This window comes from Prionailurus bengalensis, chromosome E4, assembly GCF_016509475.1.
Source record: "Prionailurus bengalensis isolate Pbe53 chromosome E4, Fcat_Pben_1.1_paternal_pri, whole genome shotgun sequence".
Taxonomy (NCBI): domain Eukaryota; kingdom Metazoa; phylum Chordata; class Mammalia; order Carnivora; family Felidae; genus Prionailurus; species Prionailurus bengalensis.
The window spans coordinates 59,970,403-60,041,778 of NC_057360.1; the positions used below are offsets into that span (position 1 = coordinate 59,970,403).

General features: G+C 46.4%; 1 protein-coding gene and 2 long non-coding RNA genes across 3 annotated transcripts; 2 read left to right on the plus strand and 1 right to left on the minus strand.

Annotated features, from left to right (window-relative positions):
* Positions 1–11,643: 11,643 nt before the first annotated feature.
* LRRC52 (leucine rich repeat containing 52) lies at positions 11,644–30,727 on the minus strand. The gene is made up of 2 exons (XM_043567953.1): positions 29,803–30,727; positions 11,644–12,106 (listed from the first exon to the last, which is right to left on the minus strand). The coding sequence occupies exons 1-2, from the start codon at positions 30,422–30,424 to the stop codon at positions 11,781–11,783; spliced, it is 948 nt and encodes a 315-aa protein (XP_043423888.1). The 5' UTR covers positions 30,425–30,727; the 3' UTR covers positions 11,644–11,780.
* A 53-nt stretch (positions 30,728–30,780) lies between these two features.
* On the plus strand, positions 30,781–42,923 carry LOC122476003. Its single transcript, XR_006295360.1, has 5 exons — positions 30,781–30,866; positions 35,898–35,983; positions 37,034–37,214; positions 40,176–40,299; positions 42,882–42,923. It is a non-coding gene; the product is annotated as an uncharacterized LOC122476003 (long non-coding RNA).
* A 237-nt stretch (positions 42,924–43,160) lies between these two features.
* LOC122475870 lies at positions 43,161–44,318 on the plus strand. The gene is made up of 2 exons (XR_006295335.1): positions 43,161–44,113; positions 44,208–44,318. It is a non-coding gene; the product is annotated as an uncharacterized LOC122475870 (long non-coding RNA).
* Positions 44,319–71,376: the final 27,058 nt, after the last annotated feature.

The window sequence follows — 71,376 nt, forward strand, 5'->3', positions numbered from 1 at the left end:
GGCTGAATTAATGCTGCCTTTCCTGGGCTTCCCTGGGTTATGTTCTGCTTTGTGTCCTCTCACCTCGGGATCCCAGCTGAAGAAACATGCTGTTCTCATGGTGAAGGACAGAAACTCCAGAGAGCCGGAGCCAATCTGTAAGGCATATTTAAAGTTTCTGCTTGGACATCGTGTGTATCACATCTGCCCACATCCATTGTCATACGGCCAAGGCCAAAGTCAATTGATGGGTAAGTATAATCTGCCTAAAGGGAAGCATGGCATGGGCTTTCTAAATAAATAAACAATCTTCCTTAAGAAGTGAGAATTTTGGCAATTCTTGGGGTAATTCTTGGTAATCTGAGGAATAATCATTATATACATGGAATAGCCGGGCTTCTTTATTTTTAATCTTTCCCTTTGGCTTTGGCGGTTTGTTTGCTTGCTTTTTCAGGTTTTCTTTGTAAAAGCAGAGCCAATGAAAAACAATTTGTCAGAGTCTGAGAAAAGACTTTTGTGTTTTTCTTCCTCCTTCTCATTCTTCTCAGTCACTTGCCGTTCATCCCTTTTTACTCATCTAAACGTGGGCTTGCTTCGGCCTCTCTTCTCCTTGGACACTCTTTTCTCCAGGTAATCTCATACGGAACTCTGGCTTCAGCAGACTTCTCACCGAGGAATCCTGTGTCAACATTTGCAACTGAGATGCCACGGAACTGTCCACTCATATCGCCAGCCTGGCGTCTCTCCTGTGCTGCCGTATGAATCTCAAGGTAATAAAACCCAGCTCCGGTGACTCTAAGCGTCCCTTCTAGGACCGGACCGTCCAGCCGGTTGTGGACATCGAGCCCTGGAATTCATCCTTGCTACCTCCCTCTCCCTCGCTGTCTTATCCAGTCCTTTGCCAATTCCCTGTCTTTACCTCCTAAGGGCCTCTCTGATCATCTACTTCTCTCCGTCCCCACTGCCACCAGGAAACCACGATCCTCCTTCATCCGGACTCTTGCAGTATCCCCCAGTTGTCTCCCTGTATCCTTGCTTTCTGCTTCTAATTTGATTTCTTCACGACAGCCATAGCCAGAGTCACTTTTTAAAGGATTTACATTTGGGGTGCCTGGGTGGCTCAGTCAGTTAAGCGCCGGACTTCGGCTCAGCTCATGATCTCGCAGTTCGTGGGTTCGAGCCCCACGTCGGGATCCGTGCTGACGGCTAGGAGCCTGGAGCCTGGAGCCCGCTTCGGAGTCTGTGTCTCCCTCTCTCCCTGCCCCTCCCCTGCTCATGCTTTGTCTCTCTCTGTCTCAGAAATAAATAAACATTTAAAAAAATTCAAAGATTCACACTTGGTCATATCTGCCTTGGGCTTACAGCCCTTCAGTGACTTCCTGTCTTTCCATAGCCCTCAAGGTCCTGCATGATCTGGCTTTTTTTGTCTCTCGCACTTTGTTTTGCAGCACTCTTGTCTATACTGTAGCTATGGTGTTCTCCCCTTTTGAATCCTTCCATGTGTCACACCCTCACCTCTCTTGGGGACTTTGCACATGCTTCCCTCTGTTTGAAATGTTTTTACCCTGACCTCCATCCTTGAAATCCCAGCTCAGAAGTCTCTTCCTTGCTGAAGCACTCCCTAGCATCTCCAGGCTGAGAGGTTTGTTTTCTCTTCTATGACCACAGTTTATGCGAATTGAATGCATCTTGTGTTCTTGTTTGCTTACGTGAATCTCTGCCTGGGTTTCAAGGTCTGAGGGCCGAGTTCTGTCTCATTCTCCAGACACTGTTTTGTTTGCTTGTTTCTCTTTTGAGCTTAAATAAAACTACGCACAAGCCATCTGTAAGGTTTAGAGAAATCAAAATTCGCTGCTCGTAGAGCTCTTTTGTACTAAAACTCATAATCACAAACATCAAAATTGGGAGGTGGCAGGGATACCTCTGGTCCATGGCCTTTATTTTTATTAATGACAAAACTGAAGCCTGGAGAGAGCAAATGACTTGTTTAAGGTCATGCAGCTGGTAGGTGTCAGGTAACATTAGATTGTCCGAGTACCATCTGAAAGGGAAGGTTTCCATGAGGGGTCGGGTGGGGGGGATGGGGGGGTGGGATGAAAGTGGAGGGGAGGGGTGGTGGCTAAGATGGCTTATCTTTCCCTGAAGGTACCATTTTTCAAAGGCTTATTTTGTGCCAGGGGTTGGGTATTAGCTCCTCATAGAAATAATCTCTAAATTTTAGGACCACACACGAGTTTAATCCCCATTTTAACTTGAGGGAAAATGAGAGTGACAGAGATTACAATGTGTTCAAGGTCCACGCAGCTCATGAGGAAATATCTCAATGCCTCTATAACAGTGATCCTTAAGTCTGATTTCTTTTTATGTGTTGTTTGTTGGGTGGGGATGAGGGTTTGAGAAGAGATCAGCCTAAACGGATTTTCACTGACAACTGGTAATCCCAAAGAGGCTTCCTAGTAGGAGACTTGCAAGGTTTCAGGGCTTCAGTGTAAAGCCGTAATCACATGGCCTTCAGTGAGAGGATTATAGAGCTCCCACCAAGTGTACCCACGTGTATGGGCCAGGTTCAGTGAGGTGAAGAACTATAAGCCATGAACTACTTCTGAGGGAGACCAGATCAAAGGATCAGGCCTGTTCTTATCCACCTTGCTGACTGGGAACGCGCCTATGGTCACTTCAGTGAGTGGGCATCCAAGTAGACCCCAAGTCATACACCGGACTGTATTGTTCTTTTTTTTAAAAAAAAAAGTTTTATTTATTTTTGAGAGAAAGCACGTGAGCAGGAGAAGGGGCAGAGAGAGAGAGAGGGACATAGGATCCAAAGCAGGCTTTGCGCTGATAGCAGTGAGCCCTGATTTGGGGCTCGAACTCATGAGCCATGAGATCATGACCTGAGCTGAAGTTGGATGCTCAACCAACTGAACCACCCAGATGCCCCCAGGCTGTGTTTTTTTTTTTAACTAAATTTTTTAAAAAATGTTTATTTATTTTTGACAGAGAGAGAGAGAGAGGGAGAGAGAGACAGAGCATGAGTGGGGGAGGGGCAGAGAGACAGGGAGACACAGAATTTGAAGTGGGTTCCAGGCTCTGAGCTGTTAGCACAGAGCCCGACTCGGGGCTTGAACTCACAGACCGCGAGATCATGACCTGAGCTGGAGTCAGACGCTTAACTGACTGAGCCACCCAGGTGCCCCCCCCCAAATGTTTTTAATGTTCATTTATTTTTGAGAGAGACAGAGCACGTGTTAGTGAGGATGAAGGGCGGAGGGGCAGAGAGAGAGGGAGACAAAGAATCCAAAGTAGGTTCCAGGTTCTGAGCTGTCAGTACAGAGACTGACGCAGGGCTCGAACCCAAGAACCATGAGATCAAGACCTGAGCTGAAGTCAGGCGCTCAACCAACTGAGCCATGCAGGTGCCCCCAGACTGTATTGTTCTTAAGTATTAATCTCTTGGCCTAAATAATTGGTCTGCTTAAGAAACCAGTTAGCTGCACCCTTTCCTAATCTGATCCTTGTCAACCACCCAGCACTGCCTTCAGATCGCCCCAGATTCCCACTGGGTCCTCCCTCAACCCCCCCCCCCCCACCCTAGCAATATCAGAACTTATTGCCAGAGTGGATTGCCAGTGTGCTGTCTCCACCCGTCTGGCGGCTTGCAAAGAGCAGATAATCCTTTTAAATCCTTTATTCTTAATAGTAATAGATGATCTGTTTGGCCTTATTTTCTAACATTAGCTTTCAGACTGCCTGTATCAAATCCACAGGTTTTGAATTTGAATCCTAGAGACAAAGAGCGGTTAGCAACAGGAAAGAGCTGATGGGAGAATCATGCAAAATCAAATCTGGAAGAATTAATTTTGTCGGTTTCCCTAACAGGGCCGTCTTCTTTGCACCGAGCGACAGATGATATTGGTAGTGAAAACACAAAACACGGAGTCAAGAAGAACTGGTCGCTGCACATGTCGGTCCTGCCGGGCACTAACAAGGTGACATAGGATGACTGCTAACCTTTTTAAACCTTAGTTTTCGTATTCATACAATGGGACAGTAAGATCTTTCAAGGCTGCAGAAAGGCTTTGTGAGTTGGAACTCGCTCTACAGTCTGAGGTACCATTCTGGGTGGAGCCCAGTCCCCTCCTCCTCAGGCAGAGCTTTTGTTTGGGGAAACTGAGGAGCCGGGGGTGGGAGGGGTGTGGTTGTGTGCACTGTTGCCCACGAGGTATCCTCAGCTCTGTTGTGACCTTGAAATCTCAGAGACGGCAGCTGTGTAGATGGAACAGAGGGCCCTTCCCCACAGCCAGGGCTTGGTTTTTTCAGGCAAAGATCTGACAAGAAGGGGAACTCTCAACAGATGTGCTGATGGGCAGAGGGGAGGGTGAGTGGACAGTGATGTCACCTCCCTGTGTTAATCTCAATTACACAAGCCTAAATTACCCATACTCCTCACTAAATGGCACCTTCTCATCGTCTTTCCATGCTAAGCCCTTCCCTTTTTAAATTTAATATCCTTGGGGCACCTGGGTGGCTCAGTCGGTTAAGTGTCCAATTTGGGTTCAGGTCACTATCTCATAGTTTGTGAGTTTGAGCCCCGTGTTGGGTTCTGTGCTAACAGCTCGGAGCCTGGAACCTGCTTCAGATTCTGTATCTCCCTCTCTCTCTGCCCCTCCCCTGCTCATGCTCTCTCTCTCTCTCTCTCTCTCTCTCAAAAACAAACATTAAAAAAAATAAATTTAATATCCTTTAACCCTCATTCTCACTCACCATTCATTGAATGATATTCATTGAATGTGTTTATTTATTTATTTTGTTTTTAAATGTTATTTATTCTCAGAGAGAGTGCAAGTTGGGGAGAGGCAGAGAGAGAGAGAGAGGGAGAGAGAGAATCTCAAGCAGGGATACGGGGCTCAAGTAATGCCCCGTGAGATCACGACGTGAGCCAAAATCAAGAATTGGATGCCCCAGTGAATGTGTTTAAAATTGCATTTGACATGTGTGTGAGTGGTATGGTGTTGTAATCATTCAATTAGTCAACAAAATGTATTAAGTGCCTCTTTTATGGTAGGCTCTGTTCTAGGCCTTGGGGGACATCAGCGAACAAAACAGGCAAAAATTCTCACTCACATAGTAAAAGGTGGGAGTGGGGAGATAGTACTTACTACCTTTCACTTATTACATTTGATTGTTGTCTGAGGTAGAAATAGAGCTGAGTAAGGGGGACCAAGGGTGTGTGTGTGTGTGTGTGTGTGTGTGTGTGTGTGTGTGTGCGCGCGCGCGCGTGCGTGCGCATGTGCGTAGAGGATTTTGAATGCTTATGATTCTAGATGGAGGGAGTAGCCAGTGCAAAGGTCCTGTAGCAGCATCACCATCCTGCATGTGTTGACTACAGCAGGGTGGCTGGTGAGGCTGGGCCAGAGTGAGCACTGGGGACAGGGGTGCTGTCAGGGAGGTAGAGGGAATGTGGGGGGAGGGGGAGGAAGATCATCTAGGGCCTTCTGGGACATTGTAAGGACTTGTGTGCTGTCAGGGTTATAGAGTATTGTTAGGGTCCCCCCCCCCCTTATTTTTCCACTCAGCATTGTTTTCAAGACCCAGCCGTGTTGCCAAATGGACAGCTAGTCAGTTGCTTGTGCCATTCTGTAGCACTCTATAAATTTTACCTGCTCACTCATCCAGCCTCCTGCACTTGATGTCCTCATGTGGGTTCCATCACAGGCCTGTGTGATCGTTTCTGTGGGCGACACACAGGGGCCTGGGCAGACTTGCTAGGTCACAGGGAGGCATACGCTTAATTTGGCTTAAGTAGTTCCAGATTGCTCTCCAGGCTGTCTCTACCCGACTGTGCTCCTTCAGGGGCGCACCAGGGTCCCCGTAGCCCCACATCCCTGCCAAACGAGACGTGATCCAGCTTTCCATTTTTTGCCAATCTAATAAGTATGAAGTCCATTGTTCTAATTTGCATTTTTCTGATTATTAACGGGCGTGAACACCTCTTTATATGCTTGTTAGTTTTTTGAGTTTCTTCTTTTATAAGTTGCCTGTTCATATTCTTGGCCAATTTTTCTATTGGGGTTCTTATTTTTTGTTTTTTTTTGTTTTTTTTTCAGGAGTTCTCTTAGATTCTGAATATCATCCATAGTTGTTTTCAGGAGGTTAGATTTGAGGTGGCCTTTGAGGTAATCTAGTCTAACCACCCTATTTTACGGTTGAGGAAACCGAGACCCAAGCAATGAAATGACTTGTTAAAACACACACATAGTGGAAAAGCTGAGACTGGAGGTCAGTACTTTTCACGCCGTATCGTATGGAGTGGAGGTCCTTTTACGAGGCAGCGATGGCGGGAGGTGGTGGGCAGGAAGTGTGGGGTGTTGCTGGCTCCCTATCATCGACACTTCTTTAGGCAGTGGGGCCAGGTGCCCTGACTGCTGGCAGAGGCCAGTTCTGGATCCAAGAGGCCCTCGGTCTGATGACTGTTTCCTCCTTTCCATTCAAACTGTTACTATTTTATTTCAAGATGTTATCTCCTCCCGCTAGACCAGTGTTTCTCAAATTTTAGTGGTGTGCAGGATTCACCCAGAAAACATACTATAATGCAGATTCCCCCTCCTGAAGATGGAAGCACTGAGTGATATTTAGGACCCTGATGCAGGTGGCCCACGGACCTCATTTTGCGAGTACCCTGCCCCAAACAGTGCCATTAGCCACCTAATTGTTCTTCTGTCTCCATCCCAGAGCACTGCATCTGCCTTCTGGGCCGCCAAACAGAGCTACTGTCATTCCAGAACATCTTTCTCTCTGTCTGCCAGGCTTTCACCTTTAACACCCACCTGAAGTGCTCCTTCGTTTTGGAAATTCTGTGATTCTCAGGAGCCAGGTCAAACATGGTCTTCCTTAGAAAGCCCTCTCTGATTTTTCTGAGAATCAAGTTCAGGGTCACAGTATGAATGATGACATATGGCAGGAAGTAGGAAGAGCCCCCTCCCCGGCATGTTGCCCTTTGAAATCCTGGTGGACAGGGGCACCTGGGTGGCTCAGTGGATTAAGTGTCTGACTTCGGCTCAGGTCATGATCTCATGGTTCGTTGGGCTCTGTGCTGACAGCTCAGAGCCTGGAGCCTGCTTCGGCTTCTGTCTCCCTCTCTCTTTCTGCGCCTCCCCTGTTTGTGCTCTCTGTCTCTCAAAAATAAATAAATGTTAAAAATTTTTTTAAAAATTTTGAAATCCTGGTGGACACCCCTCTGTGCAAAGTGGTGGACACCTCTTGAAGGTAGCAACACCCTGCAGCAGCCAGTCTTTTTTTTTTTTTTTTTTTAATTTTTAATGTTTATTTTTGAGAGAGAGACAGAGAGAGAGAGGGAGGGAGGGAGAGAGAGAGAGAGGGAGAGGGAGAGAATGAGTGGGGGAGGGGCAGAGAGAGAGGAGACACAGAATCTGAAGCAGGTTCCAGGCTCTGAGCTGTTAGCACAGAGCCGGACGTGGGGCTCAAACCCACAGACCGTGAGATCATGACCTGAGCCGAAGTTGGATGCTCAACCAACTAAGCCACCCAGGCGCCCCAGTCTTGTCTTTTTTTAAAGAAACACTCATTTTTTGTAATCAAATATATATGTACATAGTTTATTTAAAGAGTTGTAGTTCTGCAAAATTTGTTATGGAAAGTGGCAGTCTTCCATCATTTCCTTGTGTTGTTTTTTTTTTTACTCGCTAGAGGCAGACGCATGAAACGCTTTTGGCTGATTTTTTTCGTTTGTGTTTTTGATATCACCAAAGAATATGGTTATATTGATCCTGTCTTTGATTTTTTCAGTTTTAGGCACTTTGCCTGACTTCCCTTTGCCGAGAATCAGGCTTTACCCTCCCATCCTGCCCCTGTGGCTCCACACGTGCCCCTCCCCACCCCTCAGGTTCTATCTTTGCCCGTTTTTACAGACTCGTTCTCCCTGCCTCAGTGCCCGGGGCTCTTCCGGCCACGGCCACCAGCTGTCCAGGTCAGAAATTTGGGCCCCTCCTTCACTCCCTTTTCTCTTAATCCTCTACCCATTTTTCCGCCACCTCCCACTCCTGGAATTCTGTCAACTCTACCTCTGACAAAGCTCTTAAACCCATCCAGTTCTGTGTGTATTGCCACAGTCCCTGCTCTGTCACCCTCCCGGCTTGCTCAGGATACGGCAGGTGTCCTAGTCCCCTTGCTTCCTGTCATCCCTCCCTCTTCTGTCTTCTTGACCTTACAGCCAGAGTGAGCTTCCCCAAAATGCCAACTGGACCATGCGATTCTCGTGCTTAAAACTTTGAGCGCACGGGGGAAGTTTCGAATTCCTTATGGTGGTGGGGTGGACACAGTACTTTGTTTCCCATGGCATCGCGTCTTGCTGGCACACAGGCCACCTTTGCTCGCCGTGAAGGTGGGGGTCGCGTGAAATGTGAGGGGAAGCAACGTGTCCTTTCCAGGCCCAGGGAGTTAAGAGCAACACGCTTAGGATACCTCTTCTCTCTTCTGCAAGGGGCCTCCCAGGCCCATGTTCCAGAAGCTGTAGTTACAGAGTTGGGGGGGGGGGGCTTCCCTCCCCCCATCGGACTTTGCACGAGTGAGAAATAAGTCTTGGTTACACTGAAGCCCACGGAGCTTTGGGGTTGTGTGTGGCTGCGGTATAGCCTGTCGTAACCTGGAGCGACACCAGGAATGAAGAAGGCCCTCTGGGGCCTGGCCTTGCTTCTCCCCGATATTATTTCTCTTCTCCTTGCCGTGGGCTCTGTTTTCCAGCTTTGACAGGCCAGGCTCTCTCCTGCTTCCAGGCTTCACATGTGCAGTTCTTGTCGCTAAGAATGTCTTCTCGTTACTCACCCCCTCTTCGCCGCGTGGCCTGGCCGATCCCAACCAGCCTTTGACCCTCGGCTCTCGCGTCTCCTCTTACGGGGACCTTACAGGATTCTGCACCACCCGCTGGGTGAGGTGCCCTTCCTCTGTGTCCCTTAGCATCCCCTGTCCACCCTTCACTTTCCACTCCGTCCTGAGGTGGCCTGATTACTTGTGTCCCTGCCAAACCAGACTGGATGCTCCCTGAGCGTCTTAACCCTGCCTGTTCTTTGTGGTTTCTTAGGGCCGGTCAGGGTAGGTGCTCAGTCCATTTTGTTGTGGGAAGATCCAGGGGATCTTAGAGGTTATTGTGAAAAACTGCAATTTAGATTTCTTTTGCCAAGATCTTCTTGGTAATTTATATTCCTGGGGCGCCTGGGTGGCTCAGTCGGCTGAGCGTCTGACTTCGGCTCAGGTCATCGTCTCATGGTTTGTGAGTTTGAGCCCTGCTTTGGGCTCTGTGCTGACAGCTCAGAGCCTGGAGCCTGCTTTGGGTTCTCTGTCTCCCTCTCTCTGCACCTCCCCTGCTTGCACTCTGTCTCTCTCTCTCAAAAATAGATAAACATTAAAAAAAAAAAGTCCTGAGAGACAGTACTTGTTGCTCATTGGGAGAAAGAGTTTGCAGTCAGACACAGCTGGTCTCATTTCTGGTCTTTCCAGCTGTGTAATGTTGAGCAAGTTACTTAACCTCTGAAGCCCCAGTGTCATTATCTAAGGGGGATAATAATAGTAACCATCTCACAGGGTCATTGCGATAGGGTTAGTGTCACAACGAAATGAGCTGGTATATAGAAGCACTTGGAAGAACGCTTGCCCCATACATGTTAGATATTTTGTGAAGAATGTCCCAAGTACAAATGTGGGATTAGACCCTGGAACAGAAACACGGGAACAGCCAGGGGCATCCGAATGAAGTCTGAAGTTAAATTCCAGCTTTGGGATTTCTTATTTTGACAGATAAACCACGGTCGTGGGGGTAACTTTATGGGGAATAACTTTAGGGGAAACCTGGTGAGCGGGTATGTGGAAACTGTGTTCTACCTTTGTAACTTTTCTTTTTTTTTTTTTAATCCTTTAATACTGTTTTTATTTTTATTTATTTATTTTTATATTTATTTTTTATTATGAAATTTATTGTCAAATTTGTTTCCATACAACCCCCAGTGCTCATCCCAACAGGTGCCCTCCTTAATGCCCATCACCCACTTTCCCCTCCCTCCCACCCCCCATAAACCCTCAGTTTGTTCTCAGTTTTTAGGAGTCTCTTATGTTTTGGCTCCCTCCCTCTCTAACCATTTTTTTTTCTTCCCCTCACCCATGGTCTTCTGTTAAGTCTCTCAGGATACACCTAGGAGTGAAAACATATGGAATCTGTCCTTCTCTGTATGTAACTTTTCTATAAGCCTCAAATTCTCCCAGGATGTTGCATTATTATTTACATATTCACATTATTCTTATAATATCCCTTTATGATGTGGGCACTATAATGATGGCCATTTACAGTTGAAGAAACTGAGGCAGAGAGAAGTGAAATAGTTTGCCCATGGTCACCTCTCACAATCTGCATAACAGAGTAGGAATGATCGGTGGGTTGTGATTTCAATAGGATGTGATAATGAACTCTTATGGAACCCCTCCTTTTGTGTAAGGCACCTCCCTACACACTGTGTCAACAGAGAATACCAGGAGGTCTCGGTCCTAAAGCTCATTACAAGCAGGGGGTAAGGGCAGAATCGGGGGACAGGAACCTAGCCCCCGATTCAGGAGCTCCTACTCTTAACCATTACACTGGACAAATCTGGGGGAAATCATGTGGGATTCACAGAGGAAGTGCAGAGGTAAGGAAGATCTGGTTGGGAGTTTAGGGACAACTGGCTTCATGGGTAGGGCCTTTGATCAGAGTCTTGAATGGGTCTTGGGGTTCAGCCACGCCTGTCAGCTGCTCCCTTTCCCTTCCTCCGGCCAGTCCTGAGAGGCAGATCGTACTTGTATACACTTGGCTCTTCTGTTCAGCGCTTCATGAAAGACGGGATCTCATAGTACGCAGGGCACAGGCTTCGGGGTCAAGCGGCCTGGGAATCAGAATTCCTTTGCCTTCTCGTCAACCGTTTGATCCTGAGCTGGTTCCTTAGCCTCTCTGAGCTTCAGGAAAACAAGGGTAACAGCGACCACCTGACCTGCGGTTGTGAGGGCTGACCTGGAGAGAAAATGCATACAACGCTGGGGGTGAGGCTGGGTGCCGGGGAAGGGCTCGGTAAGTGGTGGTCGCCTCTGGGTTTCACTCCTTTGTCTCATACAAGGCTTACGTGGTGAGTCCTTGGCTGCATTGCTAAACATTTCTTGGGGAGGCAACCTCATGGAAAGGAAAGAACATGGACTTTGGGGGCTGTGCTACTGACCTGTTGGGTGACCTCAGTCCCTTGTTTAACCTTTCTAGGCCTCAACTTTTCACTGTCAACTAGTATCCGTACCATGGGATGGTGGTGACGGTCTTGAGATGGGGTGTGAAGTTGGCCCGCGGGCGTGTTTCACTGATGTCAGCTCTGATCACTGGGTCTTGCGTTTTTCTCCATTTCATTCATATTAGTCTTGACTTGCCCCAAGCTGTTTGCTCTTTGGGGACTGGTCTTCAGTCTTGTGTTTCTCATATCCCTCCCGCCAGCCAAGGCATAATAGTTTCTCATTAAATGAGTCGGCCTGCATCCGGGGCAGGCTTCCTCTGCATTGAAGAGGGTGCAGCAGCCTTGTTCTATGCCATCCTGTGGAGCTCACGGAGGTGCCCTTGGGCTGGTGGAGCAGGAAGGGACCAACTTGTGAAATGGCCACCAAACATTTTATTTGCTTTACTAATAGGCGTCAGTGTCTCAGACAGCTGTGAGGGAGTGGGAGGGGAGGGCGGAGAGAAGGCGGGGAGCCTTGGGAAAGGCACGTCCGAGAGCCGTCTCGGGCCGCTAAATCAGCTGAGGGAGCCCATCCTGGGCTGAGTCGACCCTGCTTCTGAAGATCCGCCCGCTGACGTTCCCCCGCTGGCCGTGTTCGTCCTCGGTCTCGTCTTCGCTCGACTTGCGCCGGGCGTTCTGGTAGAGCACAGCACACATGCCTGTGAGCCAGGCAGCCACCGTGCCCGCCGAGAAGATGCAGAAGCCGATGAGCAGCAGGAAGAGGTAGTCCTGGCGGTCCAGGTGCGTGATGCACATGTAGCGGAGCGGGTTCCCCACCTGCGTGATGGGCCACCCCGCCAGCTCCGTGGGCTCCGTGCACGTGGCATTTTGATCATCTATGAGGAAAAACACAGCAGGCACAGAGCTGAAACCGCAGAACCTCCAGGGTCCTAAGTCCAAAGGGGACCCGGAGAGGCCTTGCGGACCCGGGCTACTCAAAGCGTGGTCTGCGGGCCAGCAGCACGGGCTGGACCTCGTTAGAAACGCAGGACCTCAGGCACCACAACAAACCTCCCGAGGCAGGATGCAGGTGTGAACGAGACCCCCAGGTGGTATGTGGGCACAGCAAGGTTTGACAAGTACCGCACCAGCCCTGCTTCTTGTCCCCACCCCCTGCTTCCGGGTCCGCTGCGTTCAGTGGCCTCCTGGGAATGCGCTTGGCTCCTTCAGGATGCTCAAGGGACGAGAAACCACAACAGGGGCTGAAAGATCCCCCTGGAGTGTTGACCCCCCACCGACATCCGTCACCTCCCTCCCGCCTCCCACCTTTCCAGCCACCTTGTCCCTTTTCCCCGGGCCTGACTGAGTCCTGCCAGGGACCACTGAGGCATCACACCCGGCTCAACTCTCCGGAGGGACAAGATTCCCCAGAAATGCCTCCCGTGTGTCCTCTGCGCAAGACGTCGGGGTGCGGGGAGCTCAGGGGAGAGGATAGCCAGGAGGAGGAGCGGCTCTGCTTCTCCATGGTGAGGTCGACGTCACTGGCTCATCACGTGATCCACATGAGTCTTCGGTCCTTTTTAGCAGCCGACTCAGCTGCCTGGCTACTTCTCTGAGCCCCTCCCCGTGTCAAGCGTCGTGGACTTGAGTATATGACAGAAAGCAAACTGGGCCCTGGATCCAGACAGACCAGACCAGGGTTCAGACCCAGACTGTCACTTACTAAGTTTGTGAACTTCGGCAGGATGTCCATTTCCCTCTCTGAGTCCCATTTCCTCACCTTACACGGGCCGGGCCACGGATGCTACCTTCTCTCAGGGTAGTCGAGAGGATTTCATTGCCGTAGGCGGGAAGGCAGGCCTGGTGCTCAGTAGTTGCACAGAAAACTGAGAGCTCTGCCCTCAGCCCTGCATTTTCCCAGCTCCACATGCTCCTCCGTGCTGAGGCAGAGGGGTGTGTGTGTGTGTGTGTGTGTGTGTGTGCGCGCGCGTGTGCGCATGCGTGCCAGGGGACTATATCCAGCAGGCATCACATAAATGCCCTCCAACGCAGGGTGAGACCAGGGCTTGAGATAATCATGCCCCCAATTATAATAGCAGCTACTATGTGCCAAGCTCAGACTACATGCTAAGTGGTATACAAAGGTCTTGTTTAATTCTTACAGCAGCTTTGACGCACACAGTGCTATCATTCTTGTTTCGCACATAAGGAAACCGAGACTCAGAGACGTTTCTAGATAACCTGAAGGATCCAGGCAGGAGACAAGACACAGAAAACACAGACCGAGTTCTCTAAGCTCATTTGTAGACGTGGGAGACACAAGCCTGCTCGTGTGGAGAGATGCTTCTCCTAAACTTTAGGGCAGAAGCTCCCGGATGGGTGAAGGCATTCCGATCCTTGGGTGACCAAGGAAGTTAGGGAAATTGGGTTTGGACTGGAGCTATAGTAGCAGAGGAATTAGAGAAAGGGGTTACAGAAGTGAGCCAAGTGGCAAGGAGGCTGTTGGGCCTGGGTGGCCGGAAAGAGCTGACCAGGCTGGGCGCCCTCAAAGTCCGCCGAACACCCATCCCCTGGGTGTCCGCTGAACACCCATCCCCTGCGCCTTGCTTCTGCCCCAGTACGCCTGCAGTGAGGGTTGTTACTTTCAGGAAGATGGCCTGAAAGCTGTGATGTGGTCGAGGACTGGCTCTTGGTGGAACCTGTAGACACAGGAAGGGAAGCCATGGGCTGTCACCTCCGCTATGTGCAAAGATTATGGAGGGAAGCAGAGGAAGAGGCCCTTTGGGCGACCCTGCCCTGCCCGGGGGAGAGCTCTCAGGAGAGGAAAATGGGCTGGGGCCCTGGGATCCATGACAACTGCTGTCAAGGGGCAGGACCACAGTCATGCCTGGAGGCCTCTCTCCAGTCAGCCTGGCTTAGCGATTTGCTCAGGAGGCCCCAGAGTGGGGGCGGTGGGCAGCTGGGGGCTTCTGGCCAGGCTTCGGGAATTCTATCAAGAGAGGGCTTGGGGCATCTCTCCAAACTGCCAGAGACCCGACATGGGACTATACAGAGAAAGATGTATTGGAGGAAGGAAAATGTGAGATTCTGTGGGTCCGGGTGTGTCTGGGGAGGGGGGTTATCTCATTCTATTTTAAGAAGATTCAGCTTTCAAATTGGGGCTTGGATGGCAGAGAGGAGACTAAACACGAAACACCGTTTCCCCATTTTGGAGCGTTACCTTGAAAGGGGCAATTAGCAGTGATTTTAAGGCTTTGTTAGGTTGCTCTTAAGTGCGGGATGTGGGTGGCTCTGCGGGGAGGGAGGTCTGGGTTTTTCTGCTGGTGTATTCTCTCCCCCTCCCCGCTCCCCAGTCACTGCCAAGGTGGGAGCCTTCCTACCTCCCAGCAGGTCCCCCTAAATCCACTTTCCCCCATTTTCCCCATTTCCCAGCTCTGGACCAGACTTCCCTTCCTCAAGCACAGCTCTGTCGTGGCACACTGGCTCGAACCCTCCTCTAACTCCCCTGTGGGCCTGGGAATAACATCCAGACCACCTGGCCTGGCGTTCAGAGCCCTCAGCATCTGCCCCCTTCTATCTCGCCCTCCTTTGGCACTCCAGTGCCCCTCCCTTTGCTCCAGTCAAATTAAACTATTAATTCCTTGATTACATCTTACCCCTGTTGTAGTGAGCTTTGTTCCACCACTCTTTCTGTATCAAATGCCTCCTCCTGCAATTTTTGCATGATCAAGTCCTTCCTATCCTTCAAAGTCTGGTGTGAATGCATCTGCTCTCAGGGTGCTCCCACAGCCCCCTCGTCCTCATAGCTCAGACTACATGTGATTGTCCCCCTTCCTGAACCATCCATAGCATTCTCACTGTGCCTATCACATTGCCTCTGGCCGGGGGGTGGTGGTGGGGTACTTGCCAGAGGAGGAGTGTATCTTTTCTCCCCCACCAGGCAGACAAAACTCTTGAAGGCATAATCCATATCTTCTCATTCTTGTTCTTGTTAAGAAGACATTATCATTTATTGAAAGAAACACTTATTTTGGGGGGATTTTCTAGTTTGTATTTTCATTGTTGAATCCTACTTGAATTCTGTGGGCAGAGACATACTCTGTATGATTTCAGTCCTTTGAAATTTATTGAGAATTTGCTCGATAAAGCCAATTTTAGTAAATTTTGCATGTGCCCCCCAAAAGATGTGTATTCTGTCTTTGCTGAGTACGTTGTTCTGTGAATACCAACTAGGATGTGATTTTGTACAGGTCTTCTGTATCTGTATTGGCTTGTCATTTATATCTTTACTGGCTTTTTATCGATAAAAACGATTGTCTCTTGGTTACTATGAGTTCATTAATTGTCTATTAGTTACCGCGAGAAGGATGTTAAAGTCATCGGTTTTGGCTGGGTATTTACCTACTTCTTCATATCGTTCTGTCATGATTTGCTTTACGTATATTGAAGGTATGTTATTAGATGTGTAGAAACTTCTGTTACCTCTTTCTTGCCTCACTGAACATTATCTCTCCTTATTTCTAGCAGTGCTTCTTGCCTTAAAGTCTACTGTCGTTGACATTAGCATGGCTCTATTGAATTTCTTTTGGTTAGTGTTTGCATTGTTTATCTTTTTCCGTCCATTTACTTTTATCTACATTCCTATGTTTAAGATACATTTTTGTAAGCAGCATATAACTGAGTTTTGTTTTCTATCCAATCTAACAAACTTTGTATTGTAATTATTCCGTTAATATTTAATGTTGGACTGATATATTTGTTTTCAATTTGTCCCACATACTTTATCTCTTTCTCTCTACCTTGTTGCTTTTTATTTTATTGCTTCGTGTCCTTTTTGCTAGCTTGATAGTCATACATTGTTTTTCTATTCTGGCCTAATGACATTAGAGATTATAGGCCCATCTACTGATCTTGGAGTGCCTGATATATGCTGGGCACCATAGAATGTGCTTTTCAAAGTTAAATTCTACTCTGACCACTCCACCAGGTAGTTTTAATCATTCCCATGCTACAGAATGAATAAATTGTTTGTCAATTATTCCCTCTCTGGCTTTCTTGATTTCCTTTCCTCTGACAAAGAGCTACCAAGTACTGTTGTATATGCTGTGCACTGCACAATTCTGGAGCCTTCATTCATATTGGAAACAGGTTACTAGACCCCACGTCATCCTTCTGTCAGCTTCACTTCATGGGCGCAGGGCATTTGTCCCAGTTAGAGCACCCAGGTATGATTACAGGCGTCATTGGTGTTTAAACCCTTCCTGCAAATAGTTCCTAAGGAAATGTAAACTCCCCCCTTGTTTATTGCCACACATAGCGTGTTACTCACAGGCAGAAAACCCGTCTGCCAGAATCATGTGTCTGGAGGAGCAAGAGCTTCTGTGGCTCAGAACCACACCTGTTGGTGCAGGAGCCCAGGAAGCCTCTGTCTCAGAAAACTGGTTTGAACCCAGTGGTTGTAAGGCAAACTGTTCCTTTCTTGGCCTGCAGGGACCACAGTTCTGACCACAGTGCTGCTGCAGGTTCCCAGGCCTGAGTCTCCAGAGGAGCCAAGTGCAGGCTCGGAGCGCCCCCCGCCCCCACCCCCGACCCCATGCTGGTGTGCGTGTTCGGGAACCATCTGGGCTGAGTGGAGCCTCCACGCCGTGGCAACGTACGATGAAGGATGGAATTTGGAGACTCCCTCCTCCACTAAACTGTGTTTGCTATCGCCCTCAGGGTGCAGCACCGGTTTCTAACAGCTTTAGCATTTTGGTCGTAAGACTTCCACCTTGAACCCCGAGAAAAGACCTGCTTCCCCCATTTCTCCTTTTTAGGCCCTAGCTTGCCGATCATCACTAGATGTATAGTTGGCCTTATTTTTTTCTCCAGCTAATTATGCATTTGTCAAGGAAGTGGATTTACCTCCTACTCCTTCGTCTGCCTCCACCCGCCAGATTATGAACTCCATGAAGACATGGGAGTTTTGTCTGTGTGGTTCACTGTTGTTCCCTCAACACCTAGAACCGTGCTTAACCCACGCTAGAGCTCAAAGCAGGATTGTTGAATGAACAAAATGCTATTTGTTATTAATACCCCTCGGGGCCAGGGTCATTGACATAGTGCTCAGCCAGAGGAAAGGGAGCCTGGGGAGAAAGAACACCATACGTGGGTCAGCTAATCCTTGCCACCTTGGATTACTCGACACTAGACGAATACAAATCCCTGCTTCCCTTGCGAGAATTTGGGGAGGATTCAGTGAGCCATGGGGCGTGAAGTCCTGGGGGAGTCAGGAACAGGTGGTCTCCGGGACCAAATGGAGGGCTAAGCCTTGAACTGGGAAGCGACACTCTTCTGTCCTCAGCGACTGCAGAGAAGGAAGTGAGGGCAAGTGCAGATGGAGACAAGTGAGGGTGCAGGTGTCGTGGGCGTGCCATCAAAAGGTGCTTCTCACTACTCCCTCATTAGCGTTAGAGAACTGAGGGCAGAGGCCCTCTTTGTTCACTTTGGGTCCCTGGTACCTGCTCAATAAATGTCTGTTGGATGCGTACAGGAGAGAATGGTGGGCTCTTGGTCTGATCTCACACAACAGTCCTTAATCGCTCCTGTCTTTGGCCTCACTCTTTAGGACCAGTTCCCGACTGGAATTTGAAAGGACCGCTGTTACATTCTGCTGTACTATGGGTGCCCAGAGGAAATGACTCCCTAGAGGGGAGCCTAGATTGGACCATCTAGCAGCCCAACAACACCAGAGCCAGCCAGCCAGCCAGCCAGCCAGGCCCCCTTCTCAGACTCGCATGTGCGGTCCTTTGGGCATTGGCTTCACCTTTGCTCCCTAGAGCTCTTTTTTTCTCATCACCTAGCCGTCTTCTCTAGCCCGGGCTCGGCCAACTCCAACCCGTGGGCCAAATTCAACCTGCTGCCTAGTTTTGTAAGTACATTTTTATCGGAACACAGCCATGCCCACTCATTTACGTATTTTCTGTGATGGCTTTCAGGTAACAGATGGCAAAATCGAGTAGTTGCATCAGAGGTCCACAGAGCCTAAAACATTTCCTCTCTGGCTGTTTATAGAAAGCAGTGCTGACTCCTGGTCTAAACCATCCCTGGCATTGTGAAACCTTAAAGATTTAGAGGATTTGGGCTTGGGCACTACAGTTCTTATCTGATACATTTTTTCCCCCCTTGGATAAAGAGTCCATACTTTGGTAAAGGTTAAAAGTGAATCATAGACTCTTGGAACATTACAGAAAAGACCTTCAAGTCCAGCAAGTTCAACTCGATTATTCCTGTGCTCTAGAGGTGCTCTAGGCTACAGGACTAGTCTTTTGCATAAGGGGTTGTATATGGACATGTGTTAGGGGTAGAAAGACCCCCTTGCCTCAAAATACCATCTTATGTACTTGTGAGTACATGGGATTCCGTCAGCAGGAGATATAACCTTCCATTCTGCTGACAGAATAAGGCTTGAAGGGTATCGTCTTCTGAAAAAGAAGGTAACGACTTAACGCCCTACGCTGGGAGAAACCGGCCACCTTTCTGAGTAAGGTTTTGATGGGAGAGGGGAGCCAGCTGCATGGCCGGGCTGGGGGATGGTAACAGTTGGTTCTTGGAGGCTAAAGGCAAATTCTAGTTTCTTCTTAGTTTGCTCTAGAGCTGGGCCTGCTTAATAACTACCCATCTGCCCAGAAAAATCCAGGTAGCAGACGGCTATCCTGATGGAGAGAGGCAATTTAGAAAAGTTCAGTAGCAGAAGGGCACCACTGATCACCAGTCGCCCAGGCAGAAACTTGGGACCCCTCCTTGCTTCCTCCCTCGCATCACGAGCCACATCTCAAACCACGAGCCATTCCTGTTAGTGTTCGAAACCCTTTCGTGATATCCTGTCACACTTAATTTTTTTTTTTTGTTTATTTATTTTTGAGAGAGACAGAGACAGAATGCGAGTGGGTTGGGGCAGAGAGAGAGGGAGGCACAGAATCTGAAGCAGGCTGTAGGCTCCGAGCTGTCAGCACAGAGCCTGACGCGGGGCTCGAACTCACGAGCTGTGAGATCATGACCTGAGCCGCAGTTGGCCGTTTAACCGACTGAACCACCCAGGCGCCCCTGATATCCTGTCACACTTAGAACAAAATCAGAAGCCTGTCATTGGCCTAGCGGTCCTACCTGGTCTGGCCTCTATTTTTCTGTCTCCTTCCTCCACCTGCCTCTACCGTACTCGCCTTCTAATACATTGAGCTCATTCTACCCCAAGGCCTTTGCATTTGCTCTCTGCCCTCTGCCTAGAAAGCCCCCCTCCACCACGTCTTATGTCCACAGCTTGTCCCCTTACTTCCTTCAATTCTCGGCTCAAATGTCACCTCGTTAGTAACCACCCAGTGTAAAGTATCTGCCTTGTCCTCAATCCCAGGCTCGCTTTCTCCCTTCCCTGCCTGCATTTGCTTCTGTAGCACTTACCATCACTTGGCATTAGGTCATATATTTATTTGCTTATTTACTCCCCTCCTGATAGAGTGGAAACTTCACGCGAGTGTGTCTGTTTCTGTTCAGAGCTGTGTGCCCAGTGCCTGGCCCAGGACCTGGCACCTAATAGGTGCCCAGAAACTAATAGTGGAATGAGTGCCCTCAGGTGCCAGGCTGGGCTCCTTACCCCTGTGTGAATGTCAGATAGAGTCAACAAGGCCTGCACCTCACCTCAGCCACACGCTCTGGCCAAGCATCGTAGCCGTTGGAAGAAAATACTGAAAATTGCAAGACTCTGTTAGCGTGATTATAATTCTTGTCTGAACTATATTTTAATCGGATGCATTAGCTATTCCTTTATTTGGGTTGAGGGGAAGGCCAAATCTACCACTGTTCTGATAAAAGAGAAAATCCCTGTATATAGGCTAAGCATTAGGTTTCTTTCTCTCTTTTTTCACATAATGCTGCCATTTTGAAAGCTTTAAAACACCCTCCTCCAACCCAAAAGCCCTGGGGCCCCCCCTGAGTGGGACTCCCCGTGGACAGTGCACCCCAGCAGGAAGAGTGCCAAGTCACAGCAGTACTTACCTGTCTCAGTAAACCCACACTGCTTTCCCCCCCTCCATGTCCCCTGTGGTATTCGCAGTCGCCACCAGGGATTGTAATAGCAGTGACAATAGCTAACGTTAGTTGAGCACTTACTGTGTACACTTCTAAAATCTTCCCGTGGGCGATTTCATTGAGTTAGCACAACGACCCCAGAACTAGGAACTAATTGATCTCCAGTTTTCAGATGAGGAGCCTGCTTCTCCTGGAGACTGTGGCCCAGCCGGTAAGTGCCAGAGGCAGGATTAAAAACCAGGTCGTTTGAATCCAGAGCCCACCTTGGTTTTGCTTGTTCAACGGGAGCATGATCATCTCAAGAACAAAGGGCCATTTTGGGATCACCTAACTGGGTTGATGGTACAGAAGCATCACAGAACACATCACGGGAACCTGTGCACTTTTCTAGATACAGAGTTGTCCTTTGTCTTTTATTTCACTGAAAGAAAAGTAGGGACACTTGGGTGGGCCCCTCGATTCCGTTTGCCGCACATCCTGACACTTACCCATGTGTGCTTACCCTCGCTTCCTTCTCTGCGGTCCCAGGGGAGGGGAGTTTCCCTGTTCAAGGCTTACCCTCCATTTGGCTCTGGAGTCTGTTCACTCCTGCCTCCTTGGGGCTTTACCCCATTGCTTATTCCCCCATCCCATGTCTTTGTCCTGCATTGACTCCTCAGCAGCAGATAAAACACATGCATGGACCTCTTTGCTCCTAAGAAAGAAATACCCCCTTTACATCATTCTCGGCCGTCTGTCTCCTTTAGTCCATAGCCAAGCTTCCTAGAAGGGTTTACAATTTTTTTTGTTCAAGAAAGCTCTACGCCCAACGTGGGACTTGAACATGTGACCCCGAGATTAAGAGTTGCATGCTCCGCCAGCTGAGCCAGCCAGGCGCCCCAAGCTTACCTTTTTTCTGCACCCTTTTTCTTCCTTGCTGTTCATTCGTATCCCACTGTGCTCTGGTGTCCACACCCATGATGCCACTGGAAGGTCCAAGACGTCAGGGACCTCTTGGTAGCTAAATCTGATGGAACTTTCTCAACCCTTACTTGACTTGCTTCCACTCTCTGAAACTCTTCTTCTCTTGGCGTCCATGAGTATACTCTTCTCTGATTTCCTTTCTCTTCCCTGGCTTCTCCCACCTGGAGTACTTCATGGGTGCCTCTTCTTCACCCTTCTCTCTGTTGGGATTCCCCAAAGTTTCTGTCCTTGCTCTATTACCCCTTACTTTTTTGCTGGCTCATCTCATCCTTCATTTAGTTTCATTGGTCACCAGGGAGCTGATGATTCTCAAATATATGCTCTATTCTCTATTCTGGATTTCAGGTCAGAACATCCAAAGACCTACTGGTTGACAGGGGCCCTCCCACTCAACATGCTCATGGTGGGATATGGTTCTGCCCTAGGCTCCTCACTGCCCCTCCTCTAAGAGTGTCCGTCTCAGGGAAGCCCCCAAAGCGGGCTGAGCCAATTCTTGTCTGTTATTTTCCACATCTCGCTTATTCATTGATTTTTCTCAATGAATATTTATTGAGCCCTTCTCTGTGTCAGGCCTTGAGCTAGTTTCTGAAGATTCAGACATGTTCCTTGCTCTCATAGACCTTACTGCCAGAGAAGACACATGTTAAATATACAAATCTATTAATTACGTAGAACTGTGCCAGAAGTCATGAAGGGCGTACAAGGAACCTTGGGAGGGTCAAGTTCAGTCCTGTGTCCTACTGCTTCTATCTTCTAAATGGTTCCTTCTGACCTATTTAGACTTCTTCATCCCCATTGCTGCCATAGACCACCTTCCTCTTACCTGGGTGCCTACAGGAGCCTCCTAGCCCTGCACCCAGGCTCGCCTGCCTCCTAGGGCTTCTCAGGATGCACTGCCTGTTCCCTGGAAATTCCTTTAAAGGCCCTTCATGAGTGGATCCCTGTTTCTCTTTCTAGCCACATCCACATTCTGCAGATTACCTCCGGGCTGGAGAGCTCTTCTCTTCTAGAGATAAGGAAACTGAGGTTGGCTGCTTTGGCTAGTCTTGCACTACTGCCTTCCAGAGGCCTGGCTGGTGTTGGGTGACCAGAGGTCTGGCATTGCTGAGCATGAAGGGACTTTGGGTCATCTCCTTTCAGGGGTCTCGAGTGAGCCGAATTCAAGAGTGTGTGAGAATCATTCAGCCTCCTTCCTAGACCACACGTGCTTGCCACCCCATCTCTTCTTGGCCTTTTTGGGAGGTTTAGGGATCACTGACCCAGATGCCCCCCTCCCAGCCCCCTCATTTCCCTCATGAGGCTGCACCTCTGGCTCTCAGCAGGGTGAGAAGGGAGGAGAGACGGGCTGGAGGAGAAGTTGATGGCCTTGGAAATGTCTGCTGCCCAGCTGTTCCCTTTTTGGGCGTCTGGTCTTTGCAGCAATTTCTCTGATGGAGGAGATGGGTTAGCATTAATGGTGGAAGAGTATGAGGACCTGAATTCATTCTGGAAATCTAAGTCTTGGCACAGCTGTAGATGACTTTGTACTTGGTGGCTTGAAATGGGGCCATTATCCTATTACAGCAGCCTTGAATACAAGATGAAGTAGCCTTGGAATGAAACTAAGATGTTCTCTGCTCAAAACGCCCTCGAGATGATGTGGACTTGAAATAGCACATGACCCAGCCCATCTGTTCCCTGCAGATGTCTCTGAGTGGCTTGGTCCCCCTTCCTCTACAGCACTCTTGCCCAGACTCCTCTTTGATTTGTAGGCCCCACCACCGGGTCACCCAGGACTGCTTAAGGACTACAACTTAAGAGCTGACACAGAGGGACACTCTGTCCCCAAACTACTCCCACTTCTACCCCTGGTAGTCTGTTGCTTTCTGAATTCTCACTGTTTCTGGTTGTTTTCTGTCACACTGCAAATGCCCCTTGAGGGAAACACGTCAAAACATTATTAGCCATTAACATCTCAGTGCAAATCAATTTATTCACCAGTGGGGGTAACCGCTGTAGACCTAGAACACAAGCCATTGTCATAGGGTTTCTCAAAATATGGCCTAAGGATTTGTACTGTGCAAAACTAGAATCTCTGTACGTGGGGCCTGAGGTTCTTATGTTCACTGGAGTTTGAGAACCACTGGTTGAGCAGGCCAAGCCTGGGAGGACAGTCGAGGGCAAGGCATTGTTTTAGTCAAGTAGACGGTGCTTAAGACAGGAGGTGGGACAGCGCAGGAGTTCAAGGCTGCCTGCTTACTACTTACATGCACGTCCTAATTATGTGACTGTAGCCTACATCTCCAGGAATGGCTCCACCTCAGCACTGATCCATCACATTGCCCATCTGGCACCCTGTCTGCTCATCACCGCTTTCCTGCATTCAAGTGCACCTTATCTTTCTATTTAGCTCCATCGACTACCCATTCGAAGGGGCTTTAGAGAGTATCTAATCCTACTCTCTTTTTATTTCAAAGACAAGTGAGTCTCAGAGGGAGAGTGACTTGCCCCAAATCATACAGTGGCATCACAGGGACCAGGTCAGGACTTTCTGGCTTTCAGTTGCATCTTCTCTCTCTTATATCCCAAGATTGTCTTATTACAGACAGGAATTATGGCGTCATTCTCTGTGATGAAAGCCGTCATTACAATACAATGTTGGACATATACTGAACATACAGCGAATGTTTCAGAGTGGAGTGGACTGTGATGTGTCTCAGAGTAAGGAGGTATCATGGCATGGGGGAAAACACTGAATCTGGTTGTCAGGAGATCTCCATGCCAGGCTTGGCTGTACAGTCACTTACCTGTGAGGAAGCTAGATTCTAAAGTTCCAGCTTTGGCATCTTTTATTAAAAGGCTGCTCTGACCAATATGGTGGCCAACGGCCATTCATGTGGCTACTTACAAGATGTAAAATGACGTAAAATTAAAAATTCAGTTCCTCCATTGCAATAGCCTAATTTCAAGAACTCAATAGCCACATGTGGCTAGTGGCTACTGTATTGGACAACACAGATATGACCATTTCTACTGCTGCAGGGACTTTTATTGGACAGTGCCAGACCAAGCTTTGGGAGAAGAGGGGATGGAGGTCAGGTTCCTTATGTCCGGGAGCTTAGAATTGCATGAGTTTTTGAGAGCATCTTCAGAGGCATTCGACCCTGTCCTAGTAGACAGCTCTATCCTGGGAAGAGCTCAATTGTCAGTCTCACCTTCAAATGGTATTAATGACTGGAAAATTACAGTTCCAGCCAGGAATTAGTCCTCCTCTCTACTGACCTAGGCCAAAAAGAAAATGGAATCTGTGGGTCTGTTTACCTCTGCATTGATCAGAGCATCCTGGAAACCAGCACATTACAACCCACCTCCATTTCTGCTGTGACTTTCATGTTTGTAAAGTGAGTATGTGAACTCTTTGAGGACTTAATAGTCTTTAGTGCATCTGGTGAGTATATCATTAGAGGGCTTCTTTTGATGAAGACCTTTTGATAATAGAATAGAACCTCTTGCCAATATGGGAAAGTTTTGATTGATGATGAAATAGGTGAATGAAACATTTAACCTTCTCTACAGCTCCTTTGTGGGGGTGGGTTTAGCCAAGGTGGGCCATAGGGAAAGGACATATTACTGCCTTTATATTTTTTGTTTTAAGATCTCCTCATTTCTTTGCTGGACCTTGGCTTCCTTCATGGTTCCCCACTGCTGCAGAACGAATCTTGGCTAATTGTATTTCTCAAGAATTCACTTCTGCCTCTAAGAGCTGATAAAGGCTTGGGGACACCAGTATTATTCAGCCCTAAAGTTCATATATTTTTGCAGGGTCCTCTTCAAGATTGGGGTACTTTTGGGGATCTAAAAGGGTAAATCTCTAATGGTTAATTTTAACTCAATGGTAGGCACTGGATGGGAGCCAAGGTATCACTTAGTCCTCTTCCGATAACAAAATCATACCATGTGGGTGACTTCTTGCTTTCAAGGCCATGTCTACCCCACAGTTGGACCTCCTTGCCCTCAGCTCTTGAAAGATCTCTGCATGTCCACACCTGTTTCTGGAAGTGGGGCTTGTCTTAGATAGAAGTTCAGTTCCAGACTCAGGTGTCTCAGAAAGAACCACTTGGCTACTACTGGCCCAGCGCTGAGTCTTATGGTCCAGGCTGAGAACAAGCCTTGATTTAGGCTTCTGGTTTTGTTCCCTGGGGTCTGAACTCCTGTGTTCATAACTCGTCTAATACCTAGCTCCCCCTAAGATCCCTGCTATCCCATTTTCCAAGGGATTAGAGTCCTGGGACCTGCTGCCCACCTCCCCACATCCTATCTATATCCCCACATGCATCCCTATAGTCCTGTCTCCTGGACACTGTCCTCTTGTTCCATGTGTGCTGAGCCTTCCTGAAGTCCACTGCTTATCCTGGGGTCACCTAACTGATGTCTGTACTCTCTTAAGTACCCTATACCTTTCCCACGCCTGCCAACCATTCACTTATTGAATGTTTTTTGTGTGCAAGACTTAATGCTAATGGCAGTTTGTAAATGTTCTCATCTCCACAGCCTACATAGGTTGGTTCTATTCTTATACCTGTCTGAAAGATGAAGTTGAAGTTCAGAGAGGTTAAGTAACTTCTCTGATATCCTATAAATAGCAAGTGGCAAGGCTAGAATTATAATCCATGTCTGTTTTTAACAGGAGCTCCCCTGCCCGCATGGTGTCTGGCCTTCCCCATCTGCAACTGAGGCTTTCCCAAGTGCCTGCTCTGCCCAGTAGGCACATGGTATTCTCTTTTGTCCTGCCCTGTCTGGACAGTGGGGTTAGTTCTGCTGTACCTGACTGGACCATGGGACATATATGGTGCAGATGACCACAGTCACACGAGTCTACACACACAGCTCCAGGCTTCTTGGGTGTTCCCTCCATGAACACTTTATGGCACCTAGTAGGACTCAATAAATATTTAAATGGATGAATATATGACTGAGTGGTGGTAGCATGGAAGTTCCTTTCTTCACTTCTTGCTTTTCAAGGGTTCTACATTTTGTCATTCTTCTGTCATGCTGACCTTAATTCTGTACCATAGGTAAAATCGCCCAATACTAATGTTCAGTATCTTCCTGGGTCTAAAATGAAACCCATCTTTAGTTTGGATTCTTTTCTACAAATAACCAAGTTACTCAGCTCACTTCATAGAGAATCTTCTTATATCCTGCAGTGTGGGTACATGGGGAGAGATGATTACACTCCATTGTAGAACATGCCCAAGGTCACCTGTTGATAGCAAATGTGGTATAATAGGAAGCTTGAGCATTCGCCATGAGTATTTGTCAATAGTGAAGATATTTCTACTTGAGACATGAATCGTACGAGAGTCACTTGAAATAAGTTATCTTCCATTATGTCGAGGTCTGGCTAAAGGGCAAGAGAAGCATCTTCTGAATTCTACCATGTGTGTATGCTCGGTTTCATGTGTATGTGGGTGCCTTCTCAAGTGTGGCTGTGTATCTGCACATCGGTATATGTATGTGTGTTGTATATATGTAATATGTGGGTGATTGTGTAAGTGAGTAGGTGTATATTTATGTTTGCATGTATGGTATGTGTGTGTGGGCACATCTTTGTGCTTGTATGTATGTGGGTATACGTGTGTGTGTTTGCACATGGGTTTATGTGTTTGTCACGGGGTGTATGTACGTGTATGTGTGGGAAGGGAGAACCAGACTGAGATGCAAAGGTAAGCAAGGTTAGGCTCCTTCTTTGGGAGTTTGGGTAGGTTGTGGTGAACTTGGGTTTGCAAGAACACAGGCATATGATGAGTTTACCATGGCTAGAACTCACTATCCAGTGGAAATGATCTTGGATGAATTCATGTGTGGTCATATCGGAAATAAAGCTGTAATTTAGATGCTGTGGCCAGATGCATATAACATATGGATCATAGTTATGTAATATGGGGATTTAAGATATAGTAGTCTCATGAAAAAAGACCTGACTCAGGAGGTTCAAATCATTTTTGGGGGGCCATTTAGTAGCTGTGTGATTTTGGGCCAGTCTATTTTCTTATCCATATGATAGGGTTAAAAGTGCCAATCCTAGGGGCGCCTGGGTGGCTCAGTAGGTTGAGTGGCCGACTTAGGCTCAGGTCGTGATCTCACAGCTTGTGAGTTCGAGCCCTGTGTCAGGCTCTGTGCTGACATCTCGGAGGTTCCTCCCTCTCTTTCTGCCCCAACCCACTCACATTCTCTCTCTGTCTCTGTCTCTGTCAAAAATAAATAAATATTTAAAAAGTTTTATTAAAAAAATTACCAATCCTAGCCTCTTCCATAGGCCTAGGGCACAAAATTTAAGGGTTGGTTTGACACTCAAAGTAAAGAAGCATGTGTGAAAAGCTCTAACAGCTGCAAATCTCTCTACAAAGATAAATTGTTCTCTGTCTGGCCTTGGGCTCATTAGTGTTTTTAAGAGATAATAATTGTTAGCCAGGGCAACGAGACCACAGTTCTGCATGAAGTGGCCTGGGTGGGCTCCTCTAGGCCACCAAACAGCAGAGGGAGATGAGCAGATTAGTAGTTGTTGGGGGGAGTGTCTTGGGGGGGCGGGGCTCACAAAAGACAGACTGTTGTTTGTAAAGAGTTTATGAGTTTGACAGGATAGATACCCACTTCTGATGTTTTTGAGAACAGGCAGTGAAACAGATCCAGTCTACAATCCTATTCAATCTCAGAATGAAGTGAGTCAAGGAGTCCAAGGTAGTCAGCCTGAAAATTCCGACAAGAGATAACTCTATAAGCAGAATTTTGATGAAGGGAGATTCGAGGTCAGGTGAAGTGGTAGGTTTAGGGACTGGGGACGAGGCCAAGCTACATCTCCCTTTTCCGCTAGGGTAGGAGGTTCTCCTGGCTATGTGGTGGGCTCTGCTCAAGGAAAATATATATGTGTGATGGGGAGGGGGCAAGAGAAGATGAAGCTTCTTCACAGGCTGGTTACGTGAACACTGACAGGAGAATCCCATTTAAAAGCCACATTTAATGCGCGAGAATGACCAATCACGACCCTCTTCCAGGGAGCTTTCTAGAAAGCACCACAGCACCAATCATTGAGAAAAGTAGAAGACATTCTCTTGGAGAGATCAGGCAACCCACCCGAGATAACTGCTCCTCTATTCTTTTATGATTGGTGGTCTTAAGAATATAGTCTGATGAAATTCTTTCCTTTCGATTTATTCTAACTCAGATGGAAGTGCCCGTCAGCAGGGCTAGGTGTCTAGGGCACAAAATGTGAGGAGCCACCCACTCTTAGTGTCTCCCTCAATTTTGCATTCCAGGAAGCTCACTTGCCTCGCCAGAGTCCAGGCACTGCCCGGAAGACACGTTAAGACCCTCCCACTGGAAGGGAGGCCAGGAGTGCTGCCACCACTCAGCTCCCTCTTTCCCAGATCCCCTTGAAACCTGTCATTTTGGCTAGGGATCTTTCTGGAATATTGCCACCTGGGCAAGACTTCATGGTGGAAGCTTCAGCAGGTGCAGGTGCATGGAAATATTTTCAAGAACAAACACTCAGAGAAGGGAGAAACGACATGGTTTTGATAGGGTTTGAATCCAAAGTCCAATCTTGCCAGATTACATCAGTGGCTCCTGGCTTTCTGTGAGGAATTATCTCACATTCAACTGAAGTTTTGACTTCCTGAGTGAAGGTAGTATTGGTGGAGTGGGATAATTGGAGGATGAGGACTGGACAATAAAGTTACTGAACAGAAGAGGGGCTGAGACACTGGAGGGCCCCAGGGACCATGGCAGAGGGGTGGGGACAGTGGAGAGAGTGGCAGCATCTGGATTGGAAATCTACCAGGTAAGACTCGAGAGTCTGCCTGGGAGATTGGAATCTCCCTGCTGGACACAGTGGGTACTGGTGACCCATTCTTCATGGATTCATGCCATTCTCTCCTTCCTTATTGGGTTAGCATCTTGAAGATGAACCATCAAATGCCTTCTCCTCTCCCTTCTCTCTACTCCCTCTCTCATTGTCTGGGGAGCTCCTGTGCCCCTCCTCCTCTCTCTATTGAACTTTCTCTTCCGTACATTATACTGTTGGATTTTCTACTGCCTATGCATGTCTGAATTTACTTTCGGATCCTGGAAAAATTCAGTCACTGAATCAAACAGATTAAAATAGTCCACCAATGGAATAAAGTGTCCCTGTATTACTTTGCTACTGTGCAGTTATAGAAGTCAGTCATTTCCACACATACCATCTTAGGTTGACATGACAGCTCTGTTTGGAAACATTATTGTTCCCACTTGATGGATCTGGAAACTGAGGCTCAGACAAATTGGCTTTCCCAAGGGCAGCCAACTAGTAAGTGCTCAGCTTGGGGCCAGAACTCAGCTCTTTGGATTCCTACTCCAGAACTTTTTCTACTGACCCTACTGCCTCTCCAGTCAACCCCAGGATGGATCTTGCAGAGCCATAAGAATGTTTTCAATCAGATTAACCCAGACTTTTTCTCCCATCCTGACCATCTTTTGACTACCTTTTCTGTAACTAATTCCTCCTACTCCGTCACATCCGCGTCCCCACACCCAATCAAACCCTCACCTGGATGGTTCAGATGGGACACTATTAAGTAGATGGTGAAGTCCAGGAAAGAACAGTTGCACCTCCATGGGTTTCCGCTCAGATACAGGGTCTGTAGTGTTATGAGGCTATGGAAGGCAGCATGGTCCAAGGTCTGCAAGCCGGTATTTCTGAGGTCCAGGTACCTCAGAGAGCTGGTGTTGGCAAAGGTGTACTTGTTGAGAGATAACAGGTGAGGGTTGTTGGAAATGTTCAGCTGCACCAGGTTGCTGAGCACGGAGAAACTGTATGGGGAGATCAAGGTTAGGTTGTTGGAGCTGAGATCAAGGTAGATGAGTTTGAAGACCCCGATGAAGGTATAATCCATCACCTCGCGAATCAGGTTACTCCGACAGTCCAAGTAAACAAGGTCACTGAGGAGTCCCAGAGTCATCGCTGGCAAAAAAGTGATGCCGTTATCATTCAGGTACAGCCTCCGGGTGTTCAGGGGTACGTCTGGGGGGTATTCGGTTAACCGGATCCCTGTGCAGATCACTTCTTGGGCTTGACACTGACAGTTATTTGGACACTTTGACCCCGATACCAGTCCCATTCCAAAGGAAAAGAGTAACCACCCGGGCCCAGGGCCTGAAGCAAGGGACATAGTAAGAAACCGCAACTACCCTCCTTCCACCTTCCTGCGGGCGCTGTCCCTCTGATCAGAAGGCTGCCGAGGGGCGGGGTGGTGGGGGGGAGGGGCGCTGGAAAGAACTGTAACACTCTAGCTTTGTGCAAAGCAATTTTCCATTACAGGAGAACAGAACAGAAGTTGAAACGCGAGGCCCAATGCCCCGCCGCCCGGCTGGGTGGCTCTGCCGCTTGCTCACTCCCAGGCTGCTGCTGGAAGCTTGCCTGCTTGGCGGCTTTGAAAGGTCTCACCCTTTCCCTGCGTTTGCAAGTGAAGGGGAGCCAGGGGAGAGCCACATGACAATGAGGTTGCCAGTTGACACCTTTGTGATGTCAGCAGCCTCAGGAGACTGCCTGGCTGAGGGAGGGAGAGTCCTGCCTCTCCTTCTGGGTGGTGTGGGGGTGTTTTGTGTGTCTCGGTAAGCTGGCTTTCCCCGGGGGAATCAGGGCCCTGCAGCATGGGGGTGGGGGGCCGGTTCACGGTGTGTGTGTGTGTGTGTGTGTGTGTGTGTGTGTGTACCAGTTCCCAGGGAGGTGTAGTAGAGGATTAGGTTAGGGATCCAACCTAAGAGGGACCTTGGCGGTGTTCAGCCCAGCTCCCTTGTATACTGAGGAGCAAAGTGACTTGTTTAAGGTCAGTTCTCAGAGTGGGTCTTTTCCTTGGGAAACGGATTCGGACAGGCGCCAGTTCTTGGTGGGAGAGGAAAGGGGAGCCTCCTTCCAATGAGGGAAGGGAATTCCTCCGATGAGGTGGTGCTCTTAAGATTGCATTCCTAGTGCGCGTACAGCCCTTTCTGCATTTGGAATATATGTGCGCTCGTATTTTCAAAAACCTTTAGAGCAAGTATAAGCTACTCCCCTTAACACAAAACTCAGATGTATGAAAAAATATCTGAGTGCGACGATATGAACTATTTCTTACCCTTACTATTCTCCTGGGACTCTTAAAGTAGTGAGTGCCTCTCTAGAGTTTCTCGTGAGAGTTTATAGTCATTAACTGTTTGAGGGATGATGGGAAAGAGGGTCTTTTGGAGGGAGGGATAGAGGATCTGGAAGCTGAAGAGTTAGGACGCATCATCTACTCCACGGAGGAAGGCATATTGGGCAGAAATGAAGAAAAAGCACCTCAGGAATGAAAATTTATGTTTTGGGGGAAAATAGGATTTCATAGGTAACCTAGCTGTGAATATTCATAAAATAATGCCACTTATATTTAGCTTAGCATAGTGCCTGGCACCTGGTGTGTAATAAATATTTATTGAATGAATGATGCGTGAATGTCTCTGATGGTTTGGTCCCTTTTCGTGTTTCTCTGCCAAGAGAGAAATTAATAAACTCAAGTGGATTTGTGGCTGGTTAGCTAATGCTTGATTATGTTTACTTACTCAGCATTCCTAGGGTGACTGGCCGTGAATTAAGATGATGACTTAGGAGTGTTTACCAAATTGAAAGTGACCTTATTTAAGTAGAAATTTCAAACACTTAAAATAATGACCCAAAGGATGGTTGAACTAATTGAAGCAGGATTTTATTGATGGAGGAGCCACCCTTTCCTTATAATTAAAAAAAAAAAAGTTCCTTGCTAGACCTTGCATGATTGCCCGAGAGAGGAATTTCGCCTGTGAAGGCTATATATGGGGAAGAATTAATTTCTGGGGCGATGGCTTCCCCTGGGGGCCAAGACAAGTTGAGGGTGTGGTTTGGAGGGGGTGTGGTAGGAATGCCACGTTCCTTCCCAGTGGGCTGGGTTTGCTTTTTTTTTTTTTTAAAGCGTATTCATTTATTTTTAGAGAGAGAGAGAGGGAGAGAGAGGGCATGAGTGGGGGAGGGGCAGAGAGAGAGGGAGACAGAGAATCCCAAGCAGGCTCCACAGGGTCAGCACAGAGCCCAAAGCAGGGCTTGAACTCATGAACCATGAGATCATGACCTGAGCTGAAATCCAGAGTTGGCTGCTTAACTGACTGAGCCACCCAGGTGCCCCCATCCATTTCCTTTTGGGGAGAGATGATGGCTGACTGGTTTGCCAAAGCTTGTGGAGTGATTTTTCTGCCTCTCTCCTTCTTTCTGACTCTTCCTTTCAGGGGAGCTAGCATGTCCAGGTTTACTCATTTACTTTCTAGCTGCCGCATGTGGATGCACTTTCTCAAGGCAGCAGCCTCTGGCTCAGGCTTTGTTGTTTGGCCATATGATTGCAAGTGCTCTCACTTGGAAAAGCCTCGGACAAACAAAGTGCATTAAAAGTTATCAGGGACGCCAGTCAGTTATGTCTCTCTCTCTCTCCGGAGCATTGTCATTTTAGCAAAGCCTCATGAATGGTTAAATCGAGAAATAGTCCTTGGCCTGGGGTAGCTGTGTGCTTTGTGGTCCTGAAGTCTGCATGCCCGTAGGCTGGTTCCAGCTCTGCCAGGTTAGACCAGATCCCTCAAACGTGGTCCTCGTTTTGAGACTGAGTAAATATTTGTTAGATAGAGAAAGAGTGTACGAGACAAAGAATAGAGAATGCGGCCTTTCCCAACTACCTGATCTCAGAACCTTTAAGACAATTTCTCTTCAAGGAACATCTACGAGACTCTTATTTCAGGGATCCTGCTCTGGGAAGTTCTGGACTAGGCTGTTTGCCCTTGGCAGAGTTGCTTAATGTCTCCGTGCTTTATTTTTCTCATCTGTATATTGAGGGAGGTGAACGAGAGAATTTCCAACTCTCCTTAGGACTGCTGAATTCCTACATTATGGGAAGATTTCAGGCCCCACAGGGAGCCACTAGGGGAGGGCCAAGAGAAGAGCCTTCCTGTTCCTTCTGATGACCCCCTGTGGCCCCACGTGGTCAGATGGCTGCAGAAATAGAATCTGCTCACCCCAGCTTCAGAAGTAGCTGGGTTGCCCTCAGTGTATACAGCTGTTTGCTGAGCCCACCTTTGCCCCTGAGGTGGCCGGGGTGGCTGTCCTTCCAGTAGCACTGGTGGGTATCAGGCAAACTCGGTGAGGAGCACCTGGTCTCAGTGCACACTCACTAGCGGAGGCTGCTCTCGGGCCGGCTCCTATTTTTAGCTGTATCTGACAGAGACAGCTTCCCGCTTACCAATCCCTCTCGAGTGCCAGTGTGCCTCCCAACAGACTCTCATGATCCAAAAGACAGGTGGGCACAGTCCTTGATGTTATAAAAAGGCAAGGGGGGGAGGGTAGAGCAAAGTGGATACAGCCAGGACCCTTGATTTCCATCCCCTCCCGGGGCCTTGGTTTCCTTTCTATAGAACAAGGCGGGATGCTCTCTGAACACCCGCCCAAGTGTAAGGTTCCATCAAGAGCCAGTCTGTGTAGGGGAAGGACAGAGGCTTGAAGCCTTAAGACCCGAGCACCAGGACAGATTCCAGCGACTGCATGGTGCCCGGCACAGGGCAAACAGTTTGTAAATGTTAGCCAGTGCCTGTTCCATCCGATGCCCGGGAGCAAGGGCCGGGGGCAATATAATTTCGGCATACGTGTATTTGCTCAGGAAAAAAATAGAAAGAAATGCCGGTGCCATTTTATTCAGTTAAGACTGCTCATGTGTTCAACTCAGGACTCTCCACAGGGTTAGCAACCTAGCAGCATAGAAGTCAGTTCTCTGTTCTGCTTCCTGGGCCAGGAATTCAGTGGGTGCAGGTCTAACGAATGCAGAATGCTAAGGACTTTGATGTCAAAGCTGCTTATGGCATCCAGGTCACTCCAGACTTCTGAGAATGCTTGTGTCCTATTCAGCAGGGCCGTCGAGGCAGGTATGGGGCTGGGGGGCAAGTCCCACGGAAAACAGATTGATGATGAACAGGAAAGACAGTCTGGAAGAGAAAAGAAGTCCTAATATATGCCAGGAAGGTGGGGCCTAAGGGCCAAATATGTCTGTCTGTCTGTCTACCTATAGATAGATTTATCTCTACCTATCTATCCATCCATCTATCATCTATCATATCTATCATCTAGATCTTTATCTGTCATCTATTCATGTATCATCTCTATATCCATCCATCCATCCATGCACCCATCCATCCATCTATCATCTATATCTATCTATCTATCTATCTATCTATCTATCTATCTATCTATATCATCTATCATTTATATCTATCTATAATTTATCTGTTATCTATATCTATCATCTATCTTATCTATTTATCTATATCTATCATATCTATGTATCTACCTACCTATCTACCTATCATATCTATCTATCTCTCATCTATCTGTCATCTGTCTATAATTTATCTGTTATCTACCTATCTATCTATAATTGATTTGTTATCTATCTATACCTATCATCTATCATTTATCTATTATCTATATCTATCATAGCTATCTATCTACCTACCTACCTATCTACCTATCTATCGTATCTATTTATCTGTTGTCTATCTATCTATCTATCTATCATTTATCTATTAGCTATCTAGCTAGCTAGCTGTGAGCCTTGGGTCTGTTTTTAGTACCACCTGGTGTGAACTATTTTTGTCTTTCTCCTTCAGGTTGCCTGAGTCCCTGCTCAGGAGATTGGACCTTTACAAGAGTGTAGGCCAGAGGCAATCACTCCAATTGCTGTGTTCCCCAGGGATGTCTTTGTTTTCAGGCTCCCCCTACATTATACATTTCTGTAGTATTTATTATCTAGAGGAATCTAAGGGAAGCCTTGAAATTGCATACCGTTTTGGGGGGATTGGATCACCTTCTCAGCTTATAACAGACTTATATACTAACGCCCAAGGCTAGGCTTATAGTGTAGTAGTCATTATGCCTGAAACCCGCACTGTGACTTTGTCTGAGCCCATTGATTTGGGAGGAGACCATGGGAGAGACACCTGTGTTGTGGTATGAGCTTCGGAAGGAGAAACTCCTTGCCGAGTGACTTCAGGCAAACACTTCAGCTTCTATGGACATGTTTCTTTTTGATAAAACAGGGATGCCAAATAATGCTTCTCCAGGATTGCTATAAAGATTGAGTATCACTTAATATAACCTACCAACTACCCTTTACTATTCACCCTGTCAGGTATGTGATTCTCACAGCAATGCAGCGAGTCATGTGGCATGACCCTATCTTATAAATGAAGAAAAAGAAGCTCTAAGAGGGGCCATTTGTCCAAGGCTACAGAGCTGATGAGTGATGAAGGCAGGATTGGGTCCAAAAAGTTTTATTCCTGAGTGCAAGCTCTTAGTTACTAAGCCAGACCACCACCACTTATGCAAATGCCTCAAAATGCTCATTATTGTTTTTACAGGCTCCATGGAATAAATGTACTATAAAAGTGCCCCTCCGAGGCACTAAATGGTACATTAACTCCAGACCAGCTCAAACCACTGTTGTTATGTGATCTATTTACACTTTGGGGTTCCTTGTCTTTCAGAAGGCTTACAACCTTTTCAGCTTTAAAGACTTACATTAACCTTTGAGATTGTTTTGTATAATTTTCTTCCTTTTGCAGGCAAGGAAGCTGAATAGAAAAACAACTTTCCTAAGCTCAAAGAATGAATGGCAAAGCCAGCAACCGTTGACTCGTCAATGCCTGAGGTGACCCATATTTCTGTAATGAGGAATTCCTTCCAAGGCCATCTGGAACATGCTGTATCCATTGGGCAGACCACTGGGCATTTCATACTTTATCAAAGCCCCAGAAGGGGCAGAGCCACTATCATGGAAATCTCTCCATAATCCAGCATGACTACCCACCTCCTTCCTGCCCTTCAGAACAACCTTTGACACTGAAATTCGAAAGCAGTGGAAGCCTTTGGTGGTCTCTCGGGGGGAATCTGTACTTCACAGAGGCTCTGGGCGGTTAGGAGGAGGACTGAGGGAAATTGAGTCCTGTCTCTCCTTCAGCATTCCTCGCACACAGATTTTCAAGAAAATATGTCATGTGGGAGGTAGAGACAAATGCCATGGGCAAGGTGAAGGGTGTCCCCACAGGGTGTCACATAGAGGGGCCAAGTTGGCATTTGGCATAGAAATTGAAAAGGAGAGCATGAATCCTGAGGGAGGCAGGTAAGAAGGTCTCAGAGTTTTCCCAGCATCTTTGAAAGGCTGTTTTTTGTTTTTTGTTAATGTTTGATTTATTTTTGAGAGAGCACATGCCGGGGAAGGGCAGAGAGACAGGGGGACAGAGGATCTGAAGTGGGCTCTGTGCTGACAGCGGTGAACCCAATGCGGGGCTTGAACTTATGAACTGTGAGGTCGTGACCTGAGCTGAAGTCCGACGCTCAACTGACTGAGCCACCCAGGTGCTTGGGCTCTTGGGTTTTTGGAAGGGCTGCTGTCAGAGGTCAATGGAGTCATGTGGGTGTGTCATTGCCATACTCCCAGAAGGACAATGGGGGGAGGACCACGGAGCTCCTGGGAAGAAAGCTTACTCTACCGTGGGTCTTACAAGGAGCGTCTGTATTTCTGATCAGAGCCCATGAACTCACTCCCCCAGGAGGGTCTTCCCAGCTCTTTACTTCCTGGACAGACTGAAGAAGACACCCTTAAGGCCTGGCCAGAGTCCCAGTGGTGCCAAGCAAGGGGAAGGCAGGTAGCCGAGCGACTGGTTAACGTTGTGATAAATGCTTTCGCTTCTGTCTCCAGGCTGACTCTCAACCTGAGCCCTTCTCCACAAGACCCCAAGTGTCCAAGTATCAGAGGCAGGCTCACTAACCTGTCGTGGGGCTCAAATAGCCCCTGCTTCATGGATCACGCTGTCTACCTTCCTGGAGAGCTTGCTTCAGATAAATGTCTCTCCACTTCCCAAACTAGGAAGGATGGAAAGGTTAGAAAAACCTCAGGGAAAATCCTGGTGCACGCGGCTTGCTGTGTCATTTGGCCACTCACCTTCACCCCTATCTCAGAGAGAACCCAGCTTACAGCCGCCATGCTTCTGTGTAAAAACGGGCCGTGCTGGGTTCTCTCCAAGATAGATTCTTTTGCTGTTGCCCTAGTAACAGAATTATTAAAGCTCCAGCCTTGGGAGTATTTGTGCCTGGTGAGGTAATGTCTGTCGCATGCAGCCTTTTCATTCCCACCCCCACCCCTCGCCTCAGGCCCTTTGTACCTCACACCTAGACTCATGGACTGCCTTCCTCCTTGGCCTCCATGCCGCCTGCCCACCCTCCCCGCCAGGGTGGCTCCCAGCTGAGCAATACCCTTTCTCAGACTCAAGAGACACTGTGTTGGTCGTATTCCCCATCAGCCTGGCATTCTGAGGCTGATGGGGAATTCAGTGGTCCATACCACTTTCCGAAAACCCACAGAGCCCTCTGGGCTTGAGTAGAGCGGGATGTGGTTGCAGTACAGTGACAGGAAGCCACAGGGAGAATGCACCAGGCTAAGGTAGTGACTGGTTCGTTGGGAGGCAACACAGTGTAATAGTTCAGCGTTTGGGCTTTGGAATAAACGGTCTATAAAATGTGATCTCTCTCACAAAATAGCTGTGTGATCTTGGGCAAGTTTCTTTCTTTCTTTTTTTTTTTTAATTTTTTTGAATGTTTGTTTATTTTTGAAGGAGAGAGAGAGACAGAGTGTGAGCAGGGGAGGAGCAGAGAGAGAGGGAGACACAGAATCCAAGGTGGGTTCCAGGCTCTGAGCTGTTAGCATAGAGCCCGACCCAGGGCTCGAACTCATAAACCGTCAGATCATGAGCCGAAGTCGGTCACTTAACCGATTGAGCCACCCAGGCACTCTGATCTTGGGCAAGTTTCTTTTTTTTTTTTTTTAATTTTTTTTTTTCAACGTTTATTTATTTTGGGGACAGAGAGAGACAGGGCATGAACGGGGAAGGGGCAGAGAGAGAGGGAGACACAGAATCGGAAACAGGCTCCAGGCTCCGAGCCATCAGCCCAGAGCACGACGCGGGGCTCGAACTCACGGACCGCGAGATCGTGACCTGGCTGAAGTCGGCCGCTTAACCGACTGCGCCACCCAGGCGCCCCTTGGGCAAGTTTCTTAACTCAAGTCTCAGTTTCCCCAGATGCAAAGCAGAGATAATGATAGTACCTTCCTCGTGAGGGTTTCGCTGCCCAATTAAAGATCTTGTAAAATGCTTGGCTTAGTATCTTTGAACGTAGAATCACACCGGAAGTGCTAGCTGTGATGGTCAAGATGGCGGAGAAAGGGGGAAGGGCGGCCGTGTGACAAGTGGAAGAGAGAGCGGTGTCTGGTTTCGGCCAGTGGGTAGGAGTCATGCAGGTAGAGAGACCAGGTGCAGAAGGAACCTGTTTGTGAGAACAGATCACATTTTTGCTTTGGGTCTTCTTGAGTGGGAAGTGTCACGGTTCACTTTTCCTGATTGGCACTGAATGCCAGGCACTCTGCTAAGCACATTCCATGCATCATTTCTTCTAGAATTCCCCCTCCCCACTGCAGCCCCCTGAGATAAGGCTTAGTAACACAGGGCAAGGTTAAGTAGCTTGATGCGTTGTTGAGCAGAAGAGCTGGGATTTGAACCCAGGTCTGTGTGCCTCCAGCAGTGCACTCTATAAGCTGCCTTGACTGGATATCTTGACTGGAGTTAGGAAGTCGGTCCATGTGCGTGTGTGCACCCATGTGCACACACTTTTAAAGCTAACATGGTCTTAAGGGGCGCATAATGGTTTGCAATGCTTCCTGCCTAGGCAGCGGTCTGCCCCCTCATCTGGGGTCCCTGTGTGTAAATTTGGCCCCTAGACTTGGGGACTTCTTTTACAACAGGTGCTCTCCTGCGCTTGTGCTCAGAGTCAGTGACTCAGTGCTCAACTCTCACCCAGTCTTCCTGCCTCATTCTCAATCCCCCCACATGGCATCCTGGTCTTGAGAAGTGCATTAGCATCTCTGAACCTCAGTTTCCTCCTCCGAACAACTTAAGCAGTTAGAGAATTGCAGGAAGCATCAAAAGAGACAGAGTTTTCTTGAGGAAAAGTGCTGTTTCAGATTTCTCACCAGTCCCAGTGCCTGGGCCAGTGCTGGGCATATACTGGGTGCTCTCTGGTTTCTGAATGAATACATGCCCAACTTACGGCTTATGCTGATATGTATGGTGCAGGGTCCACCCCTGTTTTTGACTCTACTGAGATTGCTTCCTTTTCTACTTGTCCTGCTGTCCTGAGTGGTTACCCCAATTTTAGTGCTTTAGGGCTGACTTTCTTTAAAGTTTTGGAGTCAGCTAAACCACAATGGCAGAACTGGGTTACAGCGCTGGTGTTGGGTGTTGCTCATGTATGTGACGGGGATGGGGAGGGGGTGGGAGGTAGCAGGTGTGGAGGGACAAGGGTGTAGACTGGATCCTATTTCCTCCACAGACTTTTTTTCGTAATTGAACATATGAATTTACATGCAGTAAATGGAACCCAGGTGCTATGGTTGAATCTTAAAGGCCAGTGTGATGGTATTAGGAGGTGAGGCCTCTGTGGGGAGGTTAGGTTGTGAAGATAAAGCCTCATGAATGTGATTAATGCCTCATAACGGAGGACCCCAGAGAGCTCCCAACCCCTTCTGCCCTGTGAGGATACAAGAAGTTGGAGACCCAGAAAAGGGCCCTCGCTCAGTCATGCCAGCACCTTGACCTTGGACTTCCAGCTCCCAGAACTGTGAGAAATAAATTTCTGTTGTTTATAAGACGCCCGGGCTGTGGCATTTTGTTACAGCAGCCTGAACAGACAGCAGGGTACAATGAGTTGGTTTTTAACAGTTTTCTGTTCTTTTAATAACAATACTTCAACATGACAAATTTCAAATATTTTTCCCCCCTTCTTTCCAGGTATTTACACTTTCAGTAACCTGCGTATGGATCCCACTGCTATTTAATTAAGACTTAAACCTATAAAGATGCACATTTAATACTCAGAGTAAACCCTTGACTTGTTTCCTTTGAAGATAAACAGGTGAGATACCTTCTTGAACTCAGATTTCTGAGATAATTAAGATTAGTTGCCATAGAGAGAGAGACAGAAACACATTAAAATGTATCATACTTTTCGTGTTTAGGAAACTCACTTAGTTAAATATTCAGGGCCATTAAATCTACCCAGACCCAGATACCTATTAATCTGCTGGCCACACAGCCTCCAGAGTGATCTGTCTTTGTCAGGAAAGCCTTCTAATTGCTCTGTTCCTCTGCGCAGAAACTTCTAATGGCTCACCATTGTCCTGTGTACAGATGGTGTTCCCGACCCTCAGGGCCTGACCCAGCCTCCTTTCCCCAGCTCATTTGCTACTCCCTAGCCTCATAGGTGCCTGCTGGCCCCCGCTGACCCCTGCAGTGTGCCAGTTCTCTCTATATTATATACCCTTTGGGTCCTCTGTCTTGTCCTCTTGTGACTTTACGAGGTCCCGCTCACTCTGTAGGTACCCACTTTAAATTCCACATCCAGGTTAAATGCTGGGCCTCTTTAGATTCCTCTAGACAGAATTACCCTAGGCTTTCTTGGACTTTGTACCTGTATGACAATTCTCATTATAATGTACCATAATTATGCATTCCCCACCCACCCCCCTTCCAGACTGAGAGCACCTTGGGGCCCAGAGACCAATTCGTTATATGAATATGTAGAATGCCTTATATGAATGTGGAGATTCATATACTATCTAGGTTATAGTAGGTCCTGTATTACTCTTGTTGGAGGAAATTAAGTTGATGGCATTACATGGTCAGTTAATAGTGTGTGTTAGGATGTTATAGAGATTTTTTCAAGGAATGAATTGTGTGACCCAGCCTTTTCTGTGGTGCCCTGTATAAAAGCTCCAGAGAGTGTGTGTGTGTGTGTGTGTGCATGCGTGTGCGCGTTCGTGTTTTAATGTTTATCCATGAGATCAGGACCTGAGTTGAAGTTGGACGCTTAACCGACTGAGCCACGCAGGTGCCCCCGTGCCATAGCTTATTTTAGTTCTCTCTCCATTGATGTTTAGATTGTTACCAGTTTTCTGTGGGTAAACAGTGCCATAGTGAACGAGCTTGGCAGTGGTCCTTGATAAGGTCATCATAGGGACCTGTTTAGAGAATTGTGCCCTTGAAGCAGAACGAACAGCACTGGCTTGTGGAGAGCACCATTTTCACACGTATAAATGACTATTAGGGAGTCAGAGTTTAAGAGAAGGAAAGCCCTTTTGAAACCGCTAGTCCCAGCCACTGCTTCTGTGGGCAAGAAAGCAAACTTGTCCAAGGTCACGTGGCCCTTTGGACACAGCTGATGTTAGGACACAATCTCTTGACTCTCAGTCCATGCTTGGCAGAACTGCCTGTTGCGTGCCCAGGCACTTCCAGTGGTCAACTCCCCCAAATTGGCTGAGCTGCACGATGTGAACATAGCTCTTGATTGGAGGCCATGAGGTGTAAATGAATGAGCAAAGATTTGGGGCCAAGCTGACCTGGAGTGAATCCTGTCTCCAGCTCTTACAGTACTTGATTCTGAACCTTGATATCCCCACATGACAAAAAACACTTGTCACAGGTGGCGTGGTGGTGTAAACCCCCTGCCCCACCCTGCCTGGTGCAGATGCTACGTGGGAACTCCCTTCCTCCCACCTGCTTCTCCTTCTTCCTTCCAATGCAGTTGTTAGGAGAAGCAAATCGGCAAAAAAATTTTTTTAAAGCTCACCTATTTATTTTGTGTGTGTGAGAGAGAGTGCAAGTTGGGGAGACACAGAGGGAGAGAAAGAGTCCCAAGCCGGCTCCATGCGGTCAGTGCAGAGCCCGATGAGGGGATGAACTCATGAACTGTGAGATCACGACCTGAGCCAAAATCAAGAGTCAGGGGCTTAACTAACTGAGCCACCCAGGAGCATCCCCCACCCCAGAAAGGTTTTCATAAACCTTCAAGGAAGCAAAGGCTTCAGAGAGCAAACCAAAAACAGTGTTCTATGTGGATACATGTAATTTCAAGCTTTATTTTGTTCTGAAAATAATGTCCTAACTCAGATGTTTCTAAGCAAACTACGAATATATTAGAGACATCACTCTCAGAAGATGTGTGGTGATAAGACTGAGAACGATTAGGGAAAACAGAAATCCTTTGATAATCCTCATTTTAAAAGAAAACTCTGTCTTTTCTGAGTATAAAACCTTTCTCCCCCCAATTATGATGTGTTTTGCAAAAACATGGAAAGTACAGAAAAGTATGAAGAAGAAAGTAAGAGTAATGCATAATTCCATAGGCACTATTAGCCTTTTGATGAGTTTCCAGGCTTTTTTCCTGTGCAGATTGTGATATGTGCCACTCGAATGTCCCTTTGCTAGAGAGCTGGTGAGCTGCTTCGGAATTGGCCTCAGCTTTTGAAGCAAAGTCCTAGTTTTCTAGAGCTGGCCCCAGATGGTGACTGAGCAAGGCTGCTTCATAGGAGCCTATCTAGTTTTCAGACAGTTTCTCCTCAGATGGCTGTTGGCTTTTTATTTGGCTTTGGGACATATAAAAGTTTTACATTTTTAAAAAAGATTTATTATTATTATTACTATTGTTTTTTTTTTTAGAGAGTGAGAGTGAGTGAGGGAGGGGCAAAGGGAGAGGAAGAGAGAATCTCAAGCAGGATCCACACCCAGTGCAAAGCCTGATGCAGGGCTCAATCCCAGGACCCCAGGATCACGACTTGAGCCGAAATCGAGAGTGGGATGCTCAACCGAATGAACCACCCAGGTGTCCCAAAAGTTTTACATTTTTATGTAGACTAATCTAATGTTTCCTTTTTTTGATTTCTTCCAGTGTTTTTATGCCTAAAAAATTTTTTCTTCATCCAGAGATCAGGCAAAATCTTCATTTTTTTCCCTTTTGTTCATAGTTTTATTTGTTAAGTCTTTAATCTGTCCAATATTTATTTTGTTTTATGGTGTCAGGTGAAGAATCTAGAAGGAGCTCATTCAAAATAGTTTTCTGGGCCCCGCTTATTGACCAAAGGCAAGTTACTTAATCTGTTTTAACATCCATTTCTTTATTCACAGAGGGTAAAGGAAATCCGACTTCGCAGGGTTAGGTTGAAGAAGAAAACAGGTCATGGATATGAAAACATTTTATAAATGCCATAGGAGTGTTGGTTTTTGCAGTTGTTTTTAAGTGAGAAAATCATGTGTGAATGCTTGTTTGGTCTGGTCTTGTTCCAGTCCACTTATGAAAACAACACTGACAGGGCTGGCTCCGAAGATCCCAACAAACCCAAGACTACTGGACCCACAGAGAGGTTGTAGGGTGCCACAGAGGAGTTCACACGTAGGCTGTTTATAATAAGTATGATTCAAGGGCCCATATGTTTATGGGTACAGAGCAAAGGAGAATTCATTCTATATTGGGGTGGGGGTGCTGATCCATCAGGGAAAGTGGCCAAAGCCTTTCATGAGTAGTGTCTGATGAGGGGAAACAGTTATTTGTCTCTGGAGTCCTGAAGGACCACAGAGCGGTTGGGATTTCAGGAATTATTTGAATGATAGGAGACACATGGCCTGGCATGTTGAGAGGGAGGGTTTTCCAGCCATGCTGTGCTGTTTTGGAGCTGGCCTGGGGGCTGGTCGAAGTCAGACTCAGAAGGGTGAGTTGGACTGTGTTATCTTGGCGTGGCCACGATTTCCTCTCCTCATTTAGACACGAAGAGAGATCTCTTATTTCTCATCGGAGGGAGATACAAAAGAAGGTTGCTGGCAGACAGAGCCAATTCTTAACCACTGAGAGGAGAGGCTAGCTGACGACCTAACATCCTAAGGAAGGCTCTCCAGATGTAAGCATTTCACCTCCATATTATTTATTGACTTGCTTTCTTCTTTCCTCTCTTTTCAAACCTACCAGCATGTTTCAAATGTGTTTAATTACAGGAGGTCTGGAGTCTGATGGAGCCCCTAAAAGGATACTGTCCCTAAAAACTGGTAGCAGAGAGAGAAGTGTGGAAGAAGGAAAATAAGATGAAAATACGTTCTTCGAAGTTAGGAGTTCTGTCTCCTTCATTTTTGAGTGATTTAGGGAGTTTCGTACAGAGAGCAGGAAGCAGTGGGTGTACAAGATGTACTGGTTGGTTGAATTAGGGAGAGAACAGACCAGAGAAACACCCTTTGGTTAGTCAAGAGTTAACACGGTTCTCTTGAAGAGAGTAATTGGCGGTGGCTGAGTTATAGTAACACTGCACATTCCCTGCTAAGTGCACATTTCCTGTTCAGGACGTGGATTTGATGGGGCCTTTTAAAAGTAGGTGACTTAGGCGGTTCTTTTTATTGGGGGGAAAATCAAGATAATATGGTCTGGCTTTGGAACCTAATTTCCCATTATTCCTCATCAAGGGCCTTCATCCAGGCCACGCACGTCTACTCGTGATTCTCCAAATCTAAACAGACTGCACAGATCCTGCCTCTGAACCTTTGTTTATGTTGTTCCTTCCAAAGGCTGCACCCTGTCCTCTCCCCTCTCCTGAGATCCTACTCTCCTTCAAGACCTGAGTCTAGCTTCTTTTTTTTTTTTTAATATTTGTTTGTTCATTTTGAGGGGGGGGGTGCGTGGGGAGGGGCTGAGAGAGAGAGAATCCCAAGCAGGTTCCTCACTGTCAGCACAGAGCCCCGCGCGGTGCTTGAACTCACAAACCGTGAGATCATGACCTGAGCTGAAATTAAGACCGGGTTGTTTAACTGACTGAGCCACCCAGGCGCCCCTAGCATCGTTTGCAAAGCTGCCTCAAAAGCCCTTCCAACTTTCCTCCTTTTCCTGCACTCTCTCCCTCTCTGAATTTCTCCTCTCACTGTTAATGTGTATGTAATTTATTTGCACTCCTATTCTCTGATGCAAAGTTAGTGTTTTATATGCATACATTTGAATCTTCAATTAGATAATATATTTCTTATTGTCTGAGACTTAGTTTTCTATTTCCTTATTATCTACCCCCCTCCCCCCCATAGTGCTTAGTATAAATCTGCCCCCAGACCAGGTAGCAAAAAGTTATTTGATAGTTTGATGATTTCAGAAGATTCCATGATGCTCACCCCCAGGTAAATTATCTTTGTGATGCTAACAAGGCAGGAACAAAGGCAATGTTTGATTTAGGCTCAGCACGTGGAGCATACTGTCAAGGGAAACGAAATAGTTGCCATGAGGGTACATCAGCTACTGGTCAGTCTTTCTCTTTCTGAATTCTACTGGAAAGTCTGGCTTCCTGGATGAAAAGCAACTGAGGCATGACCCTGTCCTCTGTGCGCAGGCCAAGCATGGGAGACAATAAGGATACCGATGACTAAAAGACAGCATGGTAAACTGGATAGAGGGATATAGAGAGGGTTATGGGAGTCCAGAGAGAGGGCATCCAAATGAAGCTGGGTTAAGCCATCAGGGAAGACTTCCTGGAGGATGCAGTGCTTGACCTAAGTTTAGATACAGAAGAAAGGAAAAGATTTCCAACACCATCACAGTCCAGGTCAGGAAAGGGTGTGCGGGGAAATTTAGAAAGGGAACTTTTCTAAGATCAAGTTATTTTACAAAGAAGCAGCACTGGGAAATCAAGGGAATTTAATTACAACTGCCTCACGAGCAGGATTTGAAAAGGAGTGGGAAGCTCATGGAAACCTTAATTGCTGAGAAAAGTTAAGAGGAGAAATATGACAGAAGTAATAGGTCTGTATGTATGTCATGTCTGATTTGTCATTTTTCTAGACAGGCACTCTGCCTCCTGCCTTCTAGGTTAGAGGAAAAAAAGATCCTTCGGCTGCTAAGGTGAAGATAGCATTTAGGATGCAGAAATGGGACTTGGAAGTACTCCTGATTCCTTTTAGGGAAGAAAAGGTCCATCTCGGCTTACCTCATTGCTAAGAAGAATAATAAGCATTTGTTCAGCGATAATAATGTGTGAGGTGCCTGAAAGAGCCCTGAATCAGGCTAAATAATTTCTTCCTTCCTTTAGAAAATAAAAAACAGCTTGCCCGAGTTCTTTTCCAATTTATTCTTGTGGCTTTCCATTCCTTTGGAAATCCGGAGGATGCCTATTTTATGAGCTTTTGTGGACCAGCCCTTCGATACTCAGGGAGGGTGTCCTTGTGTGCATTAAGCTGGGTCTTTAAGATTAATGCAGTATGCAGGAACATGTGATCAATGATACGGCATTAGCAACTTTTACTTTGGCAAGTGGCTGCATGTTGAAGGCATCTGGAAAAATTGTAAATCACAGCATGACCAGAGCATCAGCCACAGACATCAAGAAAGGGGAATGGCCAAGTGAGAAGGATGGACCTAGAGCCTCCTGGGTTGTCCACACAGGTATTGCTAGAGACAGAGAAGGATGTAAGGATGTCCCAGCATAGAGGGGCTAGAGGACACAAATCTGTTGGTACCCATAAAGGGAATCAATATGGAGAAGAGTCTCCATACACAGGTAGAAGGGTAGATTAGACAATCTCCAAGGTTCTGTCCAACTCAAATTTTGATTCCATGATTCTCTAAATAAGGACTTAATGAGTTTTTTCAATAGGCTCTAATATCTCATAGACCAATGGAGTCCTTGGCTACACACACACACACACACGCACACACACACACACACAAATTATATACAATGTAACTATATAATATACTAAAATATATTAAAAATATAAATATATTATTATGTTTGATTCATATATAAAATGTATATATATTATATAATTATTAAAGCTCAGAAAGATATATATATAATATATAAATATATATAATATCACTATATAACATACAAATATACAAAGTATATAAATATATAATTAAACAGTATATAATTATATAAACATAATTATATAATATATATAATTTTCATGAGCTTTAATACTTTACATTTGTGTAGTACTTTACAGTTTGTGGGGATTTAATCTCACAGACTCTATTGGTTATCTGTTGCCACAATGATGCCACATAACAAAGAGCCCTGCAATGTCAGTGCCATACGACAACAAGTGTTTATTGCTCACATGTCTGTAGCTTTGCGCTCTTGTCTAGGCTTGCTCACATAGCTGGGCATAGGCTGGCTGTCGGTTGATCTAGGATGGCCTCAAGCTGAGGTGACTTGGGTGTCTCCTAGCTTTCAACAAGCTAACCCAGACATGTCCTCCCGTGGCAGAGAGGGTGATAGAAGAGGCAAAAGAGAGCAAGCGGAAACTTGCGAGGCCTCATTTACTCCTATACTGGCCAGAGGAAGTCACAGGGCTGAACTCGGTGTCAAGGTGTGGGGGACTGTGCTCCATTCTTTTTGTTAGAGCAGCTGCAGAATCACCTAGGAAAGGCTGTAGATATAGGTGAAGTAGCAATCTACCACACAGATGTGGCCTTGCTTAATCCTGTCGGTGTCATCCTTTACCCTGGTATTATTCCTGCTTTTACAGATTAAAACATGGACACCAAAGAGGTCAGCAATTTATACGAGGCCACATGGATCATAGGGACTAGAATATTGGCTTTCCTGCTATAAAATCAAGGCACTTTCTGTTGTTCTACACCATGCTTAATTAAAAGCATGAATCCCAGGAGTGTTGTCAGGGACTTCCTAGAGGTAGACTGGTAAAGTGCGAGGCCCTCAATGTTGCGTGAGTTGCAGAATACACAAACTTTTACTTATCTGTTCTCATCCTTCTATGTAAAATATGATACTTTAACAAAATAATATATGGGCCCAAGGAATTTACTAGTCATCTAAACATTAGTTTCTTTGTAACTAGATAGTTACTTCATGTATTTGTCAGAGTAGGCTAAATGCTGTGACTAAGTACCCCTAAATCTTAGTGATGTAGGAAAAAGTTTATTTCTTGCTCATATTGGCCAGAACTCTGGCACATGGCCACATCTAATAATAAAGAAGGCTGGTAAATATAATATAACTGTATGGAGAAAAGAGGATATTGATAAATACTTAGCAAGACTCAAAGGAATGGACCATAGTATAGGTAAGTTTTGCAGGGAGACTAGGAGGTATGTGGTAGGTGATGGAAGACATAACAAAGGAAGATGGGACAGAAAAGCCCATAGCTTGAGACTCTATCCAAGGAAATGTGTAGACCATTGGATCTAAGACATTTTGCACAAATATACTCTCCTGTCAGTAGGTGGGATGACAATTAGGAATTTAAGAATTTAAATATGATTATGTCACTCCTCTGCTTAAAAGCCTTCAATGTTTACCCTAAGAATATACGGTTAATGTGTGTTACACAGTCTTCCAAAATGTATCCTCTGTCTCTCCAGCCTTATCTGCTATACCTTCCCATTCACTTTTTTTTTTAATGTGAGGATCTCTCATCTATAGGCCATTAATCATGCTATTTCTTCCATCTGTTCAGAATCTTCTTTTCTGAAACCCCCTTCTCAACCATTCTTTTTCTGGCTGAGACCTACTCATTTGTCAGTTCTCAGCTTAAAAATTACACCCTCCCAACAACCAAAGGTAGGTCCAAAATTAAAACACCAAACCACAGATCTAAGAACCTGAGAGAACACCAACAGAGAACACCAAACAGCATAAATACCAAAACACAAACACATCTATACATATCATTCAAAATGTTAAAAGCCAAGAGATATTATTTTTTTAGATGTTTATTTATTTTTGAGAGAGAGAGAGAGAGCGAGAGAGCAAGCAAGGGAGGAGCAGAGAGAGGGAGACAGAATCCCAAGGAGGATCCATGCTTTAGCACAGAGTCTGATACAGGGCTCAAACCCACAAAAGAGATCATGACCTGAATTGAAACCAAGAGTTGAATGCTTTACTGACTGACCTACCCAGGCACCTCAAGCCAAGAGATATTCTTGAAGGCCCCTGAGAAAAAGAAGACACGTTGCACTTAGATAACAGTTATGGCAGACTTCTCATCACCAACTATACAAGCCAGAAGACAATGGAGTAGCATTCTTACATTTCTGAAAGAAGAAAATGTCAACCCAGAATTCCATACCCAGCAAAAATATCTTTTGAAGATTAGGAAGAAATAAAAAAATCTCATTGGACAAATAAAAACTGAACTAATTTACTTTTAGCAGACTTGGAAGTACAATAAATGTTAAAGGAATTTCCTCAAGAAAATAAAAATGATACCAGACAGACTCTTGGATCTACACAAAGAAATGAAGAGCACTGGAAATGGAATAAATGAAGATAAATTTAAATGCATTATTTCTTCAAATATTTTTCTGCCATGTTTTCTTCTTCTGGGATCCCAAATATATGCATATTAGACTCTTCAATATTGTCCCACAGTTCTTGGGTGCCTTTTTTTTTTTTTTTTGGCTCTTTTTTCCTTTGGGTTTTCCTTTGGGTAATTTCTATTGACCTATCTTTAAACTTACTTACTAATTCCCTTATTCATTTCAAGTCTATGATGTGCCCATTGGAAACATTCTTTATCTCTGTGACTATGGTTTTCATTTCTAGCATTTTCATTTGGTTCTTTTTTACAGTTTCTCTCTCTTAGTGGAAGTTACCCATCTCATCATGTATGTTTTTCATTTTTTCCACTAGAGCCTTTTACCATAATAATCATAAGTATTTAAAATTCCCTGTTTGGTGGTTCTGACATGTGTGTCACATCTGAGTCTGGTTCTATGGATTGCTTTGCCTCTTGACAATGTTTTTGTTGTTCTTGTTTCCTTGCATACCTTGTAATTTTTTGATGAAAGCTAGACATCTTGTCTAGAGTATTAGAGACTGAGTTAAATAGTTGTTACCCCTGGAAATGGACATTTTTTCCTATTCTTAGCATTTAGTGTGGAGGGTTGAATCAGCCTAATTAAGAGTTGGAAACCAGTTTGGGATTTGTCGTTGCTATGGTTACTTCCATTATAACACAGTTTTATACTCCTTTGGTGTTGGGCGCCTGGATGGCTCAGCCAGTTAAGTGTCTGACCAGTTTAGGTCATGATCTTGTGGTCCATGAGTTCGAGTCCTGCACCAGGCTCTGTGCTGACAGCTCAGAGTCAGGAGCCTGCTTCAGATTCTGTGTCTCCCTCTGTCTCTGCCTCTCTCTCTGTCTCAAAAATAAATAAAAACATTAAAAATTTTTAAATTTCTCTGGCGTTTAGGGTGGTGGCTGGTTTGTTGGAAGGTTTTTCTCCCCACGGTGTCTGCTCTACCCTTGGGTGTAGATCTTCCTTTTGCCCTGTGCTTCCATGGGGGTTTCTCACCATGATTTTGCACCTCTTTCAGCAGTAGAGTACTATCAGTAGTTACTAGATGCTTATTAGCCTGGTGGGGGGTGGGGAGCATTCTCTGATGTTCTGATTAAGTCTCCATTGTAGCCAGGCCTTGTGTCTCTACATCTTGGAGGTGGTGCTTTCTTAGTGGTTTTCCTTTACCTTTAACTATAGGTCTGGGTCCAGAACATATTCCTGCTCCTTCCCAAGACTATAGAGCTGCTCCCCTGCCTTTCCCCAGCTACAATAGCTTTTCACCAGTGTCCTAGGATTGACAGGGTTGGTTGCCCTTCTGCCAATATTTCCAAGCTAGATTTGATAGGAGATAAGAATCTAAGTGGAATTTCAGACGTTTCCCACAGTGCCTGCTACTTCTTTCTCCCAGGCCTGCAGCGCATAAGATGCTGCCTGAAGACTCGTGTCCTATTCTCCATCTTTTTTGTGTATCCTTAATGAGGTCTGTGGAGGAAAACCTGCTAGAGGGTGTGAATTTGCCTTTGTCTGTGTCCCAAGGGGTTCTATAGCCTCTTGCTGGTCTAAGCTCAGCCTTTAGCAATTTGTTGAAATTTTTGCTGATTTTTATTCTGTTTATATATTTATTTTTGAGAGAGAGAGAGAGAGAGAGAGAGCGAGCGAGCACATGAACTGGAGAGGGACAGAGAGAGAGGGAGTGAGAGAATTCCAAGCAGGCTCCATGTTCTCAGTGCAGAGCCCGACATGGGGCTCAATCACATGAACCACGAAATCATGACCTGACCTAAAATCAAAAGTCTGATGCTTAACAGACTGACCCACACAGGTGTGCCAATTTGTTGAAATTTTTAGCTGAATTAGTCTTATCTGGGTCCAGCAGCATTGGCCCCAAATAATCAAGTGCTTATATTTGTCTCTCTCTGGAGGTTCCTGTAGTTTCCTTGGGTTTGGGGTTAGCTGACTGTCTTTCAGTCCCAGATCTCTGATGGGTCAAGAAAGGTGAATTTGCAGATTATTCAACTTTTCTTTTTCTTGGTGTAATGGTAGGAGTGATGTTCTTTCCAGTTTTCTACATCCTAAGTGGGAAGCTAACACATAATTCTTAAAACATTTGTGTATCAATTTTTCCATTTTTCAAGAGTATAGAACAGTATTTATTATAGTATCATTTCCAGACCATCAGTATCAGAGTGTTAAGGCTTATTAAAAATGCTGATTATGGAGCCACACTCCAGGCTTATAAATCTGAAAATCTAAGGGCATTCATTTTACCAAGCTCCCCAGGTGATTCTCATGCATTTTTAAAAAAAGTTTATTTATTTATTTTGAGAGAGAGAGAGAGGGAGAGCAAGAGAGAGAGAGAGGAGGAGGGGTAGAGAGAGAGGGAAACAGAGAATCCCAAGTTTATTTATTTATTTTGAGAGAGAGAGAGAGAGAGAGAGAGAGAGAGAGAAAGAGAGAGAGAGGAGGAGGAGGGGTAGAGAGAGAGGGAAACAGAGAATCCCAAGCAGGCTGTGTGGGGCTCGAACCCACGAAACTGTGAGATCATGACCTGAACTGAAACCAAGAGTCGGATGCTTAACCCACTGAGCCACCCAGGTGCCCCATCTCATGCATTTTGAAATTTGAAAATGGTTGGATTCACAATTAGCCGTGAACATTTATTGGCACTTATTATAGTGCACCCGGCATATTACAAAGGTTATCTTTCTTAATCTCACAACAAACCTACGATATAGGCACTTTTATCATCAACTTTTTTTGTTTTCTAAATTTTTTAATGTTTATTTTTGAGAGAGAGAGGCGCGTGCGAGTAGAGGAAGGGAAGAGAGAGAGGGAAACACAGAATCCAGAGCAGGCTCCAGGCTCTGAGCTGTCAGCACAGGGCCTGACAGGGGGCTTGAACTTGTAAACTGTGAGATCATGACCTGAGCCGAAGCCGGGTGCTGAGCCACCCAGGCGCCCTTATCGTCCTTCCTGATACACTATGCAGCTGGGTCTCAAAGAGGTTAATTAGCTTATCCAAGGTAACACAGCTGGGATACAGCAGGGGTGGAATTTGAACTCAGATGGTCTGATTCTGAAGCCCCAGATCTTTTTAAACATTGAGCTATAATTCACATTTCTATCTTTTAAAGCGTACCATCAGTGGTTCTTATTATATTTACAAGATGATACAATCATCACCACTCTCTAATGGCACATTTTATTTTCATCGCCCCCCCCTAAAAGCAATTTGGTACCTGCTAGCAGGCACCCCCCCCCCCCCCCCCGCCCCCCTCCAGCTCCCGGCAATCACTAACTCACTTTCCGTCTCTAAGGATTTGTCTCTTCGGGACATTTCATGTAAATGCAATCATACAATACGTGGCCTTTTGTGTCTGGCTTCTTTCACTTAGTAAAGCCGGAGATCTTAACCACCGTGTCAGAAAATTAGAAACGGGATCGTATCTGCTTAGACAAAAAGAACTAACACCTGTCAGCTCGCTGGTGCAGGAGGAGACAGGCTACCCAGGAGACACAAAGACAAGAATTCCATTCAGTTTAGTGAAGACTAATAAAGACCACGTGTGTTACGCGCGAGAGCGGTTTCGCGCGGGGAGGGGGGTATCTGGATGGTGGGGTCTGGGGTCCGGGGCGGTTCCGGCTTCAGGTGGCCGCATTCCCCGCGGGCTCCAGATGCCCGGAGCAGAGGGGAACCCGGCGGGCGCGCAGGAGGCGACGTCCCCGTGGATGCGTCTGCAGGAGCCCCAGTGTCCGTGACCCTGGCACGCCCTGCCGCCGCCGTGCACAGCTCTGGGCCAGGCTGCGGAGGCGGCCCCCCACGCAAACTCAAGCTCCCCGAGCCGCGAGAGATGCGTTCGTCAGGAGGTTTGGTCAAAGTCCCCGATGAGGCTGGAGCACTGATGACAGGACGCGGCCAAACTTCAGGCTTGGGCCTGACGCCGAGGACCGTCCGGCCTCCCCCCCCCCAGGAATGATGGTACAGTTTTGAGGCGGCCTCTACAACGCTTTGCAAAAAGTTCGTGGGTTTGGTTTGTTAGGAAGAGTTGAAATGACGAATGTGAGTGGAGAGAGAAAACTGGGGTGCCTCCTGAGAGCAAAATCTGGGGCCGGATACTCCATATGGATGCACATCAGAATTGCCCCTGGGGTGTGATAAAAATAGATTTCTGGGCTTCACTGGGGGAAATTCTGGTTTTGAGGTCTAAACAGGGCCCCGTGTCCCGTGATTCTAACAGGCCTCTGCAGGTGATGACGAGTGAGGGGCCAGGGCCAGGCTGGCACGCACAGCTGGAGGGTAATAGTTTTCCGCGTTTAATGTGCATGCGAATCATCTGAAGGTCTTATTAAAATTCAGAATCTAATTCATTCAGCAGGTCGGAGAAGGGGCCGGAGAGTCTGCGGTTCTGACGACCTCCTGATTCGCTATCCGGGGACCACCTTTTGAATGGCAAGGTTGTAGGGGATACTGGCTTAAGGATAGAAAGCTCTGGCTCTCACTTAGGGTGCTTGCCGTCTAGGGCGGGGAGCCCGGTGGACAGCTGCTTCTAGGCCAACGTGAAGTGGGCTGTCCCAGTAAAGACCCAGAATCGTTGTAAAGGGAGACACACCCTTTCTATGGGCATCACATGTTCGTAGTGAGACATCCAGGAAAAAAAAATGGTGAATGTCATGTTCGACAAACTGTTTAGCAAGATAAGAAAGGGTACTACAGATCTGACGCATATTTCTATCCCAAATGGTTAATATCTTCAGAAAAAAATATGGACGCTACAGAGGTAAGCCCTAATTTTCTAGAAAATTCACTGATGTGGAAAACTTCATTTCCTGATAATGCCGGGAAAATCTGTGTTTTGTTGGGTGCTCCATATGCTGTTGGTGCTTATGAATTGTGCAGTTTTATTATCCTCATTAACAGGGATAATGCTTGCTTTTTAACAATCATGATCACCATCTGGAACTTGGAAAATCATCGTTTGAGACTCAGGTAGGAAGGGGAAACGGTCTTGATGGGGTCCTGGCTCACTCATTTCCCCACTGCCCCAGCCTTGTTCACGTCCAAGGGCTTGGCTGCCAGGCACAGAAGAACCATCCAGACAGATGTGATGTTAGTTGTGGTTCAAGAGGAAACAGAAACAAAGCAAAACAGAATGAGACTCTGTACAAGGAACGTTTGGCTTTGACTTCATTGTTTTAAAAAAAAATTTTTTTTTTCCAACGTTTATTTATTTTTGGGACAGAGAGAGACAGAGCATGAACGGGGGAGGGGCAGAGAGAGAGGGAGACACAGAATCGGAAACAGGCTCTAGGCTCCGAGCCATCAGCCCAGAGCCTGGCTCGGGGCTTGAACTCATGGACCGCGAGATCGTGACCTGGCTGAAGTCGGACGCTTAACCGACTGCACCACCCAGGCACTCCTGACTTCATTGTTTAATTTCATTCTCATATATTTTTTTTAATTTTTAAAAATGTTTTTTTTATTTTTGAGAGGGAGAGAGATGCGAATGGAGGAGTGGCAGAGAGAGGGGGAGATACAGAATCTGAAGCAGGCTCCAGGCTCTGAGCTGTCAGCACAGAGCGTGATGTGGGGCTTGAACCCACATCATGACCCGAGCCAAAGTCTCAGCTGAACCACCGACTGAACCACCCAGGTGCCCTGAATGTCATTCTAATGTTAACAAATATTCACAAAGTGGCTTTCCATGTGTGTTCCCCTCACAGCCCTGGTGATCTCTAACTATGCTGTGACATTGTGACAAGCTGGCTAATGTGACCGTCGGTGCTCTCCCAGCTCTTGGGGGGAGTTGGATTTGGGCACCTGAATGTCTTTTGTGCTTCACGGAGGATTACCTTGTCAGAAAGAGGTGGCTAGACCTCCAGGACCTGGTAACCATAGCAACCATGCACGCCTGACCTTGTGGGTTCTTTAGGACACCTCCCCAGACCTTTCCCAGACTGATCTTTTCAAGCTTTCCCCAAACCGTTAGTGGCATTCTTAGACGGGCTCAGCCCTAACGTGCAGGGCACTTCAGGAGTATTGACCTGACTGCCTTTTCCAGGTACCTAAACAGTCAGCACTCCATGGGGAACAGGAGGAGCTAGAAAAATTGGGAAAGCGAGAAGAACAACATGAGCAGAATCTCACCAAGGAAATAAAGCACCTGCTTTTGATCACTAAGAACAGAAGATAAAATGCTCACATTCGAGAATGCAATCAACTCACTGTAAGGAATTGCGCTTAGAAGTTTCCTGGTGGGGGCGGGGTGGGTAGCAGGTATGTAGGTGAGTTGGAGGTAGTTTTCTAGAGAAGGCGGGTTTCCAGTAGAATTGGTGGAGGAGAAGAAAAGGGCAAAACATGGCTGTGAAAAAGGGAGGAGATGTTAGTAGTTCCCCCATAGGGGCTGTGTATTGTTTCAGGGGCACAGGTGGGGGCAGGTCCTGTGAGGCTGAACAAAAGGAACAAGGCATTGGGGGCCATATGGCTGAGTTTTATAGGCTGGATCCATCATCATAAGTAGCCAGTTCCTAAAACAATCAGGCTTCCCCAGGTTGTGTCCTCCCTGAGTTTTCCAGCCTTTCTTCCCACCATGCTCCCCCTTTCCCCGTTTCACCCTCCCCAGCAGCCTCTTCCTGGCATGTGGCTTCCAAAGCACCCGTGCCATCCCATCAATTGGTACCAGATTGAAATGAGGTTGAGACCAGATGTTGACATGCACTGAAGCTTAGAACACTATTGGGGCTCAGCCAAGTCAACTCGTTGTGGTTTCTTGACCGTTTCTCTGCTGACATGTGGACATTTACCACAAATAGTGAATGTTTACACCAAAGAAGTGGAAGGATGTGCATTCTAGCTGACCTTCACTTCACCTCCCTCTGTCGTCTTCTAGAAATAGGGCTTTATCATTGGAGATGGAGTCAATGGGTTATGTCTCAAGTATGAAGACTACTTCACCACAGGGGGGTAAATAGTGATGTTTCCCACTGCAGTTATTATGGGATGGAAGGGGTAGAAATATGTAGTCTGATTTGCACTATTTCTTCTTTGGGGGAGGCACACACTGTATTAGGCCTACCTCACGTTGCATTTGGTGCTGGTTGGATGAGGTCATGATCCTGTCCTCTGTAAATAGAAGGTGACTCGGATACTTTCTCATGGATCCTATGTAATTGTCCTGTAACTTACTGGGTGACTCTGAACTTGGGTTCCATTGGGTGAAGTTACTAGGTGACCTGGTTTCCTCAGCTCTCAAATGAGGGGAGTGGGGTTGGACCTTAGTTAGGCTAGATGATAATTAATATCCCTTCCAGTTCAAATATTCTGTGACTTTCCTGGGTACTGGGCAAAGCTCAAGTTCTAATCACAGAAACACCTGTGAGCCCCTTCCACTGCAGACATTAGCTCCATCCTCTGTGGCTCTGGGTGAAAAGTGACACATTATCAGTAGGGACCATGGGCACATGTCCAGTTTCATACCTGGAAGGCACGAGGCCATGAAGTGTCCAGAATCCAGTACGAGAAGTAATAAGGAAGTTCTCTGAGAGCAGGGATGATTTACATCTGGTAAGGTTAAGTGTGGCTCTGTCTCAAGGAAAACCTAAAATAACTGTTTTAAAGCAGTAGTTCTCAAAGTGTGGTTCCTGAACCAGCATCATCAGCATCATTTGAGAGCTCATTAGAAATGCAGATTCTTAGGCCTCAGTCATACTTGAAGAATCAGAAATTGGAGCCCAGCCATCTATGGTCTAATGAACCCTCCACATGATTCTGATGTACGTTAAAGTTTGAGAACCGCTGGCCAAGGTTATTCTATTATGGAAAAAGAGGTCTGGCGGATGACCTCGTGGGCTGATAGAATGTCACCAGGAACCTAAACTGACCATTCACCTGTTTTACCAGACTTGGTTCTGAATGATTTTGGCTTGCCCTGAAAAATAAATTCCATTCTCAAAGCAAAAAGACCCAGTGGCGATTACAGGTGCCCAATATAATTTGGTTCATTTATTGAAAAGAATTCACAAATATGAATTCTAAAAATATTTTAAGCGATGGCAGCATCATTGGGTTGTGCGCTTCCTAAGGTGAGGTGCCACTCACATGGATGTGTGTAGTCTTTGGTGTGTTTGTTTAAAAATTGACCTAATTAATTCATGGTCATACATCTTAACACAGTAACATTATAAGGCCATCATCTTTAATGCTTACTTCTTCATTTATTTTGAGAGAAAGAGAGAGCATGAGAGAGTGCTTGAGCGGGGCAGGGGCAGAGAGAGAGGGAGAGAAAGAATCCCAAGCAGGCTCCACGCTCAACATGGAGCCTGACATAGAGCTCAGTCTCACAACTGTGAGGCCATGGCCTGAGCCGAAATCAAGAGTCGGGCACTCAACTGGCTGAGCCACCCAGGTGCCCCTATAAGGCCATATCTTGCAGTCCTTTTGTAACCCTCTCATAACATACTTCTTTCTGGCCACTGAGTAAGCTTTCAATAAATAATGATTGAGTTAAATGGGTGACTTTATAGAGACCAAGGCAAGGCAAGATGAAATCAAGAATCAAACACTGATCTGGATAACTAAATCAGTGTAGACAGAAATGTAAGATGTTTCAGAATCTCAAACATTTGGTTCTCCATTGTAGATTTTTTCCTTTATCAATAATAGTTTGGGTTATGTTGATTTGAACAGGGGACTGAGAGCTAGGACCCAAGTTAAAAGCTCTGCCTTCAGCATTGGGAAAGTCACTTACACTCATTTTGTATCCCATTTCTTTTCCCTATAGGCAAGGGTTTTTACAATTAAAAGAGTTGGACAAGAGCTAGTCCATGAATCTGTCTTCTGCTCCTGAGGGGATACGTATGCAGGGCCTCCCCGTAGAGAGAATGGCACATTCTCAGTGGCACCTTTAGGACACAGCAGATACCTACCGTCGACCCCCATTCCTTCAGATGTGACTATTTTCCATTGGTCTGCATGGATCTGCGGGTGGGAGAATTATGGGGTGACCTTGAAGACAGAATGATACAGTGTGCTCTCATTTCTAACCTACCTGAGAAGCCTAGATGGTTTAGAAAATTGGAATAATTTCCTTTCATTTTCGCAGACAGCTGTGGTTTCTAAGAAAAAATATCAATGTTTTTGACCAATTCCTTCCACAAAGACTGGAAAAACCATGCCCTATCTGCTTAGCCCAGGCGCTGCGGGCCAGACAAGACAGTTGCCTGTTTACACGAGCAGAAAACAAAGCCGCTTCTAGATCAGGCTGTCTGCTGCCGATCAGATCAGATCAACAGCACTGAATGGGCTCCTCGCAGGGCCAGCTCCGGGTACCCCAGAAGACACGGGGCTGGCGGGGTCTACTCGCAGGTTCTCTGCCCAGCATTCATTCTGGCTTCTTCTTGACCAGCAGAACTCCTGCATCATTGAGGGCAGTAAGGTGTCCACTGAAAAGCAACACTTTTTCAGCTTCCTTTTCTCCTTACCTGTAGCCTTGTGACCGTGTTCTGGTCCTCGAAATCCAAACGGAGCCTTCACGTGGATCTCCAGGAAGGCTCTCTAAAGACTGACGATTCAGCCCAGAGGTGTGCCTGTGTTATTATTGTTCTACTCTTTCTCCTCGCTGCTGCCTGGAATTGAAAGGTGGCATCTGGAGCCTCAGCGGTCATGCTGGGCCGTAAGTGTAGAAGCCAGGCACTGAGGTTGGCAGAGCAGAAAGGCGGAAGGATTAGTCCCTGTTGACTTCGTATCAATCATGGGTTGCCTCCCCAAAGACCTCTTTTATGTGGCAGAGTAACTTTTTTGTGTTTAGACGTCAGTCATTTTGGGCTTTCCATTATATGTGGTCGCATCTAATCCCAGCTGATACCGGCGGTCCCTGCTCTCACTTCATGCCTGTGGATGCTGTGGAGTCTGGCACATTCAGGTGCACGCATGTGGTCCCTACTGTGGAATGTATCACTCTTCAGTCAGAGTCTTCGAGGATTGGAGTGAAGGACGAGGGGATGGCAGGGGTATTTTCATGATTAGGGTGCCAGGCTTCCCTAACTCCCATGAGAGGGTCACAGGATGTTAACGATGACCTGGTTTAGTTCCTATGTCACCGCCTGCCCTTGTACATTGTGGGCCCAGGTTCATTATCTGGTACGTGTGAGATGGAGATTTCAATCACCAGGGGTTTGGGGTCCTGGAAGGAAACCTTGGACCACCGAATCAACACCTATGCTTGAAGCATGAAGTGGAGACGAGACTACATGGGTGATGATCTCTCTGAAGTGATTCCATATGGTCTGGATTTCAGCCGCAGAATGCAGCCTGACGAACAAGGTTCAGGCTTGGCTCCTTGTATCTGTTCTCTTTGAGTGTGCTCAGGAATTTTTGACTAGATAAACCAATCGCAACTGAAGTTGACCATGGATCCCAGCTCATAATTCCAATATATAATTTTTTGTAATGCTTATTTTTGAGAGAGTGAGAGAGAGACAGAGACAGAGACCTAGCATGAGTGGGGGAGGGGCAGACACACACACACACACACACACACACACACACACACACACACACACACAGAATCCGAAGCAGGCTCTGGGCTCTGAGCTGTCAGCACAGAGCCTGACACAGGGCTCAAACTCACAAACCATGAGATCATGACCTGAGCCAAAGTTGGACACTTACTGACTGAGCCACCCAGGTGCCCCAAGTTCTGTAGATTTTAACTCATGCACCGAGTCTTGCCAAATACAACCGCTAACAGAACACAGACCAATCCCAACACCTCGTGAATTTCCTTGTGCTACCTGGTAGTTTTTTAAAATACCTTTCCTGAGTTATAATCACATACCATACAGTCCACCCATTTAAAGTGTGCAGTGTGATGGCTTTTAATATATTCACAGATAATGTGCAGCCTCCACCAGTAAATTTTAGAACATTTTCATCACCTCCAAGAGAAGCCCCTTACCCTTTAGCCATCCACTTATCTTTCCATCCTTGTCCCAGGCAACCACTAGTCTGCTTTCTGTCTCTATAGATTTGCCTGTTCCGGACATTTCCTATAAGTGGAATTATGTAATATGTGGTCTTTTGTTACTGGCTTCTGTCTCTTAGCATACCATTTTCAAGGCTACTCCGTGATGTGGCATGTATCACTATTTCTTTCCTTTTCATGGTCCAGTGACATTCCATTGCATGAGATACCACATGTTCTTTAGTTAATGGACATCTGGATGGTTCCCGCCTTTTAGCTATTGTGAACAGTGCTACTGTGAACACTTGTGTACAAGTTTTTGTTTGAACAACCTGTTTTCGGTGCTTTTGGGTATGGAAGTAGGAGCGGAATTGTTGGGTCATGTGTACTTTTATGTTGAAGTTTTTAAGGAATCACCAAATTGATTTCCTACGCTGGCTTAGCTGTTTTATGTTCCCACCAGCATTATATGAGGGTTCTAATTTCTCTGCATCTTTACTAACATTTGTAATTTTCTGTTTTTGCTTATAGCCATCATGGTGGGTGGAAAGTTACATGGTCGTTTTTTGGATTGTAATAGTCTCACACGCTGGGTGAAAAATGTAGACATTTTTGTCCTGTTTTTTTGCTTTCAGCCAATTGAAACTTAGCAAAACATAGACTTTCAGAATGAGAGATTTGTATAAAGGGGGAATTGGCAGAGAAAATGAATTAAAAGGAATGGTCTATAAACACAATATGAGGAAGAGCAAAACGTTATATGAAAATCATGGGTCCAATATACACTTCAATCAATACATATTATTTGTTCCTACCGTGTGCCAGTCTCTGTGCTAGGCACTTGGGGCTTAAAACTTAAATAGGAACAGAGCCTTTAGAATGTTTACTGTATGGAGCGGGTGCTCAGAGGAGGGGCCCTTCACACAGTCTAGGTATCAGGAAGGCTTCTTGGAGGCAGAGGGATGGAAAGTAAAGAAATTCTCATCAGAAAATAAGGGACACTAGAAAGTATTTGAGGGGGAAAGAACTCATGCTGGAACATTTGGGAACTATCTTCCGGATGGCCTATTTTTTTTTTTTTTTTTTTTTTTTTTTTTTTTGCCTTTCGGCTAAAATCTTGATTAGCCTGATTACTTTCATTTCCCAATCTGCAATTGGTGGGTAGAATTCTTTCTTGAGGAAAATAAATCATAACTAAGACTTTTGTAAATATTGCTAGCTTTTGATTATTTGCACTAATTAAAGGGGAATGTATAATTCAGGATGGCAACAACGTAAATGGTTTATATTGACTTTGGAATATGTTTTTTGTTTTTTTCTGAAATTCCCAGATGTTGCTGTGTCGGATGTTCTCAGAACACACAGACCCGACTACGGCATGATGCCCTAGGAAGTGGGCTCTGTAGTGCTTCAGGATGATGCGTCGGCCTAAGCAGACACATTTTCTTCAGACAGTGCTTATGGGGCACACCTTTCCTGCGGTGAGAATTCATTGTTTGGGCTTTAGGTTTTCTGTCTCCTGATTTATACTAAAAAGGAGGAATAATTCCAAAATTGTTTGCTCTATTTTAGAGGTGGCAAAAAATCCTCAGAGATCACCTGTGCTGCCCATTCTTTCTTGGTACCATAAATAAAACCTTTTTGCCAGATTCAGGGGAGGAAAAGAAATTCTTCTGATATGATCAAATTCTTTTGATGACACCCTGTGGCTTTTTAAATAAACACAAGTAACTTATTCATGTCCCAAGTAGCGGCCTAGACATTGCCATAAAATATACACACATATACAATGGACCAGATTTTGGATGACTTGTTTCTGAAGGGTCGCCAATGGAGAACAGACTCTAATCCCAAATAAATAACATTGCCAATTGGTCAAAGTAAGAAATAGATTCACATATGTATAATAAAACCTGAAACTCATTTGGGCTACTTATGAAGAATTAGCAACAAGTCTTTCTTAAAATTTTTTTAATTAAAAAAGTTTTTTTTATTTAAAAAAAATTTTAATGTTTATTTTTGAGAAAGAGAGACAGAGCATGAGCAGGGGAAAGGCAAAGAGAGGGAGACACAGAATTGGAAGCAGGCTCCAGGCTCTGAGCTGTCAGCACAGAGCCTGATGTGGATTCGAACCCACAAACCATGAGATCATGACCTGAGCTGAAGTTGGACACTTAACCAACTGGGCCACCCAGGCACCAGGGGCACCTTAGCCAGGGGCTAAGTTCATGGTCTTGTGGGTTCATGAGTTCAAGCCTGTGTTGGGCTCTGTGCTGACAGCTCAGAGCCTGGAGCCTGCTTCCAATTCTGTGTCTCCCTCTCTCTCTGCCCCTCCCCTGCTTGCTCTCTGTCTCACTCACTCTCTCTCTCAAAAATAATAAGCATTAAAAAAAAATTGGAAAATAAAGATCCTTGAGTATCTGGTTTGAATGAATAATAAAAAGTAATTTGTAATTAGCACACCAGTTATATATTTGCTATCTATTGCTACATAGCACATTATCCCAAAACTTAATGACTTAAAGTAACAATAAACATTTCTTATCTTATGTAGTTTCTGGAAATGGATTAGCTAGTGTTTCTGGCTCAGGGATTGTCAAGCTGTCAGCTGAGTCTGCAGTCATCTGGAGGTTTGACTGGGGCTGGAGGACCTGCTTCCAAGATGGCGCACCCACATGGTTGGAAAACTGATTTCTCAGTCCCCTTTCTAGTGAAACTTGCTCAAAGCCTGCTTGAGTATTATCACAGCATGACAGCTAGCTTCTCCCAAAACAAGATCTGAGGGGGCAAGGCAGAAATAGCAATGTCTTTTATGACCTAGTGTAGGAAGTCACACGTCATCACTTGAGCCATATTTTATTGACCACACCAAGACGCCCTGATACAGTGTGGCTAAGACTGCACAAGGGTGTGCATACCAGGAGGTACTGGAGGTACCAGGAGGCATCACTGGATGCCATCTTGGAGGCTGACCACCACGAGCTGTTAGTACATAATTGGAAATGAGTCACTCCAAAAGAGAATTGGATTAATTACTTTCCTATTCTGGCAATTACCATCCAACTACTATAAAAACAATTCCAAGTGGGTGAAGTCAAATTGTGAATTTGAGCGCTTTCAGGATGAGAGGTTTATGATCAACATCAAGATAAGTCATTAGCTCAGGGTCATAGAAGACCATCTACAGTTAGCTGGATTCTACTCTTTGCCATTGTGAGTACCGAGCCCTTGGGTATTGGTACCCTACCCAGATTCTTCAATGGTGATTTCATGCCACCTTTTGTGTCATCTTCATCATGAAGCTACTCAGCTGGCTTGGTTCTGGTGGTGGCTTCCAACCATTTCTCTCTCTACTGAGGACGTTCCCTCACATTGCACACTCTCACGGGCAACTCTCAGATTATATGCATCTCCCAGACCACTAGGTGCTAGCCCATTTTGTTTTCTTTTAAATTCAAGAAACGTATTAGAATACCAGTGAATGGGGGGGGGGGGGGTTATGCTAGGGATAAACTCAACCCTGTTCTGATTTATATGAATCAGAAAAGCATGTGTATAAACACATAAGGCATTTACAAACATTAGCACATTGACTATTACTAGGAACAAGTCTCTCTTAACACATTAGTGTGTTCACCCTGAGATTGAGGGCCTCAGTAAGGACACTGGTGTGGCGAGTTCAAATCTGAAACCCGGACTGGCCTGTTAGTTCTTCCGTGTTTCCTGGTAGGCTGGGAAGCATCTGCCACTAATTATAGGGTAAACTGAGTGAGCGTGTCTGTGTAACTGGTCCCTGCCCATTTAAACAGACTTCGCTTCCACCAGCAAATGGGCCCTGAGAAGTATTTAAAGGAGAGGCGTGGACATTGGCTTCAAATGGCCAGAAGTTTTTCAGACTGACTCCTGTCTTCCCATGTCAACTCACTGTTTTTGTCTTTATCTCCCTTTTTCTCCAACCCTATTTTCTTTGTACCTTGGCTCTGATATCCACCAGGTCCCTGTGCTCCAATGATGGGTGTAGACGTGTTTGTTGAATTCACTCTCTGGATCTGAGCCACCTTGGCTGCACTATGCTGAAGCGCTTTGCCCCTGCCACCATCCCATGGTGTGAGTCTGTCCCTGCTCCCTTTGAGCCCCAGTGGCCACCGGTAGGGATCACACCTGTTATTCTACACAAATGCATCACTACCCCCCGGGGCAAACAGGTCAATGACCATCAGATAGGATTATTACCATCACTGTAATTCATCAAATGAATTTTCATTTATTGTGGTTCACTTCAAATTCAGACATTTGTTCTTAGAAAGGCTTTTCTATTCCTTTCTTAATAAATGAGTATTTATGTGGTGAGTTTTCTTCCAGTTTAACACATGAGAAAACCAAGGTTGAGAAAAAGTAAGCCACATAGCCACTAAGTTATGGGGAGAGGATTAGAATCTCAGCCTTCCAATATTTGGTCTAAAATGATTTTTTTAAGTTTGTTTATTTTAAGAGAGAGAGAGAGTGAAAGAGAGCACACAGGAGTGGGGGAGGGGCAGGGGAGAGAGAGAGAGAGAGAGAGAGAGAGAGAGAGAGAGAGAGAGAGAGAGAAAACCAAGCAGGCTCCACAATGTTAGCGCAGAGCCTCACATGGGGCTCAATCTCATGAACCATGAGATTATGACCTGAGCCGAAATCAAGAGTTGGACGCTTAACGGACTGAGCCACCCAGGTGCCCCTGGACTTTGTTTTTAAAAGAAAATGTGCAGTGACTTTCACCATTTGATGTAATAATTGTCTCCCAGCATTAGAGAATTAAATTCAACTTAGTTAAGTTGAATAGAAGGGTAGTGGCAAGGGGCACCTGGCTGGCTCAGTCAGGAGAGCATGAGACTTGATCTCAGGGTTGTGAGTTCAAGCCCCATGTTGGACATGGAGGCTACTTTATTTTATTTTTATTAAAAAAATTTTTTTTACATTTATTTATTTTTGAGAGACAGAGACAGAGCATGAGCAAAGGAGGGGCAGAGAGAGAGAGAGACAGAATCCGAAGCAGGCTCCAGGCTCTGAGCTGTCAGCACGGAGCCTGACACGGGGCTCGAACCCACGAACCGTGAGATCATGACCTGAGCTGAAGTCGGATGCTTAACCGACCGAGCCACCTAGGCACCCCTGGGGCCTACTTTAAAAAAAGCACAAACTAAAAGTTAGAAGGGCAGTGGCAAAGTTGTCAGAATGATGGGGGTTTGGGAAGAAGTGCATTTGTAGTTCTTCATCTTTGAACTTTGGTATAGATAGTGAAGAGCCCACCTGCTAAAAATGTTCTTAATTTTTAAGTACTTGTTGCAAAGCTACTGGGGGTAAGGCATTTACCTTGATATGAGGGACCCTGTAGGGTCCATATTTTGGGGAATATTATAACCTGAAGTACTTGAAGTATCCTTTGAGGGCTATTCTAATAAGGTCTCTGTGAGACATTTTTGTGTCTTGCGTGGGGATGTTGTGGAGAACCTGGTCGGCCACATGATGTTGTGTTCCTTCGTAATGATGGAGAGATCTTTTGGATCTCAGCATGTGCAAGAGCTGCGCAGAAACCCTAAGTCTCAAAACCTACTGCATTTCCTTCTTTGAGTTTGTCTTCCAGCTTGTGTTTCTGTGTACTAACTTTGCCCCAGCGTTATCTTTGAGCGTTGCTCAATTTTATCTTTGCCGTGATTTTCCTCCCTTTTTATGTATAGTATCCTGTGGTCCTGCATAGCCCTGACGTGATTCTGAATGTGAATGCGTGTCTACATTAACTTGGACAGATATAATAATTTTACAAACATCTGTGGAGGAAGGTTATTTATTTATTTATTTATTTTGAGAGAAAGTACGTGTGCACGAGTGCGAGAGGGGGAGGGGGAAAGGCAGCGAGGGAGAGAGAGAAAATCTTAAGCAGGCTCCACGCTCAGCACAGAGCCAGTCCAGGGCTCGATCCCACGACCCTGGGGTCATGACCTAAGCCGAAGTCAAGAGCCAGCCAGCCAGCCTGAGCCACCCAGGCGCCCCTGGAGGAAGTTTTAACAAACAGATGAGATTCATTTTGGTTTAGTAATACTCATTGCTTAGAAACAATGTGTTATCAACAAAGGAGGGAGTAGAGATGGAAGAAATAAGAGGATATAGGCTGTCGGGTCATTTTCTACAGGCTGCCTGTCCAGTCGGTGGCCCAGAGAGGCTCCACCGAGAAGGCTGTGTGACTTTGCTTCTGGAAGCCCTTCAGGACAGCACAGTGCTATCTGAGAAACTGTCAGGGCCACCCAGAAGACTGGCTGGTTGATTGATCTCATGGGATTACTTAGTATAATGCTTTCATTGAACTTTTTTTCTGTACTGGAAGAGTATATGGGGAAGAAGAAAGGGTTCCAGCAAGAGTTTTCTCTGGGGGCCAAAAACATAACCAGTGGTTCTCAATGTGTGGTCCAGCATCATCACCATCACTGGGGAATGTGCTAGAAATGTAAGTCTTCAGGCCTCACCCAGAGCTACTGAATCAGAAATTCTGAGTGTGTGGCCTAGAAATCTGTATTGTAACAAGCCCTCCAGCTGATTCTTCATGCTCGGGTGTGAGAGCTGCGGGCATTTAGAAGTCAAGAGCATGAGCTCTGGACTCTGACCTCCTTTGCTAGAATCCTGGCACCACCCCTTATTTAAGCTGTGCGACTCTGGGAGCATTGCTAGATCTCTCTGTGCTTTAGTTTTCCCATCTGTAAGTATCTGGAGAGAATTATAGTACCACCTTCAGAAAGTTATAATAAGGATTAGATTTGTGAATATACTCAAGAGTAGTACCTGGCACATAATAGCAGCTCAGTAAATGTTAGCCATTATTATCAGCGGACTTCTTGTCATGGAAAAGTGGGAGAGGGTTTCTCGCTCTAGCCTCTCTCCGTAAGAACCCGCGAAGCTCATGCAGCCTTCTGTGAGGAATAGCTACAGGCTGGAATTGCTAGGATAGTGCAGAACACGAGATGCTCAAAGCCCCGTCTGCGCATATCATGTATGTTGCCTTAGAGATAGCCCTGAGTTGCGAGAAACTCCGTTTCCTTCTCAGCATTGGTAAGATCCGTTTCTGACCTGTGGGACAGAGAATTGATTCCTCGATTTTGGGCGAAACCCCAAGTGTCTGAGGGATCACAAAGGTGTTGCAGAATTCACCAAAAAAGTCTGAAAGTAATATCACCTAAAATTAACTTTAAATATCTTAAAAGAAGTTCTAGTTTGCGCAGATTTTCGAAAACCATGCCCTAGGGGGTAGTGGGGAATGGGGGAATCTAGAAAGAACCAAATGGCTATTGGACGTTGTAACCTCTCTCCAAAGCCTGGGGATCACCGTTGCAATGTTTAAATGGATTATTTTCGAAAGTTGCTACAGACACACTCATCAACACGGCCTCAAGACCCACTTTCCAGTTGCGATAGGGTGGCATTGTGATTTCCCTTCTCCCAAGGTTTGAAATTTTTCCAAGATGATGTGCAGCTTGACTGAATTAAATCCTTGTCAATAAGATGAAATACACCAGATCAATTGGGGGTTTTCTTTTGGCAGCCCCCACAGCCAAGCCGGCTCATCTGCACGGCGGATCCACTCAATCATGCAATAGTAGTTGCTGACATGACCAGAAAGAGTGATTTGTTGGGGAAAAATGGTTGGAATTGGAAAGGGCTGGGATTAAACGTAGGAGCTCAGAGGTTCCATGCTGTGCCTGAGCAGCCCAGGGGCTCCGGCGGCCTCTTTGTCTAGTCCCGGCGGAGTCAGTAAATGGAAGGAGAGGACACGGGCCAAGCTGGGTCAAGGTCTTTGGATGAATGTGCACGGGTAGTCCTAGAGTGTCCTGGAGATTCTAGCCCCCCCCCCCCATCTCTCTCTCTCTCTCTCTCTCTCTCTCTCATTCTCTCGTTCTCATGTTCCAGACCTGAGAACCTGTTGAGGCCAAAGAGAATGAATTCTGAGGTCCAGTCCTAGGTCCAAGAGCCAGAAAGCAGAGCTCAGCGGTCTGGTTGTGTAGACAACAGCCAAGTGCTTTTCTTATCTCAGTACATTCTTCTCCTAGCCCACCCCTCCCCCTCACCATCTCTCCTCATCAAACTTCCCAGTGAATTAGGCTGTTGCTTTGACAACAGCTGGGAAGGGGGGTGGGGGGGATGGTGGAGGACTGGAAAGTTCCACGTCACTCTGTGGCAGAACTGCTGATGAGACCCAGGAAGGAGCACAGAATGAGATGTTAGCTTGAGGATTGCAAACATTGGCAACGCAGGATGATTTACCCCCGGCTGGAGAGGCTTCTCTTATTCCTTTGCCTGCCCCCCCAGGAAGCCTCTAGGACTCTGAAAATAATGGATTTATCTCATGGGAGAGAGCTGGTGTCTTGCCAAGAGAAAAGCATCCTGATAGCAACAGGTCGAAGCCTCACGTTGTGGCAGGATTTATGATGGGGGTTTATCAGCCAGAGAGAGAGGCAGTGTGGGGAGGCCTGGGCGGTGTCTCTCCCCACAGGAATGTTCTGCATGATCCCTTTACTACATGAAAAATGAAGTGTGGTGGGCTAGTGGGGAGACCTCGTAAAGCTCGGGTGATCACACAGACTTGGATACAGAGCCTGGCTTCAGAGCATAAGAAATACCCAGGCTATACCAGTGAAAGGGTGTGGACATAAATAATGGGCAACTCCCATAAAAAAGGTCAAACGTCTGACTTCAAATAGCATGCTTTTTCTTCCTGAGCCGAGTTGCCGAGAGTTGAATGAGGGTCAGATTTGCATCCACATCTCTCCCTAGCTCAGCTCTTGGCTTGCCTCGTTTTCTCCCCAGGGTGTATTAAAAACAGAGCTGCTTCACGTGCATGTGATGGTTCCCATTCGGAACCTTGCCTCGGCTTTGGTTTTTCTCTATCATCCTGAAGGGGGAAATGTCCCCCACAGCTTCCAGGTCACTTGCGAGCTATTTGGGTTTGGAAATGAAATGAGACCCTTGGAAAGCGTGCCTCTTTACTCATACTTCGCTGATGTTAGTAAGACTCGGTCATTCTCCAGCCCCGGGTCAGGGGTCAGGCAGCCATAAACCTGCCCGCGGAATTTCTTGTGGGCAGAATTACTTTTTCTTTCTCTCTTCTTTTGCTATGGAAGGAAAGGATTTTGGAAAAAAACAGTTTGCTTTTGCTCTGTGGTTTTTGTTTTTGTTTTTTGTTTCTCTGTTTTGGTGGCTCTTTAGAGCTAATCTTCTGACCTGACAAAGCACCTGAAAATACATGTGTAAACAGTGATGGCCTATCTGCCTGAGCCACCCCTGCCCCGGCCCCCACCCCTGCTTCTTTGAGTCTCAGGCTCAGCAGCTGGAATCCTTAACTCCCAGGGAGAGACCGAGCCTTAACCTTAGGCTTTGAAGTTGATTTTATTCCTGGCCGAGGGTTGTAAGACCCAGGGCAGGAGTGGGCTGAGGTGGAAGTCAGTTTCCCTCGCTGCTGTCTGACCGGTGCCTTCAGTCCCCAGCTGGGCCCTGGTCCTCACGGTCTGTTCCAGCCTTCCTGCTGTTTGTCCTCTGTGGCACTGGCCCTTCTGGCCGTCACCTGTCCCTCCCTTGGTTTCCAGGCAACCACTCGTTTCCTGGTTCTTCTCCTACTGCTCCCAGAAAATTCACCGCCTCCTTGGCATGCTCTCCTCTGCTCCCCCCCACCCCCCACCCCGAAACGTTGACATTCCTTAGGGCTCTACCATTTGTCATTTTCTCCTCTCTGAGTAACCTTATTTACACCTGTGACTTTAATCACCAAGTCTGGGCTACTGGTTCCCAACCATGGAGACTAAGCTCCAGGCGTGTTTCCAGAACTTTCTGGCCACATCGACTTGCAATGACCCGTAGTAGCTGAAACTTACACATTCCAATATGACCTCATTTTCTTCCCCCTCAAGGAAAACTTCTTGTAGTCTTGTTTTTGATAGATGGTTTTCCATCCATCCAGTCCCTCGAGTAAAAAAATCGTGAGTGCTCCTTGACTCCCCCCGCCCCCATCCCCCATGTTCAAACACTCACATGTCCTGATGTTTGTAGTTCAGAAGTTTTTCTGGAGCCCTGCCTCTCATTTCTGTTTTCCATATTTACTGGTATTGCTTTGGTCTAAACCCTCACCCTCCTTCCCCTGTAAACATATAACATTATAATTCTTGAACAACCATAAGCTCAACAAATACTGGTCGAAAGGATGGATAACCTCTCTAGACCTCGGCAGATTGCTGTGAGGGTTATATGAGATGCTTTACGAAAAGCCTCCTTAGCACAATGATTGGCTCACAGTAGATGCTCAGGGAACATGAGTTGTTATATGTTATATACAGGAGCTGTTTGAAAGTGTGGACCTTGGACCCAGGCTGCCTGGTTTCAGACTCTGGTTCCATCCTGTTTTCACTTCTCATATACACGATGTCCGTGTCTCCATTTTTTTTCATCTGTAGGATGAGATGATGATCATACGGCTGTTGGGATTACATTATTTAATTTATGTAAAGCTTTTAGAATAGTGCCTAGCATATGATTAATGCCCAGTATGTCAGTCCTTACTGTCATTATTTTTGTTAGTCTCCCGCTTCCTGGGTTTCATAGTCAACATGCTGGGCTCTGTTAGAGGAAATGTGTGTTCTCTGAGCTCTCATGTGTGGCACCCTAAAATTACGTTGGGGAAAAATCATCACCTCATTTTCACCAAGTATCATGTCTGTCTCCTGTGGACTTGATAAATACTGAATCACAGTCTTTTTTGCCGCATTTTATAATCGTTCTTTGGGGGTGAGCAGCTGTCCTGGTTTTCCTGGGATGAGAGGTTTTCCAGGATGGGGGGCTTTTGGTGTAAAACTAAGATAGTCCTGGGCAAACCAGGACAGCTGGTCATCTTGCCCTTTATCTTCAGTACCCTGAG

What these genes read in the sequence shown, in the direction of transcription:
- LRRC52 (XM_043567953.1), bottom strand. Translation starts at nt 30,424, where the DNA reads ATGTCCCTTGCTTCAGGCCCTGGGCCCGGGTGGTTACTCTTTTCCTTT. An exon ending in GTCCCATCTGAACCATCCAG is followed by an intron (nt 12,107 to 29,802) that starts GTGAGGGTTTGA and finishes TTTTCCTCATAG; the next exon opens with ATGATCAAAATGCCACGTGC.